The sequence below is a fragment of the Bactrocera dorsalis genome, chromosome 4 (assembly GCF_023373825.1).
Source record: "Bactrocera dorsalis isolate Fly_Bdor chromosome 4, ASM2337382v1, whole genome shotgun sequence".
Taxonomy (NCBI): Eukaryota; Metazoa; Arthropoda; class Insecta; order Diptera; family Tephritidae; genus Bactrocera; species Bactrocera dorsalis.
This window is the reverse complement of record NC_064306.1, coordinates 46,869,333-46,930,280: the sequence shown is the minus strand read 5'-3', so window position 1 is coordinate 46,930,280 and position 60,948 is coordinate 46,869,333. Positions and strand designations below refer to the sequence as shown.

Sequence of the window (60,948 nt, the reverse complement as noted above, 5' to 3'; positions counted from 1 at the left end):
GCAAGTAAAACTATATCCTTTACATATGTACATACTATATGTGCGAGTGAGCAATGAAATTGCGAGGAAGAAAAAATCACCCACTTCCGGTGTGATCGCAAGTGCGCATGAATGCTGGCGGAGCAAAAACAAAAAAGAAAATTTAAAAAGTAAAAATTTAAAACAAAAATAAATTTATGCACCGTCTAGTGTATTGTAGGGAATTTTTTGGCTTTTCTGCGCGGCTGACAGTGACTGGACTGCCCCTATTGGTTTTCGCTTTTCATGCCAGTTTTGTGTATATTTTTTGCTTTTTCATATTTCTTTGCCTTACTCCTGTCATTGTGCAGGGGCTTTGTTGAATTTTGCGGCGTATGAATGCATTTAACGTTTCGATTGTGTGCGCTGAGAGCGGATAACACTTGTTCTTGACGTTTTTATGCGCGATCGCGCATATCCTGTTCGAGCGTTCACTGTCAAAGGTAGACGTACCTTGGCTGGGAGCCGGAAGGATATTGCTCTCAATTTCATTTGTGTTGTATTTATAAATGATGAACAAGTCGTCGTGTTTAATATATTATTTATGGCCTTATATATAATATATATATAGTATTTATATATGTATATATGTATGTCTATATGTATGTATTTTGTGTGCTTTTATTTATTTATTGTCTTTGAAATGTGCATTGTTTTCACTTTTATGTCAGGCGACCTTTGCTATAGCAAAGACCGAGCAGAACGCTTTGTGTTGTTGTTGTTTTTGTGAACTGAACTCCATACCAAGTCGTTTAAGTTTTCAATTTCGTTTCGTTAAGTGCTGCAATTTATTATTCTGATTTTTTGCCTATGATCTTCGCTAGCATTCACTCCTTGGTAGGTTTGTTTTGATTTGGCAGCGCCCGTGCGGCCCTTCTCGGTGAGGATCACAAGTGTATGCCGTCCGCTAATTCAAGTATTGCCGGGACACTAGTTGTACAGGCGCGCGCGTTCCTGTCTAAGGACATGCTTCACTTGCGCGTGCTGCACAGGAAGTATCCTCAATCTGTGCAATGCTTCATTTAGCAGCACATATCCTGCTTTCGCATTCCACGTGTTCTAATCCCGAGCGCTAGTATGAGCGTGTGTGTGGGCACTTGTAGGCGAGCACTGCACGTCGGTCCAGCATTCAGGCGCTCTGCTGCTAGTGTTCCCATTCAATAATGCGTGAATTTAGTTTATTTAAGACGTCACTTTCTTGCGTGGCACATTAGTTAAGTACTTCAAAAACAAAAGTTATAGAAAAAATAACAAAAACAACATGTTCTTCGTGCTGAGTAAACACTTGGAAGCGAGTTTGTATTATGCGCGCCACTTAAACCTTTCAAATCAAAGCAATCGGTCACATTGCCCAATTCAAAAATTTTCCCAAAAACATTGTTCCGAATTCGAAAGTGTTTCTCGAATTTCGTCTGCTTTGCATTTTTTTAGAATATTACGAAATTGCACTCAATTATTTTGCATAAATTAACTTGGTTCCTAAATAGGAAAGTCCCAAAATAATTTCTACAAATGAATGACCTCTAATGACAAATTAGAGGGCAATGTGTACTCGTATATAATTTTTGAATATATTACGCTGCTTTCGTCCGCACATACAGTAGAACACCTTTAAAATAGACGGTTGGAAAAATCAGATATATTTTGAAAACTTAACATTTATCAAACGGATTTGAACCATTTAAAAAAGGCTGCCTACAAAAGAAGCTTGATCTTTGATCTCAATGAATTGTTTGTGAAAAGTTTAATGGACCGAATTAACATCTGAGATTCTTTGTTGAAACGTAATGATATCGAATCATTTCAGAAGCGAAAGGTAACAGGAGACGAAAAGTGGATCAAATACGATAATAATGTGAGAAAAAGATCATGGTCCAAGCGTGATGAAGCTCAACAAATGGTCGCAAAGCGAGGATTGGCGTCTCGAAAGATTATGCTGAGTGTTCGGTGGGATTGGAAAGGAATCATTCACTATGAGCTGCCCAGCTGTATTGTTTACTGTCATAAACTGATGAGATTGAAGCAAGCAATCGAAAAAAAACAGCCAGAACTGATCAACAAAAAAGGCTTCGTTTTTCATCAGGACAACGCTAGACCACACACATCTTTGATGACTCGGCAAAAACTGGGAGAGCTTGGCTGGGAAGTTTTGATGCATCCACCATATAGCCCTGACCTTACACCATCGGACTATCATTTGTTTCGGATTATCGGCTATATCGAAACTTAGACCCTTATCAATACATATCTAGAACTGAATTACAAGTACTAGCTGGCAGTGTAAGCCCAAATCTTCTTGAAACGAATCTATAAACCTTTACGGCAATCAATAGACTTTTACAATCTCTTCAAGCCTAAAAATTCTTAAGAACCTCATTCAACATCAAAATTTAAAAAAAATGCTACTTGGGTAGAATTGTCCTTAATTACTACGCCAAATATGAGCGCAATCTGTCAACCAGTTTGTTCACGGCAGCTGCTTAAGTCGGTAGATCATTGAGATGCATAAGAAAGCTTGAATTATACATTTTATACGAATCATGCAATAAAAATAAAGTACGAGTATTATGTATCTCAAAGTAAATGCTCGCTTAATAATATTCAATCGGCGAAAGCCAAATACAAGTATACCTATATGATTTCTATCACGTACGTATTATGAATTCTTCAATGAAATACTATTTCCGAAAGTACATATAACGGGTGATTTTTTTGACTTAGGATTTTCATGCATTAGTATTTGACAGATCACGTGGGATTTCAGACATGGTGTCAAAGAGAAAGATGCTCAGTATGCTTTGACATTTCATCATGAATAGACTTACTAACGAGCAACGCTTGCAAATCATTGAATTTTATTACCAAAATCAGTGTTCGGTTCGAAATGTGTTTCGCGCGCGTGTTATGTTCAGCGATGAGGCTCATTTCTGGTTGAATGGACGTAAATAAGCAAAATTGCCGCATTTGAAGGGTGAAGAGCAACCAGAAGCCGTTCAAGAACTGCCCATGCATGAAAAATGCACTGTTTGGTGTTACGGACTGGTGGAATCATTGGACCGTATTTTTTCAAAGATGCTGTTGGACGCAACGTTACGGTGAATGGCGATCGCTATCGTTCGATGCTAACAAACTTTTTTGTTGCCAAAAATTTGGAAGGACTGAACTTGGTGACATGTGGTTTCAACAAGATGGCGCTACATGCCACACAGCTCGCGATTCTATGGCCTGAGGGAAAACTTCGGACAACAATTCATCTCAAGAAATGGACCCGTAAGTTGGCCACCAAGATCATGCGATTTAACGCTTTAGACTATTTTTTGTGGGGCTACGTAAAGTCTAAAGTCTACAGAAATAAGCCAGCAACTATTCCAGCTTTGGAAGACAACATTTCCGAAGAAATTCGGGCTATTGGCCGAAATGCTCGAAAAAGTTGCCCACGAATCATGCAATATAAAATTAAGTATTATGTATCTCAAAGTAAATGCTCGCTTAATGGGATTCAATCGGGGACAGCCAAATACAAGTATACCTATGTATATGATTTCTATCACGTACGTATTATGGATTCTTCAATGAAATACTATTTCCGAAAGTATATAGTGGGTCGTTCACTAAGTAATGCCAAAATTAGATTGCAAAATTGTTCCGGCAATTTTTATCTTGAGAATGTACCACAAAGCAGCTTGAAGCAGACGTAGTTTGACGAATAACAACTAAAAAAATTGCTGAAAGATTAAATTTGTCAAGCAAATGAAAGTCTAGGAATAATTTCGAAGCTTATAAAGCACAAGAGATCATGGTCTTAAAAGGTTGAACCAGCTCAAACCGCTTTGATTATCGTCGTTAGTCAGCAGAATAAAGTTATGTGGGTGATGGATTTTAAAATTTGGATTGCCCGAACAAATTTTGAGTGATGCAATATCAACGGAAGAGGGCAGAATCGATCAACAGATAAGGTGTACTGTTCCACCAGCATAATGCGAAACCTCATACAAGTTTGGTGACTCGCCAAAAGCTTTTCCAGCTTGAGTCAGATGTGCTAACACACTCCCCATATTCTCCAGACTAGACACCTTCGGACTATTAATTGTTGCGGTCTCTGCAAATATTTTGGGATGAGAGAACCTTTAACTTAAATCAGAGTGTCAGAAAAAGGGGAACCAGTTTTTTGGCTGCAAGGATAAGAAATTATGCGAGAACGAACAAGATCCACAAGACCAAAAGTTTTGCATCAAAATGGAGAAAATATAATTTCCAAAAAATTTTTACGCAATAAAAAATGGTTTTTAAATCGCATTAATGAAAAGAAAATTCCTTAGTGAACGACCCAATATTAGTGTTAAATACCCATGTCTAAAGTAAACACATTTATGTATATATGTTTAAACGCAGAATATGACAGGGTGTTGCACTAAAATGCAAGGTCGGCTCCAAAGTGCAAAGAACACGTTGGTGGGGTTTTGAAACTCGCTTGTCATCGCCTTTAGCCATGTAAATTAATACAATAATAAAACCAACAAAATAAACAGTTGCACAATTCAGGAATTTAAGTTTTTCATAATTGTTTTTGTTTTATGAAGTCATTTACTGGGACCGACAAGAAGCTCTTTGACACTGAAAAACTTTGCAAAGTGCGAATATAATTTCTGAATTCTCTGAATGTTAAGAGTTCCAATATTTGGAGTACACGCAATGTAATTATGCTATAATTCAAGAAATACGCTTTGTTTTTGCTAAGTCTACTCAGAACTGATTTAACTAAAACCGGATAGTTCGTAATACCTTGCTTCTATCTGGACATGCTTCGGTCGAAAGCTCTCTGTGAGTTTTAATGTTATTTTACGGACGTAAAACCTAAGTCTCGTTTAAGTGTTAGGGCAAAATGGTTCATTAATGATTACCGATCATTCTATTTAAAATCCCTTCAATTCGTAGTCAAAGCTTCGGGTTTAAAAATATCATTTATATCCCTGAATTTTGTTGTATCCACTTATAAATTGGACATAGAAGGTTCTTCATCTCTATTTGAAACGCATGGATATGTTTCAGTTTACTCCATAGGAAGTAGAAGAAACTAGGATCGGAGGATCAGATTATTCATTGAATATTGTTTGTCACTTCTGGTATATCGATTTTCTTCTGCGATGGTAGAGGATTCTTTAACCTTCTTGAAATTACCTTTGAACCATGAATTATTTCTTTATTTAGACATTAGAATAAACTGCTGAATAGTGGCTTAGATTACTCATTGATTTTAGGATCATTTAAATTACCTATCGCATCTTGCATATTGATATTTTTTAAATGCAAGTGAGCCTCTCAACCTTCTTGAAAAAAATCTGAAATTGTTTGATCTCTCATTTGGGAAATCATGAATAATTGCTTGAAAAGAGGGTTTGATTACTCATTCACAGCTATCTACGAGCTTCTCTTTACTAACTTTTTTCTACGATAATGGGAGTGGACTTTGTCTAGACAGAGCTAAAGTAGAGTTCCTTAATATCAGTTTCCCGGTTCTTTCAGGGTTAGTGAAAGGGGTTCAAATGATTATATGAGTTTGCCCTGCCATACAGTTTTAAAGCGGCCAGTGTAGTGAATTAGCGTATACTGCACGAACTTGCACTAGTTTGCATTTCGCATTTTGGATCATATGTTTTATACATGGCGACAAATAAGTACCCGGAAATTGTAAATTAAAAGAAAAATATTTTTGTTGCTTATCAATATTTAATTTATCACCCTCACCATATCAGAAAATTAAATGGAATACAAAGAACAGCATGTGAAAGTGTTACTGGTGATTTCAAGTTATGTCCGATTGACGCACCTAACGTGATCCTACATCAACTACCTGTAGACACCTATATTCTGCAATAAAAATAAAAGAATTAAGAATTGGAATCAGAAGAACCATGGTCATAGTGATATCCTAAGACAACTCAGTGTAAACGTTAATTAATCAGACTACATTCTCCCAATGCTAGATTTCAATGGATACTTCGATACCCTCTAGATGAAAATGAAGAAGAGGTATAATAATAGAGGAGGAAGATACTATCTCAGTCCATACCGACGAGTCCAAAAAGGACGGGAGTATATTGTGATCTGGACATTTCTCTCTCTATCCGTCTACTCCGTCAAACTCGGCTAGCATCTCCCAAGTGGAGAGAGAGAAGGCCTGCGAAGCTCTATTGAATAACTACGAGAATTACATATAGGCTGCTCTTCTGGCCTTGTCGTTGCCCATGAGTAATTCCGGCATAATGCTTAGCGGCAAGAAGACACTGAGCTCACAAGAAGACAAGCTCCATTTAGACTAGATCTGCGTTTCCAGCCACAGGAATATTTTCGGTAACGAAAAAGCAAACAAGTTGGCAAAGGCAGGAACTTACCTAAACCAATTCGAGGCAGTATTAATACCAAGCCTGCTAGGATCCATTAGGAGAGAGCTCAATATACAATTTCAACAATTTGCACATAACAGATGGAAAAATATATGACAACATGCAACTAAACAGATATGGCCAATATAAGACAAGAAAAGAACCAACGACTTATTAAATAGGTTCAGGAAACGGATCAATAGACTAACTGCTACCATAACAGGGTATTGGCCATTTGGAGAACATGCGTCCAAAATGGGTATGTCCTATAAAATCATCTGCCGATGCTGCGAACTAGTAACGAATAAGGAAAAAAATTTCCATTTCGAGCAAAGACCATATCATTCACTTTTTTAAATTTTCGTCAGTTGAAGAAGTCGTCGAGGGTCGTCTAGAATGAGGCTTGTCTTCAACGATCACTCGACCGTCTTTGAAGGTTTTGCACCGCTTGTAGGCTTGTGTTTTTGATAAAACTGAACCACCGTAAGCCTTTTCAACATTCGCAACGATACCGCACACGAAATTTGGTTAGAAATACAAAACTTCAGACAATTTCTTCCCGGGGAATTTAATTACAGCTTCCGGGTGCTTTTTTGTCACAATATGTATATATATATATACTTATGTACATAAGTATTCCTATATAATTAAGTTTATAAGCACAAGAACAAAAGTTAAAGTTTATATGCTTAGAAATACTATCCCCCTTTGTCTGTCTTCGTATTATAAATGCAAATCCATTTCGAAAAACTGTCTTCCTAATTAAAATCGACTCAATGAATTGATTAACATTTTGTAAATTGGAAAATTACTATTTCATTTCGAAACCATAAAATTGCATGTAGGTCCCTTGTTCCATTCAGTACAGTGTTAGCCGTGCTTCGGAACGGCAAAAATTGTTTGAGAAGACAAGAGACAGCAGTGGTACACAGTTATATCGGGATAAGGAATTCCATATAACACATTGGGATTAACAGTGCAAAAGGATAATTGTGCAAAGTGAAAACAGAAAATGTCGGCTGCCACAGAGACAGTGCAAGAGGCCATTACACAGGCATCGGCCAGCGGTGGCTTGGGCGCCTTGTGGACCTCATTGATTGGTGTGGTGGTGATTGCAGCCTTGTACGAGTACTGGCGGCGCAGCTCGCGTGAATATCGCATGACCAAGAATATACCCAGTCCGCCAGAGGTACCCGTGTTGGGCAATGCACATTTGGTGTTCGGCTGTTCGAATGCAGGTGGGTAACTGGAAAGCTTTTGCAAATAAATCACTACGTTTCGAAAACTTTAACTTTTTAAATGCTCGTCTTTCGGATTTGCAGAGGTTGTGGCCAAGGGTAATGCCTACTTGGAACAGTTAGGTGAAACATTACGTGCTACGTTGGGTCATGTGCTGGTGATATTCCTCACCAACCCAAATGATATTGAGATCATTTTGAGCAGCAATAATCATTTGGATAAATCGGAAGAGTACCGTTACTTTAAACCATGGTTCGGCGATGGTTTGCTCATTAGCAGCGGCAGTCACTGGCGTCACCATCGCAAAATGATTGCGCCAACATTCCATCAGAGCATTTTGAAGAGTTTCGTACCAACTTTTGTGCAACACTCCAAAAATGTTGTGGAGCGTATGGCTAAGGAGGTGGGTAAAGAATTCGACATACACGATTATATGTCACAAACCACTGTGGAGATCTTGCTCAGCACCGCTATGGGTGTGAAGAAGGTACCGGAAGGTAATAAGAGTTTCGAGTATGCCAAGGCCGTCGTAGATATGTGCGATATCATACACAAGCGACAAGTGAAAGTGTTGTATCGTTTGGATTCCATCTACAACATGACGAAAATGCGTCAAAAGGGCGATAAGATGATGAACATTATCTTGGGCATGACCAAACGTGTTGTTATGGATCGCAAGGCAAACTATAATGCGGAAGGTAATGCTATTGTTGAAGAGATCGATGAGTCGGCAAAGAAAGCAGCTGCTAAGAAGGTCGATGGACTGCGTGACGATTTGGATGATATCGATGAGAATGATGTGGGCGCTAAACGTCGGCTGGCGCTATTGGACGCTATGGTAGAGATGGCTAAGAACCCCGAGATCGAGTGGAACGAGAAAGATATTATGGATGAGGTGAACACGATTATGTTTGAGGTAAATTGCTGCCGCTTGTGTTTAATAAAAAACGAGTTTGCTAAAAATTTCGCTTTTAACCATTACAGGGTCACGACACCACTTCTGCGGGTTCCAGTTTCGCGCTCTGCATGATGGGCATGCATAAAGATGTGCAAGAGAAGGTCTTAGCAGAACAAAAGGCTATCTTTGGCGATAATTTCTTGCGTGACTGCACCTTCAACGATACCATGGAAATGAAATATTTGGAACGTGTCATTATGGAGACACTACGTATGTATCCACCAGTACCGTTGATTGCGCGCCGCGTCGACAGCGATGTGAAATTGGCATCTGGTCCGTATGTTGTGCCAAAGGGCACCACTGTAGTGGTACTGCAATATCGCGTACACCGACGCCCCGACATTTATGCCAATCCTGACAAGTTCGATCCCGACAACTTCTTGCCCGAACGCATGGCCAAACGTCACTACTACAGTTTCATTCCATTCAGCGCCGGGCCACGTAGTTGTGTTGGTCGTAAGTATGCCATGTTGAAGCTGAAGGTGTTGCTTTCCACCATCATTCGTAATTACACGATACACTGCAATGAGACCGAGGCCGATTGGAGGCTGCAGGCCGATATTATTTTGAAACTGGAAAATGGTTTCAATGTGGTGCTGCAGAAACGTCAACCGGTTGTGGCGTAAATGGGTGCTGAAGAATTCTAATTTCTTTATTTCTTCGTAATTTTTGATCTAATACCTATGACGAATTAAATTATAATTAGCTTTGTAAGAGAGCACATATTTTTGCGATTATTTTAAGTACTCCATCTTCCGAGAGCAAAATATTTTCAGATAAGCCAAATTTTTTGAGAACCGAGACGACGTAAAGGTCGTGAGGAACCGTTAGGAAATGAAGCCAATTGTGATCAATGAAATTAAACGATTTTTTTTTATGTGGAGAAGGCTTATCAAATTTGCACTTAATATTTTTAATCCAAATAAATTCACAAATTAACTAACTAACCCTAGTGTTAAGTGTGGAGAGTCAAAACTAACCAAAAATAATTAGTATAATAAAAAGCAAGCGCAGTAGAAAGCTGAAAAAATGGAAATTTATTTTGCCTTTCATTTGCATTTGCGGCGCGGACTACGAAACTTTGTCAGACTTGTTAGATTGATTTCCAAATCAGCACACAGAATGTATAAAATATAAAACAATCGCATATTCATAAGCCATTCCCTGGTGTGGAACTTAGAACCCGCAAGACCCCTAGGTCACCAATAATGTATTGAGTTTTCGATATGCCATTTTATGTTTTTCTATTATGAAGGCGTAATTCACAGCAGATATGGTAGAATTTCGTAAGAATAACTAGAGGATCTGAGTTACATCTCACTCGGTTTTCGAAGACAAAAATTGCGAGTGTACACCCGTGCCTTACCGATGACATAGAACAGGCGTCTAGTCAGAAAGAGAACTGAGATTTTTGTTGAAGGTAAGGGATACGTTCCTGCCAAGGACTTTAAGCCCATCAGCCTCTTCCACTTCTTACTAAAAAATGTGGAGAGACTGATTGGTACATTAGGAGGCGCATTCCGAGGGACTATCCTTCAAGGGCACAATATCCTTATTATAAAGGCAAGTCAGTGGATACTTTCATGCATGCTATAGCGTCATGGCTTGAAGAAATCATTGATATAGAGAGAGCTTTCAATAACGTCCTGACGGAAGCAGTCATTACTGCTCTGTACGATTTTGTGATGAATCAAACCTCAGACACCTCACCCTCAGACTTCTGTGCGACAAAATGTTGTAAAGATAATGGGGCAACGCACGCGCTAGAGGAAATGTGAGTGGGGGAACCCTACAAGGTGGAGTTCCCTCTCCTCTTCTATGGATCCTGATTGCCTATGCAGATGACGTAGCACGTAAGTTTAAAGGAAAGCTCCAGAGTACTGTGTAATAGTTAACGCCGGGGTTTCTCAGCGTCGTAAAAAATTGAGCAGTCGGAAGTGGTATCGCTATAAACCCAAGTAAAATCAGATGGTTTTTTTTTACTAGTATATATAAGATTCCAGTGGTACCGCTGCCGCAAATGGGACATATCCATCTGCAACCGGCGGATACAGTGAAATATTTAGAGCTCATCCTGGATAGGAAGCTTTCATGGAAGCCGAATATCGAAGAGAGAGAAAAAAAAGCATCGAATGCCTCATAATGCTATAGAGAAGCCAAAAAGGTGGAGTCTTTCACCGAAAGTGGTCCTCTGGCTCGACGATACCATAGTCAAGTCCATTATGTTCTATAGAGTATACTCGGATATTCTGACACACTTTGACTTCATATCGGATAACTTGAATCATGAATTCGCCAAACGGAACTCTGGAGGCTCCTTCTCTGCCCATATAGCGACGAGGGAACTGTGGGTGGGAAGTAGCCGTTGAAAGAGAGCGGCAGTGAGCTGTTTTACGGATGGGTCATAGCTTTCGGTGAAGTTTGCTAGAGTTCTTTAATCAGACTTCCTGATTATTTCAGTGTCTTCCAAGTCGAGGTTCCTGCCATTAAGGTAGCAGCGGTGTGTGACCATCCTTTCAGATAGCAGAGTGGCGGTACTTGCCTTAAACTCATTAAAAGTGCGTTCAGGGTTGATTGAAGAGTGCCTAACCTCGCTATCAATAGTATCGAGTGTCTCAGTGGTAAGACTGGTCTGGGTGCCAGGCCATAGCAGAAGCAGGAAATTGCAAAGCTGTTGATGACGTATCCTCTTGTGTTCTACTACTAAAAAGCTGGGCTTTGAGGAAGGTTGGCCAGCGCTGGGCCACTATCGGTACATGTTCTGTCGCAAAAGCCTTTTGGCTAAAGATCGATCGCAAGAGATCTAGTGATCTTTTTGCTCTCTCAGTAAGGCTAGCCTCTTCTAAGTAGTAGGACTTCTAACAGGCCATTGCCCTATCGACGTTCATGTTGTAAGGTTGGGAATCTTTCCAGACGCCAACTGCAGAAGCTGTATGGAAGAAGATGAGGTGGAAACAACTTAACACTTCCTTCTTGACTGTCCCGCATTTGGGAAGTTAAGAGTTGTTTTGACTAAAAGTAAAATAAGAACCAATAGAGGTTCAGGCGAAACAAGCATTACAATCAATATGATTAGCGCCCGAATTCCCTAAGCTCAGTCTAAGATAGCGCTATGGAAAGCTGAAAAGCGTACAATAAATTTTTGCGAAGAATTTAACTTCTTTAATATGAGCAATAAATATTAAAAGCAGACATCTGGACTGGAAGAACTGAATACTCATACGGAAAGTGTAAGAAAATTCTTGATTTTACCATGAAAGTCACTCTGAAGATTATTATTACTTCTTTTTCGGTTGGTTCTCCACATTACTGGCAATAGCTTAAACTTTATATTAATACTAATGTTAACTTCAATTCTCATTAACCAACTATTTTTTAGTAGCCTTACTTGTCAAGTGTTTTTCTAATTATTATGTTACAATAAAGATAACGATATTTGCACTTTTATAATGTGTTTAGCTTTATATACCCTCAAAATTTCATAATTTCCAGAAATATTTAATGTTTAAGCGCTAGCAATTTCGTTTTAGCCGTGTACAAATAGCGTCTGAATCACCCTATTAAGTATACTCTGTTTAAGTCATGGCAGATGTCACAAGTAGATGGCGCATAGAACAAATGAGGAATAGAATGTTGAAATGAATTAATATATGAACATACAAGAAATACAATTTTCTATATCCACTAAAAGATTTTTAGGTTTCCTCAAGTGTTTTGCGTCAATTTTCGTTCACTGATGGGGCCCATTTCTAGCTCAATGGGTATGTAAATAAGCATTTCTGCGAAGAGCAATCTGAAGGGATTCAAGAGCTGGCATTTCATTCAGAAAATAAACGGTTTGATGGTAATGTAACCGTCAATGGAGACAATGATCGTGCAATGATAACCGACTTTTTGATCCCTGAAATTAAAGTTCGTGATCTCGGCAAGATTTGGTTTCAACATGACGGGGTCACTTTCTACACATGGCTTCCATCAATGAATTTATTGAGTGAACACTTCGGTGAGGAGATGATTTCGTGTTTTGGGTAGGTCGATTGACCCCCAAGATCGTGTGATATTACACCGTTAGATTTTTTCCTGACGGCATATGTAAAGTGTAAAGTCTATGCGGACAATCTCGCTTCGATTCAAGCCTTGAAACAAAACAGCAAGCATATCATTTGCCAGTTACCAGTCGAAACGCTCGAGCGGGTCATCGAAAATTGGACTCTACGAATGGACCATCTGAGATGTACTCGTGGTGAGCATTTGCAATCTTCAAAAAATAGATGCGAGTGATAATAAACATCCCAAATTAAATTTTAAGGGAACCTCGAAACGGATCACTCTTTATATATTTTATGATCTCTCCATGATCTCCGACGTTTGCTTAATACGCCTTGTCCATGGTACAAGAAGGCTTCTAATCTAGTGCTTGATCACTTGGAGCCCACCGCTAACCAACGCTACACCACAGCGACCGGACATGAGCTACCACAAAAGTCACTAAACCTCATAACATACTTATTAAGCATTGCAAATTTCTGCAATCAAATGAATACGTCATTCGGGGTGCGTATGCAAATAAAAAAAAAAAAAAAACAAAGCATAGATATATGTATATACATTGTGGAGCTATAATGTCCATATTTGTGTTTTTAAATCGTTTACCTTCAAATAGGCTATTTTTATAAGCGAAGAGAGTTCACTAAAATCAATATGCATTTACGTTGTCACACTTGCTCAGCCGCTGGAAACATTCTAGATGCATTAAAAGTGTAGCAATATTTAGTCTAGACAAACAGTTCTTTGCAGCAGAAGCAGAAGTGCAGTAGCTAAGCGTACTATGGACTACACAAACGCAACGGCGGAACAACATATTACCGGAGCAAAGTCATACATCCTATCGAGTCCTTTCTATATAAGTTTGATCGGTGCATTGCTGGCGTTAGCGCTCTATGATATTTGGTTTCGTAATACCGATGCTTATAAGAAGCTGAAAAGTATACCGGGACCGCCGGTGCTGCCGTTGATTGGCCATGCGCATTTAGTGTTGGGCATTACGCCCACAGGTGAGTGATAAGTTTCAGCGTTTAATTGAAGAAAAAGATATAAATAAATTTCATTTCTTTCATCTACAGAAATGGTGCTGAAAGCAATAGAATACTTCAACTACTATGGCGAAACCATCAGCGGTTGTTTCTTCAATTTGATGGTAGTCTTTCTGACAAATCCCGCCGACTTTGAAATCATACTCAACAGCTCCGTACATTTGGAAAAGTCCAATGAGTACAGATTCTTTCAGCCTTGGTTCGGTGATGGTCTACTCATCAGCAAGGGCGACCATTGGCGCCTACATCGCAAAATGATAGCGCCCACCTTTCATCAGAGCATATTGAAGAGCTTTGTGCCGACATTTGTGCAGCACTCGAAAAAAATCGCCAATCGATTAGAAGCAAAATATTTGGGACGTGAGTTCGATGTGCACGAGCATATGAGTCAGACTACGGTGGAGATACTGCTGAGCACTGCGATGGGCATGAAACAGTTACCCGCTGGCAAGGAATGTGCTCGCTATGCAGAGGCAGTGCTGGAAATGTGCGATATCATACAGAAACGCCAGGTCAAGGCGCATTATCGTTTCGATTTCGTTTATCAATGGACGCAACTGCGCAAGCGTTGCGATAAAATGATGAGCATTATCTTGGCATTAACGAGGCGTGTCATCACGGAGCGGCGTGAACTTTTCAATGTGGAAACAGATGGCGTGCTGGATCAACAGGATGGACTAAATGCGCGGGCAAGTGGTAGGGAGAAGGAAGGACTGCGTGACGATTTGGATGAAATCGACGAAGAGAGTGATGTGGGTAAGATTGATGGCAATTAAGCAACGTACCGCACATATTAATGAAAATGTTAGCTAATAATACAATTGTTGGTGAAAGTGGAGAAAGGTATAACTAATTTATTATATTTTTGTAATTTGTTGTTTTCGTACAGGTGCTAAACGTCGTTTGGCTTTCTTGGATGCGATGGTGGAGATGACAAAGAATCCGGATATTGCGTGGACAGAGAAAGATGTGATGGATGAAGTGAATACGATTATGTTTGAGGTATGATTTGTGGGCTCATGGGCTTGGAAGATAGTGGTGACGGAAATACTTTTTTATTATCGTTTTTATAACAGCACACAGTTAGCAATAAGTTATGAGTGTATTTATAGAAAATTAAGAAATCTCGGGAGGAATATAGGGGAATTTACCATCTGATCAAATTTGAACCGGACCGGTGTTTCACAAAGTGATATAAAATATCATAGAGTTAGTAAGAAGATATAAAATCACGAGATGCATATACCCTGTGATCAAATTTGAACCGGACCACTGTTTCACAAAGCCTGTCTATCCAGCCAGTTTAGTTTGCGGCACGAAAATATATATAAGAAATATCGGAATATATGTACAGGATTTGTCCGGAAAGTAAGAGGACTGATTTTCTTCCAGCGCATACCGGCTGGATTCGGTATAGGGCATTCTTAGCTAACGAACGAGGGGCTGGTCAATTGACTCCGAGCACCCGGAGAATCAAGACAAACATTTTCGCGCGATGTGTTTCTGTGAGTGGCCAAGCTGAAAATACAGCGTTCGTAAAAGCAGAGGTAAATTCTGTGTGAAACTCGGTAAATCTGCAACAGAGACGTTTGATGGGATCAAGCAGGCTTATGTATTCAGATGTTGCTTTAGCAAGAAGTGGTGTGTTTCGATGGCATCAGGAATTTTTGGAGGGCCGGGAAAAGGTCGCTGATAAAGACCGTGATGGGCCCAAAAAGGAAGGAATGAGCAAATTCAAAATGAAAACGATGGTCATTGTTAAAAACATCAAAAGCATTGTCCACCATGAATTTGTTCCTTCTGGACAAACCGTCAACACCAAGTTTTACGTAGAAGCCCTCAAGATACTCAAACGAAGGGTCAAACGGGTCCGACAAGACATCGCAACCGGTTGCAAATTGCACTACGAAAACGTTCCGGCTCACACCGCCTTTCTTATGAATAGCTACCTAACAAAGGCCGGCAGATGTGGCCCCCGGACTCTTTTGTTTCCTTGCCTGTAAAAGCTCATGAAAGAAAAGCATTTTCAGATAAAAGAAGGGGATCCAAGCAGCGTGCACCCCGGCTGTCAAGATGATTCCGAAGAATACCTTCCGCGACACCTCCAATGCTTGGACATCGCACTGACTGCGCTGCATCGACACAGAAGGAAAAATTTTAAGGAATTGCAACGATTGGTTCAATCAATTTTTTTAAATCGACTCAGTCTTATTACTTTCCGGACAAAGCCTGTATATATAATTATATTCAGAGAAGAAGAGAAGAGAATATGGGCGGCAATTACTGCCGGGCGTGTTGTTCTCAGTGGGTTCCGGTGCTCTGCAACACTTTTTGGCAGATTTTCTTCCGAAAATTTTATCTCCATGCCTTGGTTTTCTCTCTATGACCTTTTGTATACGGAGTCTAATTCTTCCCCATAACTTATTATTATAGAATTTATTTAAAAATTATAACCAATGCTTGCTTCGCATTAACTCATTATTAATATACCAAATACATGTTTCCCATTCGCCTCCAACAGGGTCACGACACCACCTCAGCCGGTTCCAGTTTCGTGCTCTCACTGCTCGGCATACATAAAGATGTGCAAGCACGAGTTTACGAGGAGCAAAAACAAATATTCGCCGATGACCTAACACGCGATTGCACCTTCGCCGATACACTGGAAATGCAGTATTTGGAACGGGTGATTAAAGAAACGCTACGCCTCTACCCACCAGTACCGGTAATCGGGCGTAAAGTTAATGAAGATGTACGACTAGCCTCCGGCCCATACACCATACCGAAGGGTACGACAGTTGTGCTGGCCAACTATGCTGTGCATCGGCGACCCGATTGCTATGAGAATCCGGAAAAATTCGATCCGGATAACTTTTTGCCGGAAAAAGTGTCGAAACGCCATTACTACAGTTATGTACCGTTCAGTGCGGGTCCACGCAGTTGTGTGGGACGTAAATATGCCATGTTAATGCTGAAAGTTTTACTCTCGACGCTAGTGCGTCAATTTGAAATACACTCGAATGTGGATGAGACACAATTTGTATTGCAAGGTGATATCATTTTGAAATTGGCGAATGGTTTCAAGATTGTGCTGACCAGACGTGAGGTGTGAGGAGCGCTAAACGGAATGTTTTAATTTATTGCCAACTTTATAAATAATCATATTGACCTTAGTTGTCCTTGAATTGTATATAAATATGGTTTGCATTTTTTAGTGGTCTTTACGCAATTGTTGTTTTTGTATGTATGTATGCATATTGTCATTTGTATTTCACATAAATATTTATTCCGCAATTATTAGCATAAAGAAAAGTGAATATAGCGACAATAAGCAGGTTTGTATGTAAGTACAAGTACATATGTGAACATGTGAAATGAAAATGAAATGAATGGCTGTGAACCTGAGCGCTCACATGTGAGAGCTGGAAGATGGGCGAAGGCGATTTCCGGCAACATATCGTTTTAATGATCAACGGTATTAAATTACAACGAGGCATTCACGACGAGTTCGACTCGCATTTCACGCTTACATCCCGCGCAGACGCGCAGACTCAGGCTCAGGTGAGAAAATTTTCAGATCTCTCGAACAGGTAGTTGGGAAAAATCTATTATTTTGCAAAGGCTGAGATGGAAACCAACGCTAATGGCATTAGTATTATCGGCAGCCAAGGATGAAAACGAAATGAATGCGCACTTGCAGCTAGACATATTGGTATCCCTCGCAGTTACCATCACTTTGGGGGTGATAAGTGTGTTTGTATATATGCGCTTGTTTACACCCGCAAAACGAATGTGTAAATCGGCGTTGCGAATCGCGTTGGTGTGTATTATCGACAGATTATCGACAATTCGGCAAAGCGATGAAAATCGAATTTCCAATTTCGCAAGCCTTTCATTAATCTTGTTAAAACGAACGGAAGTAGGCAGATATTTATTTTTTACAATGTAAATAAACGCATATGTGTATAGCATTTTTTTCCACATACATATATACATATATATTTGGATATGTACACACTTGATTAGATTAAAAAACCTTTGGCTCAGCGGCTATTATTGGAAAAGGAAACGATTTCCGCAACACAATCCTTTTGCAATTTCACTGTTCACCACTTTTACATTTCCTTTCGTCTCACTTTGAGGTATGAGTGCATATATGTACATACAAATATGAATATATACAAACATATCTCACATTTGTGAAAGTATTGGCGCGGCGAGAAATTACTTTCCTTGGTAGAAAGTGAAAATCTTTGATTGCTTATTGTTATTGTTTTTTCACTTCCACTTTTTATAACGCGCGCATATTCGAAAATATATGTCAAGGCAAATCTATACCTAACACTCAATCCTTTGATTTGTGTAGTCCGTTATTCGTGAAGAATAGTACTTCCGTGACATGCAATTGCGTATTTACTCTTAGGATTTGCAGCAGGAATTAGATTTCGCAAGAAGGGTAAGGCAAGCTGTCGGATGAGGAGATGTGAATTATCACAAGACTAAATTATAAATGAAATCAAAAATAGTTTCATATGAGAGGATCAGAGGTTATTTCCGGATTCGATTGTTTTGCACATTGAAAATAAATAATTTATTATAAAGAAATTCGAAATACTGCCCAAAGCTTGGTCTCTTCTCTTTTTGAAAGGGTCTGCAAGCATCGTAACAGTTATAATAAGTACCTGCCTATAGCATTGGGCTTATAAAAACTTAGAGAGCTTCAAATTGGTCCCTAAACAATTGTAAGCTTTACGCAAAACTTTTATAATTCTTCGTTTAGGTTAAGAAAGATGATAGAGTTTGATATTTTAAATGGTGAAAGATGGAAATAAAAGCGCGTAAATTGTAAAATCGTCAAATAGCGTTTGTATTGAAAACAGGCCTAATGAAAAAGTAGTCTGACAACAGATATTGTATTTCTAACCAAATTTTGTATGCGAAATCGTTGCGAATGTTGTAAAAGGCTTACGGTGAATTTTTTTATCAAAAATACAAACCTACGAGTGATACAAAGTCTTCAAAGACGGTTGACACATCGTTAAAGACATGCCTCGTTCTGAACGACCTTTGATCACTACAATTGATGAAAATCTTAAAAAAGTTAAGGATAGGTACTTAAAAATCATCAAGCCAGTATTAGAGAGATGGCAATAGAGCACTACATCTCTCGCGAGTCCGTTCCAATGATTTTGTTGGATATTTTGGGTATCAAACGCATTTTTGCTGGGCTCGTCCCAACAAAGCTGAATTTTTTGCAAAAAGAGTACCGTAATCAGGTCTCTTTGGACATCCCACATTCATGGAGAGCATTGTAACTGTGAAACGATCTGAATTGTGGAAGAACAATTCATGGATTTCACATGATGATAATATACCATCGCATCGAGTCACGATTGTAACCAAATTTAAAGCCAAAAACGCAACAAATACCACCGATCAACCATCATATTCACCAGATCTGGCTTCGTGCGAGTTTTTCTTGTTCCCTAAACGGAAATTGCCGCACCATGGAACCTTTTTTTAGTCGATCAAAGAGATAAAACAAAATTCGCCAGAGGAGCTGACGGCCACCCCTAAAAGTGTTTTTATGAAAAGTATTTCGAGGCATAATTGTATTACATCCGATGGGGAAGGCCAACAAAATAAATATTGATGAATAATTAACTATTTTGCATTTTATTTACAATTTCTGGTCACTTTTTTGTCACAATGTACATTATATACTAATCTCCAATCTGTAGCAGGCAGCTTAATATTATTAGATGTCTTGAGCGACCCTTTTATGACGTTTTTTTACACATTTTGGTTATCAAAGCATAGTTTTAAATCTTAATTGACGCAGAAAAAAGAATACATTTATGCCCTGCACCCAAAAGAATGTGTTGAAAGGCTGTGAAACACTTCATAAATAAAACGTTACAAGTAGCTGATGAAAATCCATCAACCAGTGGCACTTAAATCAATCCATCAACAAAATTTCAAATGTTTTGCGCCACCACTTGAAGCTGTCAGCAAGGCGTTAAAGGATTACGGAATGAGATCTATCAACAAATTTCGCTACAACAAAGTAGCAACACACATTATACTCTTTTTAAGTGCTTGAAGATATACGAGCTCCAATAGGCTAAGACTTTAAGGCATATAAAAATGCTACAACTTTAATTAAAACTACAAGTACTTTATTCAAGCATCAAATGTTTTTGTATGAAGGACTAAGAAACCATTTGCAAAATAAGTAAAAATTCTGTGGATTTTTGATATTAAATACATACATGTATAAATTGCGTTCGGTTAAAAGAAAGACCCATGTTATCTATAACTAAACTAGGTGATTGGTCTAGAAGCCTGAACTGGAATAGAGAATCGGGTAGTTTCTTTTTTTCTCTACTGAGATAATTACCGAACTAAATGTAGGTGAGTTGGTCACTTCGAGCCGATGAGCTTGATGCCTTCTCTCCCTTATCCCATATTCATCCGATTGCAAGTTTGCCGCTTTTCCAAATTTCTCTTACGTTCTAGCGCTGGACCTATAGACCTATCGGCTAGCGCTGATCAACAACCAGAACTGTTGCGACTACGAAATCTTTCTGGCCCAGAGTGAACCGTAATTGATCTTTGCCGAAGCTGTATAGAGGAAGGCGAAGTGAAATCATCTAATCAATTTTTGCTCTATTGCCCGGGTTTTGCCAGACTGAGTTTGAATTATCGCAAACGTAGCAAAGTGGCTGGGATTGATGCTAGTTTAGATTAGGCCACAAGTAACAATTCTTCTATGTGAGATTCAGCGATTCCTACGACGATTCTTACGACAAAACTTAAACCAACCTGAGTTGAAGTATTCTATGCAAACCATACGAATTCTCTCTTCTTATAATAGACAACATAGAACGTATGCGTATGAAACTAGGGATCTTTTTATACTACAGGGTAGGCCATTTAAAGTTGACCCATATGGCAACGCTGTAACTTTTAACAGCGCTGACAAATCGGCTAATGTCATACCGCGTTAGAAGCGTCATTCGAAGACAATTTATACCATGGAACAGTACACTCCAAAAGAACGCGCTGAAATTGTTCAGCTTTATATTCAAAATAACTTTTCAATTGTGTTAACTCAACGTGCGTTTCGCAAAAAAAATAAAGTGAAAAGTGCTCCAGTTAAGAACACAATTAAGTCTTTATACGCAAAATTTGTGAAACACCGGTAATCTAAGTAATGCCAGTCATGCATCCAGACAACGCACAAGACGTTCTGATGAAAAATATCGAAGCTGTACGAGCCAGTATTGAGGAGACTCCATCGACATCGAGTTATCGCCGCTCTCAGGAATTAGACATCTCTCGCACACTCTCCGACTCTCCGACGCATAATTCATAAAGATTTGAAGATGTTTCATATAAAATTCAAATGGCACAAAAACTAAACCCCAGCTGAATATCCGCGACGCCTTAATTTTGGCAAATGGGCCATCGGGCGATTGATATCGAAAAATGGTGATGTTGACTGGCCACCGAGATCACCAGATTTGACGCCACCAGACTTTTATTTGTGGGGTTATTTGAAATCCAAGGTATACGCTAATAAGCCAAAGACCTTAGCTCAACTGAAAGCCAACATTCGACGTGAAACAGCCGCCATATCATCCGAAACATTGGCCAAAGTCATGGAAAATGTCGAAAAAAGAGTGCATTTAGCTGTCAAAGCTAAAGGTGCCCATTTACGCGATCTAATTTTTAAATATTAGCTGAAACAAATCCCCTTGGACCAAAATAAATTATTTTTGAAATGAACAAAAAACATTGTTTTCTTTTGTTCTTTTTTTTTAGGGTCAACTTTAAATGGCCTACCCTGTAGATAGTAATAGAGAAGCTGGTGTGAAAACAAATATCGTCCTTAAAATATCGATAATTTGGAAATCATAATATTTTTATTTAACAAAGATGCAGCGTTTTCTTTCGATAAAAAAATGAAGATAAAACAAGCCACTGTCAGAAAACCTGTCTATCAACTGTCGCGCCTAATTACTATAGATCATATGTACATACATATGATAGGCATATGGAAATAATAATTTTATTAGAAGTAAGTTATATTTAGAAAGCAAAGTAGCTACAGAGAGTCATATTCTCAATGACAAGAATACAAAGCAAAAATAAAATGACTTACCCATTTTGTACGATGAGACTTCGGTCTGAACTAGGAGACCGTGACTTCAAACTGAAAAAAAGCAGAAAGAAAAATAGACAGTTTAAAAACTTGTATGTACGACATTAAAAACTGTTAAAGCAAAATCTGGGGAAAACACTATGGATTTCACGTAAATTAATAATCTACTTCAGAATCATAAAATAATTTATTTTTTATACAGTCAATACTAGAATAAAGAAAAGTTCAAAGTTATCTTTAGATCATTTTCGAAATTTGTTCTTTTCAAATTATATAACTTAGTTACGTATACCCAGAAGTATTGGACTATTCTATGAGTAAACAAGACTACCTTGACCAAAATGATTGATACATTTAAGTAGATAATCAAATCTAGTCATAAAAGAATGACATTATGACAAGGCTACGTGCTTATAAAATTATTTTAGACATATTGCTATGGCCAAGAGTTTAACTTTATTATGAATATAAGAGTTTGGGGTTATATTCTAAGAACTATTTCGAACCGGAGCTGGCTGAGAGGTCCAACGTTCCAGCCGTGAGGCGTCCAGGAGTTATCCTGCGAACGTGGGCGCATCTTTTACCAAGCGGTCAGCGGAAATGGCACTCGGCCATTGGAGTTTAAAATATTTTTTCCAAAAATTTCAGAATTTCTTTGTTAATAACTTATTAGTAACGATCACTGCTATCACTGATAACAAGAAACAACCTTAAGCTTACCAAAGAAATCTTCGAAATTAGCCTGAACATTACAGATTTTATGCAGCTTCCGCTGGAATGATATCAGGCCGCTGCTTCGCCACCGCCTTTTAGCAGTCGAAATACCTTCAGCGTTGAAAAGAAGAAACCAAATATTTCAACCAGCTGAAATGACCAATTGACCAAACAATAAAGCCGTGCTGATGTCAAAATATTTACATGCCACAATCTGCGGCTCAGATCACCATTACACAAGTGCATATGAAGTACATATGTACACACTTGCTTTGCTTGCAAGCGCAAATCGATGACTTTGCATTATGGCGCGCTCAACTCGCACAGCAGCAGCAACAACAACAGCAAAACAATCGCTGATCAATATCTGGGCATTAATTCGTCGGTATTAAGTTGGCATGTGTGGCTGCCTTTCACTAACTTAAGTTGACACTTCATTTATCGCTGATCGGCGGGTGTATGTAACTGAAGTGGTGCGAAAGCTGTGCGCTTTTCGCTGCAACAACACTGTTAAGTGCTGCGTACTTAAGCAACTGAAAAATGCTAATGCCATTGTGTGGAAGTGGCGGTAGCTTGGCAATAACAAAAAAAAAAAAAAATAAAAATAAAAAATATTAATGCAAAAACAAAAAATCCGGCAACTTAAGTGCTTATGTGAATGCTTACAGCCAAGGAAATGCGTTTAAAAATACCTTTAGCTTTTATATGTGACATAGTGGGCAAATAAAAAAAAATCGATGAAATATGAATGAGAATATTTTCTGCATATCCTTTTGATCCTTTCGCTAAGTGCAACAAATAAGCATACAACATCAACATCCTTTTGTGTTTATTTAAAACATTCGACTGCTCTCACATCATTATTCTGCCTAATGATGCCTTTCGTCAAACAATTTCTATTCGAAAAAATCATTTAATTCATTTCCATTCACATGCACTAACCGTTCTTTCACCGCTTTCTACAGCTTTGTTCCTCACATTTCTACTTGATTAATTTTTGTCTTTACCATTCACATTAAATTTGCGATTTGCAAAGTTTCAAGTGTGACATGACACTTAGAATTGCATACAGTTTTTCTTTAACCCAATCATTGCTGACGACACCACCTTGTCACCCTACCGCCTTGACAGTTTTGCAAATGCAATGTGACGCATGCGCGCTAAAAAGGTGTTAGTAGCTTTGGGCTCATCATTGTCGCAAGCACCGGGGGTTCGATTTCAATTTCGCTTTCGTCACTGTTGCAGTGAGAGGGTTGCGTCGTTACTTACACTTCGGAAAATTCGTCGTGCATGCGAAATTTTTTTATTTGAAGTTCTTTTTTTTACTGCAAGCGTTTTGTGTTGACAATAACAAGTTGTTGACAGTAATTTATGATTGTCTCTGCGGCATATTTATGCAGGCATAATGTCACACTGTGCAAATCAATTTATAAATTTACAATATTTTAATGAAGTGCTTCAAATTGTTGATGTGTACTTTTGTTGTTGTTGGTGTTGAAAATATTCAATATTCAAAATTCAATTCATTGATTTGCGTTCATGAAAAATATGTATGTGTATAGTAAAATTGGTGACGGAATATTATTACGTTTCTAAGTGACTGAAGTTATGATAACGCAACAGAGTGTACAACCACTGAAATGCCAATAACGGGCGGGCCTAAGTTTAAAGTTAGAATAAACTGTTAAAAATGAATGTACTATTTGCAAAAAATATACCCTGTAATTGGTACATTTGATGTAAGATATGTAAGAAAACAAATCCGAAGCTATCTTAGTCCATTACAGAGGGCAGCCTGTGTAGGGTTTATGGGTGCCATTAAGTCATGTCCGACTAATACGCTTCATATGCTTCTAAATCAACTGTCCTTACAGCTTTTCATACAGGAAGCAGGAACATTACCCGATGTAAGAATCGTGGAATTGAAACACGAAAAGTTATGGATAAAGAGATATATTAAAACCAGCTAAAAACAAATCTAAATATTAACTTCGTCGAGAAAATACCCTCTAGACGTGAATGGAGTAGAGGTTTAGTAGGGTAGGAGTATACTTAATCAATACCGGCGCGTTCAAAATAGACTCCGGAGACTATGCTCTGAGAATCTTGATACGTCTACCAACAACAGCGCGCTAGTCGTTTCTTCTCTTCGCTATTTGGCTGCAATTCGATATATCAAGTGCAGTCAGGTTTTTCTCTACCTGATCTCTTCAACGGAGTGAAGGTCTTCCTCTGCTTCCATCTGGCGAGTACTGAATCGAAAACCTTCAAAGCTGGAGTGTTTTCTTCTATCTGAACTATATGACCTAGCTAGTGCGGCCGCAGTCTCTTGATTCACTGCCGCCGTATATCTCGTACAGCTCGTCGTCCCATCGACAGTGGTATTCCATAAATCTTCCGCAAAATCTTACTGTCGTACACTCCTAGGCCGACTTATCGTGCGATGTTATTTTTCATGCCTCCGCACAATATAGCAGGATGGGAATAATGAGGGTCTTATTGATTTTGGTTATGACTCTCAACAGTTGCATGTAAGCCTTAGCTTCGCTTCCTTATCCAATCTGAAGAAAGCAGAATTAACGGCGCTCTTGTTGAGGCCAATGATATTAATTTTTTTGGTGTTGCTCAACGTCAGCTTGGCATCCCACCCAACTCAGACACAGCGGCATAAAGGCAGTTCCTTTTTGCGCTGTCGAAGGCGGCTTTAAAATCGACGAAGAGGTGGTGTATGTCGAGCTTCCCTTCACAGGTTTTTTTCCAAGATTTGGCGAATGGTGAAAATTTGGTCGACAAAGCTACGCTGATAAAGTCCAACTAGTTTGTTGACGGTGGGCTTCAGTCTTTCACACTACGCTCGTTAAGACCTTATATACGATATTAAGGAGGCTTATCGACAATTGGGGTAGATTGTAAGTTTGGCAGAGCATACTTTGGTTCAATCATCCGGAAGCTGATGCATGCACCTTGTCAGTTCTTCGACACAGTATTTGAATAGCTAGGCTGACAGTTCTTCGGCCGCTGCTACTTCGTGGTTTCACAGGCAGGTAATTGTTATTCGAACCTCATCATAGTCGGACAATAGAATATTTATTCCATCGTCATCGATAAGGGAATCGTGAACACTTTTGCTGCCGTTCAGCAGGCTGGTGAAGTATTCCCTCCGTAACTTCAATATTCTCTGAACATCAGCCAAGATCCCAACTTAGGGTCATTTATGAATCTAAATTGCTGAATATAATCTTTGGAGATGACAAAGCTAGTAATACCCCCCGGCTTTTTGTGCATATGGTAGTTTTCTGTATCCTGCCGCAGTTATTCAGTAGATCTCAACAAGCTTTCCCTATGACTAGTACTTCCTGTAATGGCAGTTACTGCAGTAGGGCTATACCCAATTCGTACTCTTGAATCCTCGCCGCACCACTTGGAAACGTGAGCAACCCTTATGGATGCAGTAGCCAACCCTTGTAAAGCCTGGGGTCATTTTTAAAAGAGAGGAAGCTTCAGCGGAGCCACTCCGGCATATTCGATTTGAGGGCATGGCACGTAGAAACTACTCCCGATGAAAAAGAAACAGCCTCTGATGAAAGACCCCACTTTGATGACGACCACAGCAAATGTAATAAGGACTATGATTTAAGGGCATACACAGGAATGTCTGGTCCCTAACTTGGGGAGGTGCCGCTGCCCAGCTGGTTGATGTCCTCGTAAAGAAAAGGCTGACATCACCGCCGTGCAAGCAATGCGAAGGACGGAACAAAGAACAAGACGAGTAGGTTCCAGCGTCCATTACGAAATTTCTTCAAAGGGGTTGAGGCTGATCGACTTCGCTGGGGCCCGAAATATGGTTGTTTGTAGTAATAGATTCAAGCAAGCTCTGGGGACTGGCTTACGTTCAAAAGATTCTGCTACCTATTAACGCTTTCAGATATGAACTCGAAACAACAAGCGATCCTATTTTCTAGCAATAATCGTTACTCGTGGAAACACTGCTAGCTTCATAGGTTTTCCCATGAGTTTCTACTAATTTCTTAAAAATGTGCCGGTGGTCCTGCGATTGAGTCGTCAAAAGTCTTTGTAATATATTTACAAAAATAGAAAACACTTACAATGACAACAATAACGCTTTTTAAATTTTAAATACTTTTTTATGCCAGCAAACAAAAAATTTTTGAGTACATTGCAAACATTAGACTGCAAAAAAATCTAAAATCTTTAAATGATGAATGCAAAATTTTGGCAAAGAAAGCCACAGCGGTAGACGTTTAAGTGTTCAAAGGACTCACGCAACGCGCCGTCAGACAGACTGCTGATTAAGATGTTGCACCAAATATTGATGCGAGCGGTAAAGTAATATTCCAATGAAAAACTCAGTGAATTTTGTTTTTGTGTTTTTGTGCTGAATGGTTCCGAGGTAATAAAGACATTGCTGGTGATCTTTCAGAAACTGTCACAACTCCAAACGCTGGGTGTTCCAAGAGCGCTGGATTTTAGCAATAATGCGAGCGTTTGAAAGTCATCTTGGAGTGTGTGGCAGTGCGAATCACTGTGGTATAAGAAGAATCACAATAAAAATAGGATAAATGAAATTCATGCCACATGCAACTCATACGTATTACTGTTGCATGATTTCGCATTGATTGGCAATTGGTAGTGCCAAAAGAACGCCAGAGAATGGAGAAAATAAGAGTCTGCCATATAATGAAGTAAGCAAAATAATAACTGTATAGTAATTTATTTCGCTGTAAAAGAGTGCACTGACAATGCACAGCTTCTTAACCGTAAGTTGCAACAACATTTGGCTTTGTGCAATAATCGTTGCGGATGTCTTGCTGTTTGGCCATTCACTTAAGGTGACATTGTTGGCACTGTTGTTGTTATTGTAATGCAAACGCTGAAGTGTGAATACGGTTGTGTTTGTATGTATGTATGTGTGCACATATGACAGTCATGAACGTGTGACATTCAGCACTTCTTTTTCACACCGATTATCCCGCTTAGACTTTTGTTGTGCTGCGATTTGTAAATGCGTCAAAGATTTGCAACTTAACCTCACATACTTGTCCATATGTATATACTTATATATTCTGTGAAGTGTCCGAACCTGTTATTCTCTTGATGATTATTACAGATTGATAGACTGCACCGCTTGGCTGCACTTCAATGTTTTTCTTCATTTCGTAGCATCGATTGCATTTTCAAAAATCATTCGAGTACGAAATGGAAAGAAAATATCGGCATGTTTATAAAATTGCTTGAAAATGCTTAGATCTTTTAGAACTCGCTAAGTTGTTTGTCCAAAGGACGCGTGCGGTAGGTCGACGCGACATAACATTTGCCAAAGAACGGTAGCTGCTGCTTCAAAGTGCCCAGGAGCTAATATTTTTATTCAAGTTATTAGTTTTAGAATGTGCCGACAATGAAATGACACATCAGATGTGTGTGTTTTTTTTTGAGAAAATACAATAAAAAATTTTCGATTTTTCGAATGGATATTTCACACCCCAGACCTAAGAGATAAAGTTTCAAAATCGCAGCAACGGTCATATATAAGGGGGTATATACAGTTAGAATTTTCAAAAAATCGATTTTTTTATTTTATTTTCTCAATGTAAATATATTTAAGAATACACACAGAATGTGAATATTTTTAAAGTTACACGAAACTATGAAAAGGCTCAGCGATTAACTGACAAAGCGAATACTGCTGAAGCTGAAGTTGTTGTTTGCACTCACTATTACTAATATCAGCAGATTTTTAGATAATATTTAACAACTTAGATAAAAGATAAGAGAATAACGTGGTTACATAATAATGTACCAAGTGCTGTTGCAAAATGAAGGAAGAAGCCATAAAAGAGAAGTCGGAGTCAGAAATCGGAGTTTCGGTCTCTTCAACTCATCGCTTTAAGCAGCGTGCTCCACTATGGACTTACTTTCTCTCAAATCTACGATACTTTTTCTTGTTGTTTTGGTACACACGTAACGAGGGGGCCATCTAACGTTTTATATTTGAATTATCTATATTTCGACATTGGGAACGTCAAATACCGTTCGGAAAGTGACAGATATTCAGCAAAAAGTCTAAAATTTACGAAATGGGTCGCTATTCACTATTCTACAGTTCGCAGATTGGGCAGAAGATCGTTTGACCGAGGACCCAAAAATCATCTTTTCGGACGAGCCTCATTTCCACCTCACAGAAAACCCGCACGTAATCGTCGAGAAGCCAATGCACCCAGCACGAATCACTGTATGGTGCGGATTTTGGTCTGGTGAAATCATCGACCCATTTTTCCTTTAAAATGAAGAATGAACCGTAACCATCACTGGTGAGCGATATCGCGCAATGTTAACCGAATTTTTCTTCAAGCAAATTGAAGAGGAAGACTTGTCCATCATTTTGTTCCAGCAGGACGGCGCTACGTGCCTTACAGCAAACGCTACACTCACCCTATCTTCGAAATTTAAAATTTTATATGGCCCACCCATACTAGGTCAATAAACGTGGTATTTGTGCTTTTAATAGGCCGAAAAGTGGTCAATGACTAGGGTCGTAACGGACGCCAGAGCTGTCGAAAAGTTTAGAGAATCAATCAATAGAGAAATTGCGAAAATTAAAAATAGAAAGGTAGAAATGATGTAGAGACTTTAGGAAAGAGTAGTTAAAATTAAGTCAAACAATCTCAACTCTCCTGTATATATTTGGTTTTTACATTTTTCCATCACATAGACATCTATAAAAGACTGATATATCCAGCTCCGAAGAGATTCTGATACTAAGAAAAACCACTAGATATTCATGAAAACCCCTTACATTCGCCTAATTTGACGGTTTAGTGTGTTTTGTGGCCTGGTGGAATCATAAATTCGTACTTCTTTCGAAATGAAGCTGGTGATTCCGTTGTTGTCAATTGAGAGCGCTCCATAGCGATATAAATAGATGATAACCCACTTTTTGTGGCCACAATTGGAAGAAGTTGATCTTGCCCAACATCCTAATTATTGCGAGTAAAATTTGGAGATTCGATTATTTCAAATTATTGTGACATTGAATATCCTCCAAGAAGTAGTGATATAATAACATTAGACTACTTCTTGTGGGTTACTTAAAGTTATTGGGTCTTTAGCAATAAATCAGACTCGCTTCAAGCTTCAGAAGTCAATATTGAAAGTGCTATTCATGAAATGTGACTTGGTTTAGTGGAAAAAATACTCGAAAAGTGGGTTCATCGAATTCGTTTCTGCAAAAGAAGTCATGGAGGCCATTTGAATGAATTTATATTCAGAACCTAATTGTGTATGATTTGTAATGTTCATGAGCTTAGACAGAGGCTGTTAAGTCTGATTTATAACTTTACTAACATTGAAAAGAATAAAACATAAGAGAATGGAATATTAAAATCAAAAACTCATGGAAATTCAAGATTTAATTTTGATATACATGTATACAAGGGGTGTGCCAAAGTAAACAGGACTTTTTGAATCTAGCGCCCAATGGTGGCGTTATCTATGTATGTATATGTCGACTGGAATTTCATGAAATGGAAATTCTCTCTAATTTCTTCGTTAATTATTCAAAAAAGGATATCATCTACGGTATAGAACATTTTTAGGGAACTTTCAAACAAGTTATGACTTTTTGGATTCTATCAAAAGAGCATCTCATCTTTTGACACCCAGAAGAATTTGAGTAATATGTTTGATTTGTAAAGATTGGTAAGCATATCCCTGTTCAAAAAAGGATATCATCTATGGTATAGAACAGCAAGCATTATATGTATTTCATTCTAAAAGTGCTTCGTGAACTTGTAAGCGTCGCCGAACGCACTTTAAGACTTACATGAATGAAGTCTGACCCCTTTACTCATCAATGTTATTTTAATTTTTTTTGGTTTTTAACTGTCGATACCATATATCTAATTAGAGCACATGACGTTTTCGAAATTTTTATAATGACAACATGTGCATTTCAAATGAGTGTGTATATACGATAGAAGGAAGGACAGTTTGTTGACAGCCCACAAGCAAACTAATGTCACATGCATTAAGAGTACAAAATGGAAAGGAGAGCAAGTGATCACGCTAATCGACGACATATGGAGGACACGTGAAGGCAGTTTAACGGTGTATATACATATGTATTTGTATGAGTGTAGATAAAAAGCGGTGGGGTCGCATCGAAGCACGATAGGATCAAGCTAATGGGAATAGAGCATGTGTCGATATAATCATAAGGTACACATAAACATACATACTTTTTATAAATATATAGTAGTATCATTAGTATGTATGTAAATATATAGAGCTTATGGCACATGGTCTACGGCAGCATTAGAAATGATTACATACTCGATAAGAGTTAGCAGAAATTTGCATTTGTGCCTGGGCTAAGCTGACAGTATATCGATCGCACGTATACTTATCGTAACGATCTTCCAGTTAAATTTATGCTTAGCTGTTTTTTTAGCTTATGCAACATTACAACGATAGATCGATACATGTACACACATATGCTTGTATATCTGTATATGTTCATCTGTGTTCGTATGCTTTGGAGCATGAAATTGGACTACTCCTTTCTGCTTCTACGAATGCGGCGATCAAGATGTTACATATGCTTGCACAAGCAGTAAATGCATATGCAACAGAACGCATGCCACAAGTACCTATATGAAACACATATGCGACACATATACACACGTATGTATGTATGTAATGTAAAGATACTCACATGAGTTGCATTACTTATTTTTACCGTAGAACAGTAATTTAAGGATATTCAAATAAGACAGAGCGCGACTGACACTGTCAGGCGGTGCATGACTAAGGAGAATCTATGGGTAAAAACAAAAACAGAAACAATATACAGTGCATGACAGCTAGGAATGTATACTTACATATGTATGTTTGTGTGTATCGAAGTAGAACTTGTGGCATGTAAAAAATAAGGATAATTATTTCGGGTTGAATGACTGGCAAGTAAATAATAGAGCGCCTATTGCTTGAGCTGGCGAAAGGCATAGCATGAAATAATCTATCGACATACTTATATTTACATACATACATATTTATGTATGTACATATTCACTTAGAAAATTTAGTAATTGACATAAGAAAATTCCAAATTATTTTGAGCATTCAAGCAGAACTCGTTTGCTAATTTGCCTTCAATGCAACAGTTAGACAGCTCGAAAAGCGAAGAGATCCCTAACGCTCAACCGCTTCACAATTTGCATATACACACACACACAAGTAGTTAATTGTTGATAAACAGGTATGCAATTTGGAGTGCTCTAACCTATAATGCTCTACTATTTTAGTTGCATTTTGAAACATTCAAATACGCTGCACTATTTTATTCTAACACACTAATCCTTCTATTTCTTTGTAACCTTAAAGTGTCCTGGCATTCTTTGGCACTTGAGCCACAAGTAGTTACTTTATTTTAGACTTAGCCGATCGCTACTTAAGTGTGCTCTGTTTCTTAAGTGCTTATGAATTGAAATCTTGCTGTTGCTCTGATTTAAAGCATATTGCTGTGGCATTATTGGAGAATCCGCTTTTCGCTTAGCTTGCGGTTTAAACGATTAGCGGATTAGTCTTATTGAGCGTTGCAGAAATACCACAAAAGTGGATTAGTAACTGATTATACAGGATATTGGTTTGGTGGCAGCGTTTGAATGCATGAAACGGTTGAAGTTCTCTTAAGAGTACGGAAATTTGCATTTCTGGTTTCAAAATTATATTCGGTCGAAAAAGTTAACTGTTCTTTCTTACATCCTGAGTTCTGAGACCATTATTATCATGTTTAGCATTCCGAAAGGAATCAAAGATAACTGTATTATTTCTTCATCATTTCTAAAGTCGCCGGTAGGGAAGTAAGGTTAGATACAGTCATATGAACCTACTTAATTTATCGCAGTAATCAAATGAGTAAACACTTAAGAAATTGTCAGTAATTTTACTCAGAGTCGCTTGATGATGATATTTTCTTTACATATGTATATTACTAAATCTTTCATTTTATCCTGAAACTCTCAATTAAGTTTGCGCTCTGTTTTTACTTATCGGAATCACGATAACATCTTATACTATTATACTAAACTAGGTCTTTGCAACGCAGTCACTCTTTTCTCCTTTTAAAACTAGCTGCTGTTGTATTGGATCGATTCATTCTACTATAATTACTCATTCTTCATCGACCCTGCTTTTACTAGCCCCGAATCGTTTTTTCCAGAAGAAAATATTATACAGGTGTGTGTCTTAGGTAAACTAAGATATGACATTTGGTTGATAGTACATTAGATTAGTTGAGAAAATACGCATGACTCTTGCCCGACTAATGTATCTGAAGAAAGGATATCTAATATAATTACTCCTTTCTTCATCTATTCATCTACGCTGCCCTGAATCGCTTTCTTCAGAAAAAATATTGTACAGGTGCGTGTCTTAGCTAAACTAAGGTTCGACATTTGTTGGATAGTATGTTAGTAATATATCTGAACAAAGGGTATCAGGGATATTGCAAAAATCTACTTTTTTCCCTCATAGTTATTGGTCTTCACTTCCCACTGCCATTATGGTAAGATTGGATTGAATATTAAAAAAAAATATACATAAACACTAGTCAGAAAAAGTTTGCGTACACATTTTTGAAAGGGGATTCCCACATTACAAATTCAAAAAAAAGACGGTGAAAAAAGAATTCGACACATTGAATAAATGGAAATGAACTATGGAAATCATTACATGATCATCTAAAGTGAAAAAATACGTGTTTTAGTTAAAACCCTTATTTAGAACTTGGACGAAGGAAAAATAAAATTGGATAATTTTCGGCAGACATAAAAAAAATTAAAATTTCAGTGAAAATTTCGCGACATTTTTTTCAAATAGTTGTAATCGTAAAGTGTATCTCAAACATCTGTGTAAAATTTCATGAAGATTGGTAGAGTAGTTCTCGAGAAATCTTCCCAGCCGAAAACTGTGTTTTTGAGTTTCGAGAAAATCCCGTTTAAAGACGGCTCACTTAGCCTAGCTTTTCACGAGCACAGAAGTTCTGAAGGCTGCTCCGAAACTACTACTTGGATCAACTTGAAAATTTAGAACAATATTGTAGAGGTGTTTTAGAATTTAACAAAACAATAAAAAAATGATTTTTTGAAACCCATAAACCCATGTAACCGCTTAAGTTTAATTTTTCGAAAAACTCAGGAGACAATGAACTTGAAATTGATGTCCTCAGTCAGCTAGAAGACCTATATTTTATCATACGGAGATCTTCAGAAGCGTCTCTGGGATATCTCAGATTTTCTGATTTCAAAAAAACATATGTAGGCTCATGAAAATGTATGGAGAAACCTTCGGAAATTTTAACCATACATAACATCTGTGGTTTCTTGACTTCTTATATTTTTGATAAAAATCTTTTTTTGAAGTGCTTAAATTTCGTTTTAGAATATTAGAAACATTATAATATTATTTTAAAGACTTCATTTTGGATAGCTTTCATATGTGGCATGAGAGTTTCTGAGTGCTAGGGGATGCCTGCGGATAAACCTTAATTCGGACCTATACTATGAACGATTGGAGCGTTTGAAGGCAGAAATTATGCCGAAGCAGCCAGCTTTCGTCAATAGGAGAGGGAGGTTAAAGGAAATTCGTGATAGGTAGTTATTAGTACGTAAATATAGATATAAACGTATCTAACAAATATTTTTAATATGAAAAATTTAGTCTCTGAGCTCAGCAATCATTAAATGTGATAACTGAATTAAGTTCCAAATTTTTATTTGGTACCCTAAAAGCGTTCATATTACTGCCATTTGATTGCTTTCAACGTAGACAAAACTGCGAGTAAACATCTGCTCCTCGCTAAGGTACACAAAAAACGGGTGTCGTCTTCGCAACCCCCCCACACAAATGCATTCCCACTGCCACCCCTACGTTCAGCAAACATTCTTTTGATTAGAATTTGCGCGATCGGGTCGGTAGTTATATTTATCACCTATAAAAATCAGACAATCACAGATCTCAAATTTAATTTATGTCCAACTGCTACCGCCACCGTTATTACCACGTGCGTCACGAAATGCAGCAGTCTTGCATTAGACAATACAGTTACGATGGCATCAAATTCTAACTGCGCTCAGCGCAGACAATAGCCGAGACGGTGGCTGCGGCGGTGGCGGCGGCGACCCAATGTCTTCGAAGACGCAAGTATATGCAGCGCAGGCTGCTGGTCCAACTGTCTTGCCAGAAGCCAAAAGTGCCAAAAACGGTCGAACAATGGACGCAGCAATACAATCAAGAGACACATATACAGAGAAGAGAAGACGAGATTGCATCAGCGGCGGGGAAAATACAGCTGCCGAAATGAAAAGATTTCCATTACACGCATATTCAATGAATGCCCGAATAAAACCAATCATCATCGGGCATGACAATCGGCGCGCTAACGGTTAACGGTGAGCAGTAGCAATACGCAATGTATAATAAATATTGCAGAAAAGTGGAAGACACAAATAAGAAATTAATGCAAAGTAATTTTTAAAAGTCCCACAGGGGGTTGCCAGGCAGCGCACACAGGACACATGCGAAATCTTAAGTATCCTCTTGGCAGCACAGCCTAAATACATATACAAATGGTAATTTTTCACCAAAAAAAAGCAACAAAAAAGATAAAAGGTATAAGAATTGAGGAAGCAAAGCAGCGCAGGACAATGCAAATGTCAGCTGATCGCCAATGTGGATGTGAGATCGCACAAGAACGTTGGCAAAAAACGGAAGAACCTCCCTTGGCACGCTACACAGCTTCAAAGAGAGAAAGATACACGACTGATATAAAGACACGGACTTCATACGCTGCCTCACAACATTCGTTCTGCGCTATATATAATGTGTAGCTCTGTGGCAGGAGTCCTTTTTTCAGCTGCGCCAAAAAAAAAAAAAATCAGAAAAAATCAGAGTTTTTCAGCTTGATTGCATTTTTATGCCCACTACTCTCACTCTGTGTGTGTGTGAGTGAGTGAGTATTTGCACGCATTGTGGGCGCTACGCATGCGCCACTCCTTGCTGCCACATTGCATACGCTGCCACGTTGCAAACGCATCCAATTGCCTGCCTGTATGTCTAGCTGGCCGTCTAACGCCGCTAGCACCTTTTCAATTTGGCTTGAGCCTAACTGTCTGCCTTAATATACGGTTATTTATGTAATGCCGTTAGATAACAAAAGGCACTCACTCACTGCTTTCGCCTTTGTGTTTCTGTTGCACGTACATTTGCCCCAGTTTGCGTTCTTGTTGCGCATCTTGAGTGAAAAAAACGGTGAAAATCTTCGCTCTATGCTACGTAACACCGTTATGCTTATTATTTATGGAAAATTGTAATTCAACACGCCCCAAAAATATTGCAAATGGCAGTGCAGGCAAAGCAACCGAAAGCAAGAAAAAAGTAAATGGCAAAGATAATAGAAAAACGGCGAAATGCAAAAAAAGAAAAAAAAATATTTATCGAGTTTTGTATTTCATTTCACGATCAATTGTCAAATGCCAATTTATTTTTCGATCGCAACGCCGCTCGGCTTATAGCAAATCACTCATTTATTTATTTTTCGTTTGATTTCATTTGGCTTACGGATTTACCGTTGCTGCATCATGCTCTACTTTCGCTCATACTCATGGCAAAGTAAACATCATTCAGGCTCAGTGCATGATTTTGATTTGCTCTGCGGATTAAGGATCGCGTTGTCGCAGTCGTCGGAGTTTTTCGTTTGCGAGGGATTTAATTACAATCCTTTTTGCGCCCCAAACTATGCTGCAGACTCAAGCACACAATGTTGGTGCACCCTCGTGGCAACTTGACGCAGCGTGATCGCTGTTGCTTTCGTAGCGGAAGGGTGATATTTCACCTTGTTGTTGTATAGTTATGGTTTTTTATGCTCAACATGTGCCGCTATGCTTTGCTGTTATAGCGGTACTATGCGCTGCAACGTGCAATTATAATTCTGCTTTATATTTTTCAAATACGAAATGAATATTCATAAATTGCACGCCACCGTTTCTATAGTGTTCGTGTTGATATGCAATTTCCGCTTGCAATGTGGGCGCGGTGCTGCTGGTCCAGGTGCTGTGCAAGTACGTCGTGCTCTATGGTTTGTCGGCAGTAATGTGCTTGTCTGCGAAAATTATAATTGCCACGTGTGCGTAGCGGTACTTTGAGCGAAACACATGCTGCGGGCGTTGCAGTCTGGTGCACTTACAGTTAAAGGTCTCGCCGCGAGCAAGCCTTCGGTTACAGAGCTTGCTTGTATAGGTGCTTGTGTAACAGTATGTATAGTACTCATACAGGTAATACCGGCGAACTTTACCAGAATGTTCGAAATTTAGATAGGTACTCTTGTAATAATGATTTGCAGACTGAATTAAACTTGTTATTATGAATAGTTCACTTCTGTTGTTCAATATACATAGATATTAGATGAATGCAGATATTATGAAGACCTAGCCTCAGTGGCTTAAAGGGTCCACTGGTTCCCCACAAAATCCCCAGTGGAATTTATAAAATTGGTAAACTGGTTTTCTGAATATGGTGATTTTACTTATTGCTTAAATAAGTGATCAAATCTACAATCTTTCTATTGTAAACCCTCAACTAAAAACTTTACTGTAGGCTTTCAATAAATAAGCGGTAACCAAATAAAATTCTCAATGTTGAAAAGAAAAAAAATAAGCAATAATAGAAATTTGTCATTAACGGATGATCCAAGAAGAAGTACTTTTTTCAATAGTTCTTTTTTTTAACAGACCACGCGGGAGTCCCGCCAAGCTGTCATATTGTTTCTGTTCGTCATTATTTCATGGTGGAAAGACTTACGCCTGAACGCCGCTTACAGATTGTTCTACTTTATTATTATACGAAAATTCACGTTCTATAAAGAACGCTTCGCTCAACTTATGGTTAACATAATCGGCCTACTAAGCGCACTATTCGCAACACCCACCCATCTTGAGACCCAGCATTCATTATTGGATAATATTCGACCGAATAGACCACGTCCAGTACGCAGCGAAGAAAATATAGCAGGCGTACTGAGTGTGTGTTTTGATAAAATTTATTCCTAGCTTGGTAGGTGACAATTATTCTATTAGTTTCCGTTGAGCCACCGAGAAACAGACTACGCAGAGCTCCACATTTTAATGAGAATCAAGAAAAAAAAAACGGGAATTACAAATTTTATAAAATCTGGTCCGCTTATCAGACATAATTTGAACGAAATCAAACCAAAATAACCTCCGTGTCCGGTCATTGGAACGTTTTCATATCTGGTTGCAGGAACTGGTTCAAGGACTTCCCATATTGGAGAATTTTACTTTATTTGAGTTACACAAAGTATTCAGCAAAGGTTTAGAAATCATCAAAAAATTGCCTCAATCGACTCGACCATCCACAACTATTAGTGCTTTAAAATCATTGTGTTGATATCAGAGATATGGAAGAAGGTCTCAATATCTCATTTTGATCAACGAAACACATGTTGCTCAAAGGTTTGGGTATTAGGCGTGTTAATGCAATACTCGAACCAAAAGTCCTGAATCTGTTGCTAAAAAGACATCGAGTAGAGATCGCAAGAGATGTTTGACAACGTAGCTGAGCACCCTACATTCATAAAACGCACCACTACTGGCGACTAGAAGTACATAGGTCTAAAAATATACTTGTAGCAGTGAAACTATTCAATAATCTAGCAAATGTTGCTTCAAAAATGAGTGAAAACCCGAAAAAAATAAAAATTCGATGAAGGCAGTGATGACCATCTCCAACAAATGGAAACTTGTATTAAGTGGTTGTGAGCTTTTATTGGTTCGAAAAGATCCTATTTTGAAGGTGATAATATAGATTTTTACTTAAATACGTGAAAATGTTGTTTTTTTCCTTCCGAGTCAAATTTAGCATATAGTTTTTAAGATTAAATAGCTACATCAAAAAGCGAAAATGGGATGTCTTATGCTGTCTTAATGAGCTCGTCAAATGAATTTTTGATTAATCTTAGGTATTTACTGAATATATTAAGTTTGCCACGAAGTCTGGAGCACCTAGAAGGAAATATCGGCGACTCTATAAAATAAACGCATGACTTTGCTCAAAAATATGGTAAGTCTTTTTAATTAAAATTTTGCGCAAAACCACATTCGTCGAAATATTTTTTTTCTATGTTGGAGTGACTGGCAGTGACATCTACGCACGTCAATAAATTAAAGGTATTGGTGCTTGGAAATCGATGATTAACAGTCAGACATCGTTCTGACATCGGTAGAATGTCGATAGGTTAGTGAAAACCATTCTAAAAGTTCATTTTTCCAAAAGCAACGTCGCGTTAACGTCTGTGAAACAATACTTTCCGACAGGATATCATGAAACCTATTACTAGGGGCGATGAGTCTGAGATCTTAAAACCCGAAAACAGATGTTCAATCGGTAGAATTTCATGGCGAGACGATTAACGAGGTGTGATTCACCCCGAATTCCTTCCAACTGGACAAACTGTAAATAAGGAAAACTATTTGAGTGATATGCGTCATTTGCGCGAAGGTATTCGCAAAAAGAGGCCGGAAGTATGGATCAACAACTCTTGGTCACGATAAAGCATCGTCGCTTACTGCACAGATTCTTCGTGAGTTTTTTGCCAAATTTTCAACTAATATAGGTATCATGCCGCAAACACCATATTCGCCAGATTTAGCTTCGTGTGGCTTCTGATTACTCAGTATACACAAAGGCCGCTCCGAGGAAACCAAAACTTAAATAAAATGACTTAAATTGAAGACATTGGTAAACGTGAATCTCTACGCGCACTGAAGGCTTTTACGGAAATTGACAACTGTTTCGAGAATTGGAAAAAACGTTGGCAGAAATGTATTGAGGCCAAGGACGACAAGGGACGACATAGATTTTGAAGAATAAAAGGAATTTTAAATTTTTGAATAAAATTTTACTATTTCTTGCTCATAGGAGTAGTATAAATGATTAGCATGACGAGCTGAGTTGATTTAGACCTGTCCGTCTACGTGAACTAGTCACTCAGTGTTTCAGATATCGAGTTGAAATTTTGCTTACATGCATTTCTTCACTACGAACTGCTGATTTGACGGAATCGCCGATTTTAGACCACTATAGCATACAGCTGTAATATAAACTGAACGATCGGAATTAAGTTCTTGTAAGAAACACTTTGTATTTGTGGAGGCTTCAGTGCCACGAACAAGTTAACGTTGTTTCTTGTTTCAGAATTTCTTTTAGGTGGGACATAAATCTACTAGCACTGACCTGTTTATAAAAATATTCTTTGGAGACTGTATGATCTATCTTAACGTAGGGATCAAACGATCATTGACCCATGCTGTATGGTTCTTAATAAAAAATAAATCATGGAAAACCAAACTACAACAGAAATATTTCATATGAATTAATTGTACCAAAATTACATAGACTTTTGCACCCAAATCTTACGTTTAGTACCCTTAAGTTCCATTCTAAAGAAATGTTTAGTAACAGTGAACTTGATCATCACATTGTAATGAAAGATGAAAACTTTTGATAACTTAGAAACACTATACGATCATGCTTAGAACAGACGATATGAAAAAATGCAAAGAAGCTAGACAAACAATGAAAATCAAATGCTTCGGCATTTATCAGTCTTACGTAAACTTATAACAATGTAATGGGACCGACCGATTTTCTGACAGCAAGATTAAGTAAGCGCACATTTTATGCGCATTGTTCCGCGATCATTTGTAACGTTTACGATTAATTCTTAATGCTACAGATCTGTCATCTTGAAACAGGAAGAAAAAATACACAATTACATGAGTGCCGAAATCGGAATGCCCGGCGACCAACCCCCTTGTCACATGCAAATTTACACACATTCGCCATGCACCTAATTTATCACACAAATATTTTGTTCTAAATCTTGAAAGGAATTAATTTCAAGTTCATTTGACATGGCATAACACCTTACATTAGTCAAAGGGAAATTAGCATTACATAAGTAAGCGTCTATGGTAATCGTATGCATTTTGGCGCATACACAACGACACACGCATCAATATGTAAATATATTTGCGCGCACAAAGTGAGGCGTGAAATTAGTGAAAGTGTTATGAGAAGCCGAAAAAAGTAACGATGTGAAACTTTAAAGGCGCCGAATGTCACCCAGAAGACGGAAAAATCGCACCCATAGCCAAGACTTGGGTGTGTGTGCGCGCATGCGCATAGTATGCCATTATATGGGAGTGCATGCATGCATAAAAAGAAGTAGAGCAAGAAAGCCTGTCGCTTGGCATGGAAAAAAATGTGATTAAGGTTACTTATAAATTAGCATAAATTTACTGCACGAGAAATTAATATTAAGTGCATGAATATGTAAATTACACGGTGATATATTAAAGGTATTACTTGCGGGGCAACGCTGATGAAGAATGGCTGCAAGGCGCCGCAGGATAACCGACTTATGGGATAAGAAATAGTTTCTTTGTTGTTGTGTTCAGTTTTGTACTTAGAAGGGACCGTTTGGGGGAAGTAAACCAATATGGTTGCATATAGGAGCTTATAAATGTATTTTCGAAATATTTTTATACCCTCAACTGGGTTATTTTAAATTAGTCACGAAGTCTACTACACCCAGATCTCGGTATATACGCGAACTAGTCCCTCCGTTTTTGAGATATCGATCTGAAATTTTGCATGCGTTCGTTTCTTCTCTGGAAGCTGCTTATGTATTGTAAAGGCGGATATGGGACCACTATTGTAACTAGTTGTAATACAAAATGACCGATCCAAATCAGGTTTTTGTATGAACAATTTTTTTATTAGAGAAGATATTTTCATCAAATCTCACACAGTTTATTTTCCTAGGCAAAGCTATAATCTCTGAACAAATCTTTGCTACCGGACTACTATAGCATATAGCTGTCATATAAACTGGCCGAACCAAATCAGGTTCTTGTATGGAAAATTTTTTTATTTGAGAAGACATCTTCATCAAATCTCACACACATTATTTTCCAAGACAAAGCTATAATCTCTGATGTATTTTTTGTGATCGGACAACTATAGCTTATAGCTGCCATATAAACTGCCTGAACCAAATCAGGTTCCTTTAAGAAAAACTTTTTTATTTGCAAAGATTTCTTTACCAAATTTAGCCCAAAATATTGCCCATGACAACTCTATAATATCCAAGTGATATTATTTAGATCGGATAGCTATAGCATATAGCGGCCATACAAATTGAACAATCCAAATCAAGTTCTTGTATGGAAAACTTTTTTATTTGACAAGATTTCTTCGCCAAATTAGGCACAGATTATTATTAAAGACAAGGCTACAGTCTCTGAAGAAATCTTTGCTACCGGACTACTATAGCATATAGCTGTCATACAAACTAAACGCTCAAAATCAAGATAAAGATCCTTTTATAACCTTTCATGCTATAAGACATGCAACTGTGAAGGGTATTAAAGCTGTTTTTCATATTTCATAGTTCTCGTTCCCAAACAATCGCATTATGCTGAGAAATCGCCGCAAAAATTTTATAATTCTGATCTTTAATCAAATTTACTTTCGAAAAAAAATAGATGATGCAGCGCCTAAATAAATAAGCCTGGCAGCATCAACTTCTTTGGCAAAGCGCATTTTAAAAGCAGATCAAAAACCGTAAGCACAACAAATATCAACAGAGCGAAAACATTGAAAATCTACAAAAAAATAAAAATAATTGAAAAAAGGTTATGTGAAGATTGAACACCCAACTCCTGGGAAAAGGACACTTGGCGACTCCAGTATGGCGCACACACACGCATATACATACATACATTAAAGGTAAACACACAGCCCGCCAATTTCCCACGTTCGAAACGCGTTCGCTGCTCGAATCGTGCGCGATAGGTGTAGCGCGTTTGTTGGCCGTGTCGTGTTGCTATTCTTGTTGTTGGAGGACAATATGGCAGATAGTTGTCTGCAAGGTATGTACATATGCGCGCTGAGCCTTGACAATACCCAATTGTGATGCGCAATGCTGCGGAAAGACCGCACACTGTCAGTTTGACTAACAGTCAGTCAGTCAGTCAGCGAGACAGTCACACACTCAGACAGTCATTCAGTCAGGCTGTCAGTCATTGCGTTCAAATTTTTGGCAGTCAAGCACTCCAGGCACTGCTGGGGCTTAATAAAGAGATTTTTTTTTTGCGTTTGTTGATCTACAGTTCGCTGAATAGTTTCAAGCATGGATGCGGATTGATATTTTGCTATCAACGCAAACATACACACACACACCTTTAAATAAATATGTAAACATAACTGTTTATCTGCGTCTGCGCAGCTTATTTGCCCGTGTTGTTGTAATAAAAAGTACGCTAATGGCCTCTTCATGCGTAAATATAACAGAATCATCCTGCGGCAGGACCTTGCAGGATATGCGATAGCTTGATAGCTAGCGGTGCGCTCGAAAAATTTTCGATGATTACGCAAGATTTTCCATAAATTCATATTATTATGCGCTTTCATAATCTATGGAAAATGTGTATGTATGTGTGTGTGTTCAGTTAACGCTGTGAGAAATACCTTTCGCCGTTATAAAAGCCAGCAGTCGATTGCGACTCATCACTGTGATGGGTTTGTGTCATTGCGCCTGCGCGCCTCATTTGAATATCGCGTTGCTTCACACTTTTGTCGCAGGGAAACTAAGAAACCGCCTCGACATTACTTAGCAGTTATTGCGCTGTCATATGGCACACCGTTGTGTCTCTGCTATGTTAGCTCTGCTATGTGTGTGCTATTACTCCCCTCCTTCGGTGCCTTGGCCAATGCCATATGCTTTGCATGCTTGGACGCATACGAAGATTATAATGATCAGAAGACAGCGCGAGGGAAATAGAGAGCAGAAAAAAGGAATTTGAAAACCGTTGGCGGCATACATGCACACGTACATACATATACTTATACATATAAATGTGCGCTATCTGTAAATATTTTCCTACATAAATTTACTTATTTGGGACATTGCTGTTAGTAGCTACTTTATGTCCTGTGCGCTTAATGACTGCCGGTGGGACTGGTTCTCACCATATACCACCACACAGGCATACATACATACATATATACACATTTATTCATATACATATACACACTTACACACACACATAAGCATAATGGCTTTAAATTTTCATAAAGCACCAACAAAACTGTTACCTTATGTGGACAAGTAGAAAAATGCTTAAAATGCCTTGCTGCTTTCAACGGCGTTCATTAATTTTATTACTTTCCTCGATGCCATTAATGGTTGTTCTATACATATACATATACAATAAATACATATTTAGATATGCATGCATGTTGTTGCAGGTCGTTTCCGGTTTGCCCGTATTTGGACTGGTTGTGGTTTCAGTAGTGTCCCGTTTGTGCATATCGTGTTTTACTTCCACAAAAAAGCATAAAAAATGTAAGATAATTTTATAACGGTTTCTTATTGTCTGTTTGTATGCAGTAAGGATAAACTTGCGGTATCTGCCACATAAGCTGGATAATTTATAGCGCTTTAGTCATCTTGTCGCATATTAAAGGCAATTAACTCTATCATTAATTTCAATATTTGTTTAGATTTATGTAAGTACGCATGCGCTTGAATATATTTGAAATAAGTGGCCTGATATATATACATACATGTTTCTGAAATAATAGCCAAAGGTTATATAAATGAGAATTTGGTAATTAGTCAGAAAATTTTTAACGAATCATTATAATATCAAGCATGAATTGGTGTCTGAGCAACACTAACTGGTATTGTGGAGTCCGATAGGCTGCCCCGAAAGCCTTCGTACTCTCGACTCTTCAAACTATAATACTATACCAAACTAAACATCATAGCTGCTCCCTTAAAAGGAAACACATAAACTCAAAGACTTTCCTAACTAACTACTTGACTTCATCAAAATATTTCTGTTATTTCTATGAAACTTAAACTTTTTAGCAGAGCGACAGTCATTTTTTGTTTTTCCAAAGCCAGAATTCCATTAATGAAAGGATTTCAGAATAGGTTTTATTATTTTCCCGACAGTTGAGTCTACGTAACCAAAGTTGAATTTGATTCTTAATCAGTAACAGGTTAAAACCTCAACAACAATCATCATAGATATTCGTGAACTATCTCATACTGACTATACAGGGTCCGGCACTCGAGTGTCACACCGTCCGCGCAGCTGTCGCACTGGCATCAGCTGTTTATAAATTTTCTGAATGCCAGTTTGGAGTATTGTTCACAAGTGTACAAAAGCGTTTTGCCAAAAGTGAACGCAAAAAGAAGTGATTAGCGATGGAACTCAAACGTAATAGTGTGACTGCTTTATATTTAGCTGGAAAATCACAGCCAGCAATTGTTCGTGAGCTCAAACACCTTAATGAATAAAGTTTTGGTTTATCGCACCATCACTCGTTACAATAATACTGGTAGCATCACAAAACGCCATGGAGGTGGTCATCAAAAAACAGCAACGTCACGTGAGATGGTTCGGAAAGTGAAGAAGCGACTTAAGCAAAATCTACGACGAAGTGCCAATCAAATGGCTAACGAACTGAAAATATCCGACCGCAGCATCCGACGCATATTGAAAATTGAGTTCAAGGTCAAGCTTTACAAGTTCCAAAAGGCCGATGATCTCACATCGAAGCCGAAACGATTGAGACTTGAGAGAAAGAGGTCAAATTCCGAATATTGTATTTTCTGACGAAAAAATTATCCATTTGAGCAATTCGTAAACTCTCAAAACGATAGGGTTTACTTGACCGACCGTTCATACGAGAATTTAAGTCATCGGTTGGCCACCAGGAGGCAGCAACCGCCACAAATAATAGTTTGGGCCGCTGTCACTGCAAATGGGCGCTCTCCAATTGTTTTCATCGAGCCTGGAGTCAAAGTAAATGCGACATATTACCGGAAAAGTATTCTGGAGGCTTCTTTGAAACTGTGGGCAAACAAACATTTCGGTCGAAAATCATGGACGTTTCAATAAAACTCAGCACCGTCTCACAAAGTGCGAGTGAACCAAGAATGGCTGAAAAACAACGTTCCGAACTTCATTACGACTACACAATTGCCCTCGAATTCACCAGATGCGAATCCAATGAATTATTCTCTCTGCGCCATTTTGGAGAGCAAGGTCCGAAGTAAAAAATACACCAGTCTCAAGATGCAGAAGGAAGCCATTGTCAGTGAGGCAATACCGGCAAGTCACATTCGGGCAGATTGCGATTCGTTTATTGACTGTCTCAAGGCCATAGTTAAGGCAAAAGGTGGTCAAAAGTTAATTGGTCCTGAATTTATGATTATTTTCATATATTTAGTATATATGTATATATAATTAGTAAATAAAAATAAATTTCCAAACCGAATTTATGGCTTTTTTAATTGGTTACAATTCGAGTGCTGGACCCTGTAGTATAAATATAATATAAATATAAGCGCAAAATATACGTCAGATTCAGTAAGAGTTAATGAATGGAAAATACAAATGTCAGATTTAACAATCGCCGACATTATTCTTTACAATCGCATATCCAGAACATAAATACAAACAAAATCATAAAATGCCATCGGTTTTTGCACTCTGCAAGTACTTTTTGACCCAAGGTTGATCGTAAGTGACTTCTCTCATGTTGTGTGGGTTCTTATGGTTCCTTATCTTCTTGGCAAACACACCCTAGAGAACCTTCGTAGAAGTCAGCTGTAGCAACTGCATAGAAGAAGACAAGGTCAGAAAATCTCAACATTTCATTTTCGGTTGTCCCGCTTAATCAAGGCTTAAAAACTTGGAAGCTCGCACTTTCCGATATCCTACTTAGAAATCTATCAATTTTTCCAATTTTTTAGCAAAGTGTATGGTATATTTCCGTACATTTCTTTGTCAACTTATACAGTTCCTAACCATGAAAGGAATTTCGGAATACTGAATTTACTTCCGCGGTGAAATAATTAATTTACAAAAAATATTATGTTCAGAGGCAAACAGTTCAGTTAAGAGGTTAAAACCACTCCGTCTAGTTAAATGGTTTATAGAACTGCTCAACACATCGTGCGTCCGATGAATTTCATCATTCGCGAAGAAACTTAATAACGGTGCATTTTTGTATTTAGAATAAATAAAGTCGGGTGAAAACTAGCTCTAGTCCTCATATAACTAACAAGCCTTATGGACTTGAAAGTGTTATGCCGGCTTTGAACTTTGCAAGATGCAAGCGTATGAAATGTTCGGCTTTGGTACTTGTTGATAATAATTCTGATTTTTCAAACCACTCTGAGAAGTATATTTTTTACTAAAACTTTTTTTGTTGGAAAAAAATACGAAGGTTTTGACTGGTCCTTCGATTCATCTAATGTGTTGTAATAATAAATTTTTTTTGGTATTCGGATTTAAAATAATTTTAAGCAGAAAAATATTCCTCACCGCCAGACATCTTTTATTACAATAAGTAAAATAGATGTTGCGGAAAAGAAAAATGTTTATCTAAGAAAACCTGTTTTGATCTCTTACCATAAGATCATACCGATTACTCAAAAACTATAAAGAATTCGATAACAAATTTCAATAGAATAAAACACAGTTTATTGTAAATGATTATTTTTATTTCAGATTTTATCAGTACAAACGTATATGTATATTTATATATGTAATAATTTTAACTACGATTTAACCAAAACCGATTTAATGATATTTCCATAAACTTAATCAAATGTCTTCCGAAATAACTTAGCGGTAAATGTTTGTTTTGCTTGTTTTTGTTTTTTTTTTTTTTGCTTTTTTGACTTGTTTTTAACACTGGCATTAACTAAAATAATTATAAGTAAAATATGTATATATATTTATATATATATATATGTACGGGTTATGTAAATATGTACAAAGACTTAACTTAATGGAATAAATTTAAGTGTAAAAGTGAAAATAGCCTAATTTAAAAAACTAATTCGAGCCATTTTCGTAAAATGTAAGCGTCATCAACAATTTTCGCAAGAAAGCGAAGAATTTCAAAGAAATTTCCCCCATTATCCCAACACAACAAAAACAACCAAGTGGTTTAATTCTACAGCAATGCCACGCCACCTTCCGATTTCGGTGTGTGCGCCTCCCACCAGTCCAGCACCTCGATGATATTCTCGTCAGGCAGCCCGCTTATCGCTTCGTTGGAATTTGTTGTTGCCGTCACATCGAGTAAGGCGTCCTGGTATTCCTTCTTAAAGGACATGTGCGCGGACTCATAGAAAGCGTTATCGGCGTCGGTGTCGTAGAATGATGGCAGGCCCGGTGTTGTGGGGGTTGTAGCACCGCTGGGCACAAACAACAATGTTGGCGATGTGCTTGCAGTTGTTGTTAGCTGTGTCGACGGTGTGACACTTGGCCGGCAACGTTCCAACGGTGGCGACATTGTGGACAAAGGCGCGTGGCTAAGTAATAAACGGTGTTGCAATTGCTGTTGTTGTTGTTGGAATACCATTGCACCGCCCGCGGACATGTGATTGGACGAAGACGCCGAATTGGAGGGGACAAAGTCGCTTAATGTATCATTGAATTCCTGTTTAATCGCGTGCGGCGAGGGCAGTGACAGCGTTGTAGGGGTTGCCAGTGCAACGGCAAACCGTTGGCGTTCGTTGGCCGTGCGGCACTCATTACCATCGACTTCATCGGCGGTGGCACTCGTTGTGGCACACGCCTGTAATAAAAGTGCATCATTATCGGCAGGTGATAAGTTGGACGACCCCTGCGTTGGTGTTTGCGGCTGATATTGTTGCTGATCTTGTTGCTGTTGTTGTTGATGTAATATTGTGCGCTGCGTTGGGGATGATTGCACCGGCGATCGCGATAATGTGCTGGCAACCGTCGCATTTACACACTCATCGACCAAGTTCCCAGCAGGCCGTTGTCGTTGTTGTAATGCGGCTGCCGCGCCTACTAGCGACGCGGCAGTTGCGGCAGGTGCAGCGTTAATTGACGTTGCAGACGATGGCGAAATATGCGGCGATGATGTTGTTGCCACAGGACTTAGGCAATTAGTGTCGATTAAGGTTTGAAAGGACTCATCATCGAGACTGGAGTTTGGCGGCGAATGCGGCGCATTGCCCATGAAGAGTGCGTCCGGCGTGAGCAGCTGATAGGTATTAGTGCCGGGTATGCGTATATACTGCATGCCGTTGATAGTCGTTAGACTCGGTAGTAGATCCATTTCGTAGGCATCTGCATCGGTTGCGCCGCTAAGGTCTGATTGTGAGATCGATTGATTATTGCCAAAATCGGTGCTATTCAAATATTCATCGACATCATAGTTGCTTAGCGAATCATCGAAATTGGTGTCATCCAGTGGTGGAGAGAGCGCATCGAATTCGTCTTTAATGAATGTGAAGCTCTCATCACTTGACGAACCGCCATGCAGAAGCGATAGGCCACGATCGCTACCGATGGGGAAGTCAAAGCCGAGTAGACGCTCCAAATTGCGTATATACTCGACAGCCATGCGCAACGTCTCCACCTTGCTGAGCTTCTTCACCGTGCCACGGCCATTGCCTTGCGCCTCAAAAGCCTTGGCCACCTCCTCGGGTATGCGTTCACGTAGTGCGGCAAAACCGTTATTCACTTGCTTAACGCGATTACGTTCGCGTGCATTGCGCCGTGCCACCGCCTGTGGTAGCGGTAAACCCTTGCGACCGGGTGTGCCCGCGGGTTTCTTCACACCAGGCGTATTCGGTTTTGGACGGTTTGCATTTGTGGCTGCCGATTTCGTGACCACGGCTTTGGTTGGCTTTTCACGCGCGTTTTCATCTTTATTCGCAAGTTTCGGACGCTTATTGGGCACCTTAGGCTTTTCCGTTTTGCCCTCAGTTGCTTTAGCGTCGTTCGTCTTTCCTTTGGTCGCCTCGCTGGCCGTGCGTTTGCGTCCTCCAGTCATTGCAGTGCTCAACGCGCCTGCATTATTCACGCTCGCGTACATGCCGAAATCTTTGATCTTCCGTACGATCGTGTTCACATTGCTGTTGTTGCTGATATTCAGCGCATTACCGCTACTCTCACTCAACACATTTTGCATGGTGATGCGACTGAAGGACTTGCCAAGGCTGATGGTGGTACGTCCACCGTTAGCGTTGTTGGGCGCATTCTCATCACCGGTGGGCGTAGTGGCACCGGCATTACCACCGCTCTTGCTATTGTTATTATTGTTGGTGCTCATCTTTAGGCCTTGCGGCATGTTGTAGCTGAGTATGCTCAGCGCCATACGCAAGCCGTGTGGGCGCCACTGATTGGGGAGCTGCTAATTAGCGCACGTGCCCACCTTTTTCAGCTGATGATGTTGCTTTGGGACACTGGACACTTGCCGCTTTTGTTATTGTAATGATATTTTGCACAAAAGCGATTTTCTAAAATTCAGTTTATTTATTTTCCCGCCACAACCAGCACGTTCACTGGCCCGTTTACGAATACACCGTTGCAGCACTGACGAATTTTCACAAAGTACACCGAATTTCGAATTTCTCGTTTGTCTACGCACAGTCGCTGTTCGCCGTTCGTTGCTAGAGAGGTGAGTGTCCTGATCCTGTTGGTAGGACAGCTGCGTTGCTTGTGTTGTCGCGTGCCCGATGTCTTGCAATGAAATGTCATGGGGCGTCGCTCGCAACAAACGTCCTACCTTGCCTTGCCACACCGCGCCACGCCACACACCGCAGCACACACAAAACACGGCATAGCAACGTCAGTTTGGGCAGCGCTGCTTTGCGGAGTTGAGCAGAATACAGGGCGAGTCGTCAGTCGAAAATGTTTAGCGTTGTATTCTATTCATCTATCCATCCACCAAAAAATGCAGGAAATGACTTCGGTGACTGTTGGTGTTGTGGCACAATGCCAACACATACATGGGCGAGACACACAGAAACACAAAAAAAAAACTTATCCTGGCGCTCTACCTCTCTGCCAACGTCAGCGCGCATTGATCCTCTACACGTAACACGCTTGCGTGTTGGTGTGTGTGTAAAGCACTTTAATAACACTAAGGTCTGCTGCACAACAATACACCGTAAATTGAATTTAGAGAGACACAACGTCACACACACACGCACACGTAAGAATTGCACCATAAAATTGTATTCCACTTATACAAATATACCTTAGCGTCGTTCCTAACGTTACACATGCGCAGCGCTGAGCGCAGCAGCGGCACGTCACCTCAATGCGCTTGCGCCAATGTGGCAGTATGTATGTGTGTTAGTGCATGTTTTCAACCCCTAGCTTGGGTGCCGGCACTAATGCTTTATAGCACCATAAGCAGCTACTAGTCTCCCCTTGCCATATTTTAGCCTTGTTCGCGTTCACATATTGAAGTTGGCTGCGGTTGTGCGGCCGCCTCCCATTGCCGCTGCTTTTGGCTCTGCTGAGAAAACTAACATCTGATTTTGTACACCACTCCGCTCACCTATGCATTATTTTCTCTATTATTAAATATACATATGTGTGCTGCTGCATATGTATGAGTGGCTTATGCGCCTGCCCTAGGGGTGGCTCAAACCCGATTGTATATCATTATAATACTCGTACACATATACCATACATAAGTGTACTTATGCACAAAGGTATGTCAGTTAATGTTTTAGCCCACCTTTATGGTTTAGGTGTTCGTATTTAATTATACTGCACTCGAGGTAGTAGTAGTAAGGATCGAAGAATGTATATATATAATAATATATAGTATGTCTCTATAGTTTATGAATATATCTCGAATTCACATGATAAAATTAATATAATTTGGATATGTTAATCATATACCCCACATAAATGCATGCGTATTGTAAACATTTAATAAATAATATAAGATATATTAATATAAGATCAGATCATTGCAAAAGTCTCTGAATTTATAAGGGATTCTATTATTAAGAAATAAAAATCATAATTACGAATACTTTGGGAATAGTTATGTTTGAGTACAGTAACCTCTAAAATAAACCTGGGAAAGCAATGTCCAATCGTAAGTGTTCCGAAACCAAAGCAAGTTGATCTAAAACCCCTATAGTTTCGAGTTTAGTGCGGTTGAAGACCTCAGACAGACCTTCACCAAAAGGAAAACGTGTAACGACAGTAACGAAAAAGATAAAAAAATCTGAAAGAAAGATATTTTTACGGTTCCATGTGCGTCTAATCTTACCAGTGTTGGCTTCCAAAAGCGCCTAGAAAATCAAACAATTGTCAAGACTTGGAGTCAACCATGGCCAAACTCCTTGGAAAAGACACACGCAATTGAGGATGATTTTTAAGTTGCTTTTGGACAAGCAGGATCAAGACCAATATTCATATTTTCCGAAAGCTGCGTTTTTGTCACTATGTCTGAATTTGGTATCCCTCCAAAGGTAATGCGGCTGCTATATATTGAAAGCATGACGTTGAGCAATACAACAAAGTTCGGTGTTATTGAGTTTTTCAAGGACAAACGAGGTTTCAAGACAGAGCTTCAATTACTCATTGGAAAGTCGAAATTTCGAGAGCTAGTTGAGGTTAATAGAGAAGTTCCAGCTTTGAAATCTTCTACAAGAGTGTACAACTGCTGTCGTACGCCAAAGACGTCAATTTCATTGGCCTTAACAACGGCACCGTTAGCTCTGCTTTCTCCAGAATGGATAAGAAAGCGCAGCAAATGGGTATGGTGGTGAACGAAGGGAAGTCGATATAACTACTGTCATCAAACAAATATTCGTCGAATTTGCGACTTAGATCTTAGGTCACTGTTGACAGTCACAACTTTGAAGTCGCGGAGTCTTCGTGAGAAAGGTTCTGCGGAAGACTTATGGTCTTTTGCTCTTTAGCAACGGCGAATACCACAGTAGACGGAACGATGAGCTGTATAAGATATCCTACGAAATTGACATAGTTCAGCGAATTAAGAGACAGTAGATACGCCCGATAGGTCATGTCGTCCGAATGAATGAAAACACTCCAGCTCTGAGGTATTCGACCTATTACCGGCAGGGGAAAAGGAAGATCTCCACTCCGTTTGAAAGACCAGGCGAAGAGGGACCTGGCTATGCTTGGACCGTGTCTATTCAAATAAGTATGCAAGAACCGCCTGTTGCATCTAAAGAATCAAGTTAAATTTCGGTTTCGACATAGGATTTCATGCCTTACGATTTTGACAGAGTCACTGGGCTTTTAGAAAAGATGGTGTCGAAAGCAGAGGATATGATAGATTTCCATCATGAAAGACTATAGACGAGCGGTCCGCTGTCGAAATTCATTCAGGGATAACACTTAAGAATCGTGTTCGTTACTCGATGTGTATCGTGCCGCCCTTTATTCAGGGATGAATATTTACTAATAGAATCTACGCTAATAAAAAGAGCCCTAACAGGACCTAACTGTCAATCTTGGGACCCAACTGCGAATCTTGGGAGAACAAAAATCTGTCTTTTTAAGAGTAAGACAAAGATGTCGCAATTAAATTAGAAGTTTCGTATTTGCGAGCTTTGCCAAATATCTCAGAGTTATCGCAGAAAAAAACTAAGCGGCAGAGAATACATTGAGAGCAGGGCTTTGAAAGTTGCTACCATGCCACCACAGAAAACTTGCTGAGCAGCCCATTATTCGCCAAACGGTGGGGGACTATGTGGGGGTTGAAATAGTCATACTAATTATGGAACCCGTGGAGGATGACATGCGTTCGGGAATTTAACCTGATATCCGGTAATTACTGGGGGCTACATCAAGTCAAGGACAAGCCTGAGGCAACTAATTACGTTTGGAAGCTAGCCGACTCCGAATGATTTTAAGCGTTAGAATGCGGGCAAAATTGGCAATCCGTCCGAGAAACGAATGTACCTGAGGAGTTAAATCCAACATTTTCATTCCGCAGTAAAAATGTAAGGATCATTGCTTCTTTCGACAGTTTTAACGCAAAATTTAAATATTCACCGACGGATGAAAAGGTGAAATAGAAAAAAAGCGTGCTTCTTCTGAAGTAATATATAGCAGAAGGTGGTTTCAAACTAAATGTCTACAATTAAGTTTGTCAAGCCGAAATTGTTGGCATAACAGAAGTTGTCAAGCGGACTTCTGCTCTAAACAGCAAGTATATAAAGCTTATAGTAGACAGCCATGCGCCAATTAAGGCTAAAAGCTAATACTAAGTTAAGTCTTACTGCGTTAGGTTATGCAAGCAAGCAATAATTAACATTCTGTCGAGTTTAACATATGTACTATGGAGGCAGCCAAAGTATCTCGAGTTATGAAGAAATAATGGAAAACGAAAAGTCAGGGATCTTGTCAACGTTAACCCAGACCAATCAACAATTGTTTGAAGCAATGGAACACCTCAGTCTTGCAGTCTAGTCTAGCAACATAGTTGGTGTACTGTTGAATGCAGGCAGACTAGCGAAGCCGCTGTCACTTAATTCGCTGAAATATATCAACGTCGTCGTATATCTCATAAAACTCATCGTTCCGTCGACTGGGGTATTCGGCGGTGCCAATGATAAATCTTCCGCAGAAGCATTTTCTCGAAAACTGACGATGCCGATTCATTAGATGTTGTCATGGTTCATGCCTAACACCATATAGCACTTGTAGAATTGGGCCTTTGTTCTTCTCAGTTGTCTACTCAGTCCGAAGTAGTATAGTAGACTTTCATCCTAGGGTCGAGGCGAAAACCAGTTGTTCCTGCCTTATAATATTTTCTGTTCTTTATTGCCATTTTACCTCAAATCCACTGAGTTGCTAGATAAGAGTCTATTTGGTTACCATCCGGGAGCATAAAGACCCTAATGGTGGTCTAAGTTCGACCGCTAAACTAGTGAACCTAATTTGTAGTTCTTGAGATGTACAATTACGAGGCCAATTAGGATAGTATTGTTGAGCCTTGGTTAAATATGTTCTTCTCTTGATCAATTTATTCACATAGACAATAGACGTTAAATGAGATCTTAAGTAGTGCGAGCTTGATCGGAAATGCACCTGCAAGAGTTGATGTCTAGTGATAATGCGTCCAAAAGCAAGAATCTTCAACACTGACTGAAATTTTCAAGACAATAGTTTTGATAAGAATATCAAGATCAGCTATTTTTTGATTGCCAATCATGAGGGCTAAAGCCCTGAGCTATGGAAACCATTTCGCAGCCCCATATAGACCAAGGACTTTAAAAGAACTAGCTGCCTTAAGCTTCTCCGAGTAATTAAGTGCTTTAAAACCCATAAGCCCGGTGAGAAAGGGATCTAGCTAATAAGAAAATTGTGTCTGGATTCACTTAGTAGTGAATATTCATAATTCCAACAGAAATGGACCGCGATATTGAAACTATCTTGATAAGCTATACAATTATCCCACACTCTCGCATAATAAATGTTGAATATAATAATTCTATAGTTGCGTAAATCATGTCCCGACTCGGCCACTTATGTTTGAGACACAGCGCAGGAAAAAAGGTGTGCGAATAAGGAAAATCGAAAATTGTTGCGCTTCATTATCTATTTGGTATTGTTGTTGTACTGTTTCCCTGTAGTTGTACTTACAAAACAATTGTTTGCTAAAATTTATTTATTGATTGTTTTTATTGTTTTATTGCTGTTTGAGTGCAATTTTTCATTTTTACCGGCAAGCGCGAATCATTTCGCATTGTTCGGCTGTGCTGAATGAAAGCAACTAAGAAAGGAAACGCAATAGCCATAATTCTTAATTAACGGTATAGAGCCTCTGAGATGAAGTAGAATTTTTTAAGAAAAAAAATGCGAACTTCCTAAGCATTCTAATTAATTGCGAATTGTGTGGCAAAGGTGGCAAATTGCACGCCAGACGCTTTGTGAGAAGATAAGAAAGGACAATGGCAAGAAAATGGAATGCAGAGAGTAGGGTGTGGCCTCAAAGAAAAGAATAAGTAAGAATTTCCCAGTACAAATGCACAATTTTGCTTGTTGTCAAGATTTATGTGCAATATTGTTTTTGTTATTGCAGTTGCATAATTGTAATAAATCCCAATTAAATTTGACAGTCACTTTAAAGTGGGTTGGCCAGTTGGGTGTAATTAGGGTGGGCATATCACTCAACTAAGAGCGAGCGCGCATATGTACATATGTATGTTTCGTTGTGGATATGTTTAGATGCATTGTATATATGTATGTCTGTCTGTCTGAATGTGTGTTTGTATGTAACTATGTATGTGTGCGCATGTTTGTTCTGCGGAATTTTTGAAGTGTCCTGTAATGGGAATGTTGTTTTTTTGTCTACTTTAGTTCCTTTATTGTAGTGTAAAATAATTACAACAACATCAGCAGTTAATATATCAACGCTGTAGTTGTTGTTGCACGCGAGTAAGGAAACAAGTTTGATATCAGTGATCGAATTTACGCTACAGTAACTCTAAGATAGTTCTTTTTTATACCCATGCACAATATGTTGCTTGGGTTGCTCTGGTTCTCTTCAAAAAAGGGTTGTTAATACTTAACAGTGAAAACCTAATTGGGAGAGATATATAGATTGAAACTTAATTTTAATGAGAGACAATCTATGACCACGACTAGAATTTTCAAAAAAAATTAAGAGTAAAATTTTTTGCTTAAACCGCACTTTAGAGGCCCGAAACATTCGACAGTGAGAATTATTTATTTGAAAGAAAAAATTCTCTTTCCAATGTTTTCTCAAAATATTCCGGCGTGCTGGTTCTCAGCGATTATCTACTTAAAATTCTAACTTTAAATAAAAAAATTAGGATTCCATTTTGAATACCAAGTTTGCCATGAAGTTTGTAAATCGTAGCATGGAAACGTCTGAGGCCCTATAGAAATATACTTGTATATGTATATATATGATCAACATTACGAGCTGAGTCGATTTATTCATATCTCTCTGTCCCCCTGCCAGTATATACACGAACTAATCACTCAGTTCTTGAGATATCGGTCTGAACATAACCAATAATAATGCAGATAGTGACAAAGTAAAGATATCCCCGAGTGAATGCTAGGACCTCGGATATGAAATATACGACAACATTGACATAGTTCAGCGAATTAAGGGACAACGACTACGCTGGCTAGGTCATGTCGTCCGAATAACGGAAAACACTCCCGCTCTGAGAATATTCGACGTAGTACCTGCCAGGGAAGCTGAGGAAAAGGAAGACCTCCACTCCGTTGGAAAGACCTTGGAATCTGCAATTGGCGGCAATCAGCGAAAAATAAGACGACAGACGCGCCATTATAAGCTCGGCTATAATAGGCTAAGCGATGCCTCCGCCAATAAAGAAGAAGAAGAAATCTGGAAGAAAGAAATCCTAATAATTTTTTCGTATTCTCAGAATAAAGGCCTCTTTGAGAGTTACAGACAGGCCGAACATCTGAAATAATGATAGGTCTGCATAAACAATAATAAGGAGACAAAGATAATAAGAATAAAATAAGAAATATATTTTCATAATACAACATATAAAACTAACGTAACAAACTATAACAACCCCACCTGGTAGGAATGGAAGGTAAACTTTCGAGCCCTTTTCTGACTCTAAAAATCGTATGCATTGTTGCTTTGAACTTTCACGGTTAGTTTTGTCCCAAACTAGATCGGAAACTGGACGTAATATCCAAATTTTCTTTAGGCGAGTTTAAAAAATAATTCCGACAAAGCTATGCCATCTAGAGCTTCATGCACGCAACGCAAGAGAAAGGAAAAACTCATAAGTAATTGGGAGTCTCCTTAAGCATATTTGGCAACCACATTCTTTTTTATAGAGTAGTCTCGAAAAAATTCTGGAAAACCTTGAAAAATGTTAATACAAGTGTATGTGCATGAGAGCTGCCGCAGTCGAACAAATCATAGTGTTGGCACCAGAGAAAAAGTAGAGGATCCCAACATCTCATATGGGAACCAGTCAATAAATTCGGTTGATATTTTTGGTATGAAGCATGTCAATGCTAGACTTATAGTGAAAGTCCTAAATTTAGCGCAAAGACAAGACAAGAGTAGAGATCGCAAAAGGGATGCTTGATAACGCAGCTGAAGAACCTACATTCAATGGAGGTGAATTTATAAAACTGTCCAAAAATTTAGAGAATGGCGCTCTAAAAATGGTAAAAGTTCGCTGAAGACCATCGAAGCCGCGGCTTATAAGCAGTACACGAAAAATTTTATCAAGCCTCAGCATGGTTGTATTGGCTCAGGGGTCTATTTTAACGACAATAATAAAGATTTTTATTAACAGATGTGAACACAATTTTTTTCTCAGTCTGAGCAAAGTACGATTGGATGATTTGTATATAGCACAAAGCTTGTATGGAAAACTTTTTCATTTGACGAGATATCTTCAAGAAATTTGGCAGGAATTATTTGCTAAGGCAAGGATGACATCTCCGAAAAAAACTTTCAGATCGGAACACTAAAGCATATAGATGCCACAGTTGGTAACTGTGCAGCCGAAGTTAACGTTTCCTTTTGCTTTAACTAATTTTCATCGGGCAAAAATTCTGTTTCCAGACATTCAGTTCTGTGCGTAATCGTACGTCCTTCCTTATATCTCATTTACATATCAGCGGTTTATTTGTCTGTCTGTCAGTTGGTCTGTAATTTTGCTCGTGTGTATGTATGTACGAATGTCTGTCTGCTGAGTTTACTTGTTCGGCGGTGCTATTTGGTTGTTTGAAAGAATCAAGTATTGCACTAACCAAACTAACTGGTTTCCATATTTCACTTTGCGTGTCTGAGCAGAACGCGGCGTGTGTGCCTGTGTTGAACTAATTTAAATAAAATCGTAACGTATTTCTTCGACTCGACAGAAAAGTACAAAGTCGCCGCACAATGCGCTGCTCAAGTTTATCGGTATTGTGGTGGACTGGGCGCTGAACTTGCAATACAAACACGCACAGCTTTGCGAGCATATAAATCATATGATTTCTCGTTGTTATTCACACATACATACACACTTATACTAATACACACGAAGCTTAAAGTGATATCCTGGTGTTAAGCTCTTCGACGTAGACTTGCGCGCTTAAGTGAATCTCTTTAAACTTGACTGGAACTTGAGTCGTGTAGTACCGGTTCCGGCGGAGCCAAAAAAATTTCAACACACTGTCGACAAAAGTTTGTCAAACAACAACAAAAACCGAATTAAATATGCTTTTGAGTGAAGTTATTTGTATTTTTTGTTGTTGTTAAGTTTTCGCAGAATCTTTAGAAACCCTTAGCGAAAATAACTGAGCACAACACACATACATATATGTATATATATAAAATCAGCCGTTTCATTATTGCTTTGAAAAGTGCTTTTTGACGCATTGACTTGGTAACGTCCTACTGAAAATTGTAACAACAACAAAAACACACAATGAAATATTTCTACTTAAAGTGCCTTTAACCGCTATACATATTTATATATATGCATATGTATGAACGCTGAGCCACAGGGTGTATTCCTACAATAGCATAATGCAAGCACTTACACACTCACATGTATAATAGTATATACCATCATACATTTATATATATGCATCCATAAGTGTACTTGCTTAGCCTGCAAGGATATTCATGCGTGTCTACTACTTCAGAAAAGGGTTTCTTTTTCATTATTATTCACCTAATGAATGCGTTGAAAGGATCACTCTCTTGCGCTCCTCAAAAGCATGAAGCACGAACTTGCTTGCTGTAGATCTTTTATAAGTTTTTTATTATATTTTTCTGGTTTCGAATCAATTGTTTTGAAATTGAAACAGGTAAGTTGCTTGGTGAGTGCGGTGCTTGGGCTCAGCTGGTTGATTTTTTGACTGACTGATTTGCTGTTCGTGGCTGATCGTGAAGTGGAGGAACTTGTCGCCGGCATTGTTGTAGGGTAACGGCACGCCAAGTATATACTTGTGTTTGAGTGTTATCCTCAAGCGCTTAAGAAAATAATTTGAAAGAACTTTGCGAAATGAATTTCTGGTATATACAAAATCTTGCACATACTGTAAGAGAGTGATCCGTGCGTGCTGGTTTTGAAATTTTCGGGAGTCCAATAAATTGGATAGGCACAAACATAAATGTAAGTTTCATCTTATTCCATAAGATCAGTTTTGAAGTTCCTTAATACTCTATAAACCTAATCTGATCTAAGTAACATGGACTACGACATTTTCAAACAGTGAATCTCTATGATACAAAAAAAACTCGAAATTGAAAGCTCCTGCTTATTAACATCCTTGAATTGGGCTTCGAATTGCTTCCGCTTTCACCATATTCTTCAGATCTGGCCCCCAGCGACTATCTTCTGTTCTCAAATCTCAAAAGAATACTCCATGGGAGGAATTTTTCGTCGAACTAAGAAAATTCTCTATTCAGATTGACAGATCTCCTGCACCGGAGCACAGCCTAACTCAGATGTATAGTACACTTGACACCATTGAAGGGATATATCGATTTATTATCTCTGGAATCGAGTTATTTCAAAATTAGACTAATTTAGATGCTTGGCCATAGCGTAATCGCAGGAAACTGCAAGAGTAATGATCTTGTTAGCTTTAGCACTTCTCTCTCAGTAGCTGCATGGAATGGGAACAAGTAAAAGCTCCACTGGTCTCTTGCGGTTGACTACTGTACCTCAGGCGACCTCGTTATGTGTTGGTCCAGCTTCATAACCGCGTAGTTTTTTTGGGCCGGGGTAAATTGTAAAAGATGTAATGAGATTCTCATCCTTTCAAATTCCTTTCCTATTCAACAGTTATAGGAAATTCAAACGCTAATATTGGAGGAAGATGAGATATAAAAAACTAAACAGTTTCTTCTCGATTATTCCCCTGTTGCTAGAACAAGGCTAAAAACCTCAGATCTCACACTTCATATCTAGGTTTTATCTAGCTTCACACAGGATTATACTTAGTAGTCTAGCTGTTACACCAGAATATAAATATCGGAGACTCTAAAAAGTATCTTCTTCTGGCGTAGACACCGCTTACGCGATTATAGCCGAGTTAACAAACGTGCGCCAGTCGTTTCTTCTTTTCGCTACGTGGCGCCAATTGGATATTCCGAAGCCAGATCCTTTACTTGGTCTTCCAACGGAGTGGACTCTGCTTCCCCCGGCGGGTTCTACAAAGTATAAATATAAAAAATCAGCATGACGACCTGATTCCATTTAGCTTTATTCGTCTGACTGATCGTCCATATATTTGCATATACGCCAACTATATAGTGTTTAATCTGGGTTCCTAAAAGAACACATGTTTGATCCTCAAATACTTTGATTTTGTGCAGAATCACTTGGATCATGGAGTCGCCAAGACGAACTCCTCCCTTCTCTCCTTCTTTGCCCACATACTGGCGAGAGAGTTGTGGGTG

General features: G+C 38.8%; 3 protein-coding genes across 3 annotated transcripts; 2 read left to right on the top strand and 1 right to left on the bottom strand.

Annotated features, from left to right (window-relative positions):
* Window positions 1-7,230: 7,230 nt before the first annotated feature.
* Window positions 7,231-9,634, top strand: LOC125775333 (cytochrome P450 4g1-like). The gene is made up of 3 exons (XM_049455220.1): window positions 7,231-7,639; window positions 7,724-8,556; window positions 8,625-9,634. Exons 1-3 carry the CDS (start codon window positions 7,414-7,416, stop codon window positions 9,222-9,224), a joined length of 1,659 nt encoding a protein of 552 aa, XP_049311177.1. The 5' UTR covers window positions 7,231-7,413; the 3' UTR covers window positions 9,225-9,634.
* Window positions 9,635-13,367: 3,733 nt separating this feature from the next.
* LOC105234261 (cytochrome P450 4g1) lies at window positions 13,368-16,920 on the top strand. The gene is made up of 4 exons (XM_029548530.2): window positions 13,368-13,652; window positions 13,722-14,447; window positions 14,581-14,693; window positions 16,213-16,920. Exons 1-4 carry the CDS (start codon window positions 13,427-13,429, stop codon window positions 16,801-16,803), a joined length of 1,656 nt encoding a protein of 551 aa, XP_029404390.2. The 5' UTR covers window positions 13,368-13,426; the 3' UTR covers window positions 16,804-16,920.
* A 30,383-nt stretch (window positions 16,921-47,303) lies between these two features.
* Window positions 47,304-50,281, bottom strand: LOC105234259 (achaete-scute complex protein T8). The gene has a single exon (XM_011216556.3). The coding sequence runs from the start codon at window positions 49,888-49,890 to the stop codon at window positions 47,710-47,712; it is 2,181 nt and encodes a 726-aa protein (XP_011214858.2). The 5' UTR covers window positions 49,891-50,281; the 3' UTR covers window positions 47,304-47,709.
* Window positions 50,282-60,948: the final 10,667 nt, after the last annotated feature.

What these genes read in the sequence shown, in the direction of transcription:
- LOC105234261 (XM_029548530.2), top strand. Translation starts at nt 13,427, where the DNA reads ATGGACTACACAAACGCAACGGCGGAACAACATATTACCGGAGCAAAG. An exon ending in GTTGGGCATTACGCCCACAG is followed by an intron (nt 13,653 to 13,721) that starts GTGAGTGATAAG and finishes TTTCATCTACAG; the next exon opens with AAATGGTGCTGAAAGCAATA. An exon ending in TGAATACGATTATGTTTGAG is followed by an intron (nt 14,694 to 16,212) that starts GTATGATTTGTG and finishes CGCCTCCAACAG; the next exon opens with GGTCACGACACCACCTCAGC.
- LOC105234259 (XM_011216556.3), bottom strand. Translation starts at nt 49,890, where the DNA reads ATGGCGCTGAGCATACTCAGCTACAACATGCCGCAAGGCCTAAAGATG.
- LOC125775333 (XM_049455220.1), top strand. Translation starts at nt 7,414, where the DNA reads ATGTCGGCTGCCACAGAGACAGTGCAAGAGGCCATTACACAGGCATCG. An exon ending in GTTCGGCTGTTCGAATGCAG is followed by an intron (nt 7,640 to 7,723) that starts GTGGGTAACTGG and finishes TCGGATTTGCAG; the next exon opens with AGGTTGTGGCCAAGGGTAAT. An exon ending in TGAACACGATTATGTTTGAG is followed by an intron (nt 8,557 to 8,624) that starts GTAAATTGCTGC and finishes TAACCATTACAG; the next exon opens with GGTCACGACACCACTTCTGC.